The sequence below is a fragment of the Peromyscus eremicus genome, chromosome 8b (genome assembly GCF_949786415.1).
Source record: "Peromyscus eremicus chromosome 8b, PerEre_H2_v1, whole genome shotgun sequence".
Classification (NCBI taxonomy): Eukaryota; Metazoa; Chordata; class Mammalia; order Rodentia; family Cricetidae; genus Peromyscus; species Peromyscus eremicus.
Window position 1 is genome coordinate 55252219 of NC_081424.1, and position 54763 is coordinate 55306981.

The window sequence follows — 54763 nt, forward strand, 5'->3', positions numbered from 1 at the left end:
CGTTGTTTATTATGCCAGTTGTGTTCTGTCATATCCTTTAAGTTATAGCAGGAAATGTCTGGTGTGCAGCTCCTAATTGTCTGGGTCTAGGGGCAGTACGTCTTCTGATGAGTTTCCCAGGGCCTAAGGGCAGAGGGGCAGCACATCCTCTGGTGAGTTTCCCAGGGCTTAAGGTGGAGGGCAGCACATCCTTTAGTGGGTTTCCCAGGGGTTAGGGTGGAGGGCAGCACATCCTCTGGTGGGTTTCCCAGGGGTTAGGGTGGAGGGCAGCACATCCTCTGGTGGGTTTCCCAGGGCCTGCTGTCCCCAGTCTGACCCTTCTCTAAGATGGCTGCAACTCCGTCATCCTTTCAGAAATGGGTTTGTATAATGGGTGAGTTGGGTGGTCAGTGCCCCCAAATGACAGAACTGTTGAAACCTGAACCCCGATAGCCACAGGCCCTCCACCTCCTTTCCCACAGTTCAGAGAGCATCACTTCAGGTGACAATGCTGAGGTGAGCCAGCCTTGGCTCTGACATACCAGGGGAGCCTGCTCAGCAGGCCCTGACAGCGTGTTACCGTGGACATAAAAACCATGACCTTAACTATCAAATTGGGAAACGATAGTCAGACCTGCACACTTAGGACATCTCCCCCGCCCCTGTGTGTGTAGGTCGGTGTGCAAGTACATAAGTGTGCACATGTGTCTAAGCGTTGTTCTTCAGGGGTTGTCTATCTTTGTCTCCATGTTTCTTCTTCTCATGTATATGTGTGTGTGATGGTGGCGGTTGTACGTCTGCATGTGTGTGTGTGTTCAGATGTGAATGGGTGCATGTGTATGTGAGAGTGCACATGCACGTGAATGGGTGCATGATCCTGTGTGTGCACGTGGAGGCCAGAGGCTGATGATGTCTGGAATCTTCCATGATAGCTGTCCCACCTCATTCTTTGAGGTAGGGTCTGTCAGTCAAACTCATCAGCCAGCTTACTAGACACCATGCCTGGGTCTCTCACACAAATGAATGATGGAGTCTTTTCTTGGGGGACTGAAGGGGATGGTAGGAAAATACCTCAGGAGATACGGTCTGGTGGAACCACATGGCGCAGCAAATACCTTCCATTCTGCTGGAAGTTCACTCTACAGCCAGACTGGCCCCCAGCACAATAAACAATGAAAGCAAACACATCTTACTGCAGCTGCCATCCCAGAACCAGCTGTTAGAGGGCTTCATCGTTTCTGTACTCCATGGTGGCCACGTAAATACTGCTAGTAAATGCTGGCTTTTAAAAAATAGTCATTTCGGGGCTAGCGGAATCCTCCTGCCATCCTGGTCAGCCCCACTGCTATGGTTAGGTTGCAGCACGTGCAGGTCATGACCTTTCTTTTCTAAAGGGAGTCTCTGTTTTTCCCAAGGCAGCTGGGGAAGGGGCATGCCACTCACAGTCACATCTGAGCCATTGTCTTCATGGGGTTTGAATGGGTGTGTTGTACCCAGAGTCCCCCAAAGACCACCAAGAGACTGAATCCGATGCAAAAGCACAGAGTTTTTGTACTATTAGTGTTAACTCCATCTGTCTGATGCAGCAGCAGAGCAGGAAAGACCCTGAGTAGCAATGGGGCAGGGTTTTTAAAGCAGGGGTGGTGGTGCTGGGCAGTGGTGGCACACACCTTTAATCCCAACACTTGGGAGGCAGAGGCAGGTGTATTTCTGTGAGTTCAAGGCCAGCCTGGTCTACAGAGTGAGATCCAGGACAGGTTCCAAAACTACACAGAGAAACCCTGTCGCACCCCCCCCCCCCCAAAAAAAAAGGAAAAAAAAGAAAGAGGGGTCTGCAGACTACATAGGAACAGACTCAGGATTGGTTCATGCGAGTGGCAATCATGTTAGTAACTTTTAATTGGCTAGGGTTAGTTGGGGGTTACAGTTGTCCAGTTTTGGGCAGGCCTGGACAAGTCCCTGACTTTGTCCTTGAGCTGCCATGGAGGCTGGCTGGCCTAGCAATACTGACTGTGGGGTCTGCTCATTGGCCCAGGCTCTGTCCATGAGCTGCCGCGGGGGCTGGCTGGCCTGGCACGTTCACATTGACTCATGCACATAGCTCTAAGTTGATGAGGGGCCCCAGACAGTAAACATCTGGCTGAACCTTGAGCAGTCAAAGTATGTGCAGAAAGGGAGCTATTGCAAGGTCTTTTGTTCACGGCCCTCCCAGAAAACAGCTTGCTCAAGTCTCAAGAAACTGAAATTGAGGCCTGATCCCTGAGAGAAGACTGACAGCCTGTTAAGGTGTCTGCTTGGTCCTTTCAGATGAAAAGATGTGGTCCATGTAATTGACTTGTTTTCCAGCTCTTGGTGATTATTGGGTTATTGGGTCAACTGAATAAGCAGTGTTTCCTAATGCTGCTAGACAATCTTGAGTTCCTGACAACCAAAGAGCCCTTGAGCAAACACTCCTGCCTTCATTTTTCCAGACCAACAGTTAAGTTGGAACCGATGGTTCCTTTGCTTTCATCCGATAAGAACTTGGAAGATCTTTCCTCGGTTACTGGACCAGTTGTTCTCTGTGAAGGAAAAGTACTTTTTCCTTCAACAAAATGCGATGGGTTTCCTTCTCCTCAGAATCCTACCTCCAATTATATCACCAGTGGGCACCCCAACCCCTAACAAACAGTTTTTAAAAATATGTGCATTACAGAAAATTGAGAAAACACCAAAGTTACAAAGTGAACATTTAAAACGATCCCTTTCTTCAATTTTAATTAGTTACTTGCTGCAGTTACTGGGTCAAATATGGGGGCTAGGAGGGGGGGAGAATTGCATATAAACACAACGACACGAAAGCTATAAAGCGCATCTCTCAAAATAGTGCTTCAGAGGTCTAAAAACCCAGGTCAGTTGTAATGGAAGGGCACTTTGTAAGTGGCAGAGACTTTGAGCCAAAGACCCAATCTTTTCCTTTCCTTTTAAGTGTGTCATATTTTTTCTGGGTGTGAATTAATGAAACAGGAGGAACTAACTCCATGTTCAGCAGCATGGGATAGACATGGGAATGAACTACAGAAGAAAAATGGAGATGAAGCACAGAAAAGAATAAAGGGCAAAGGAAAGGCAAAAGTTGAATCCTGAAATACAGAAAATTGAGAAAACACCAAAGTTACAGAAGTGAAAGTTAGAAACGACCCCTCTCTTCAATGTTAAGCCCATTTCTTCTTAACCATTGGGGTGAAATTGCTTCCCAAATGTCTTCTGTTTTTCTTGCTCTCCAAGAGTTCTTTCAGTGCGCTCAGACCCGCTGGCATGCTCTCTGCTACCTCGTGGGCAGCTGTTACTATCTTGTGCTTTGAGACAGGAGGGCTGGTGAAGACAGAGCAGATAGAGAGGGCGTGGGATCCTCGCCTCTTACCGTGTGTTTCTGGGCTGCAAATGCTTGGGTTCAGTTCTGTTTGTCTCCTGGCAGACGCTTATGAAATCATTCTCACTAGAGATGCTTGCCTTGGCGTCCACTTTGGCCTCTTCCCTTCATCTAACCAGCCATTATTCTTCCTCAAATCTCTTTCCTATCTATCCAGTCCTCTCCACCCACCCACTCTGGCCAGGGTCCAAGTGGCAATTCTTGAGAATTTTAGCATCTTAGTTAAGTGTCTGCTCCCCCGGGGAGCCTTGTCCCAGCTCTGCATGACTTTGTGAACCCTGGGCCCTTTCTTCCTCTACCCAGGGAGCTTTGATCACTCTGTGTTATCATTGCTTGCTCATTTATTTTCTGTCTCTGTCTCCAGTGGAGACAAAACCCATACATAAGTTGTCCATCTTGTCTCAGTGTTCAGCGTCATGCAGGATTATTATTTAATAGCAAGGATTACCCTATAGGAAAGGTCAACCAAACCCACCCCCTGGGCTGCGGTTAAGGCTTAATGTTACAACAGCATTGCACAGACAGCATAGTTTTGGTTCAGCATCATGCTGTGCTGGGGTGGCACTGTCCCCTGTGATTGTGAGACCTGGGAGCTGGGGACTCTGCTCCACTCCTCTTAGTGTCCTCGAAGCTGACATATAGTCATTGCATATCTAGTTTTGGGTGCTTGCAACCTCTCTGAGGATGGGAGAGAACTTAGAAAACAGACAAGCAAAATACGATTGCAGGTTTTCTCAGCATCTTCTTATGAATATACACAGGCAAGGAAACATTGTCCTCAGCGGCAGTAAAGTTCTAAAGGGGGAATGGCCTGAGTAGGAAACCTTTAGGAAGGGCTGGGCTCTGACTCAGTTGGTAGGTTGCTTGCCTATCATGTACTATGCCTTGGGGTTCATAAACCAAGTGTAGAGGCATATGTTTGTAATCCTGGCTCTAGAAAGGTAGAGGCAGGAGGATCAGGGGTTTGTAGCCATCCTCAGCTACATAGTCAATTCAGGGCCAGCCTGGGCTTCAAAAGCAAAACAGAGTAAATTAAATCCCCAGGATACCTGGTGAAGTTGGATCCTGGGAGGAGAGTTCTGAGTGCCGGGCATCTACAGCAGGTACCTGGTATTGAATGCCCATTGCTTTTTAGGAGTCTCTGGATACAGGAGCCTGAGATAACTCAAGGCTCTTGAACTCTTGATCGTGACAACCCGTTTCCATGGCACAGCTGTGTTGGTTTAGAAGGTCAGTGACCTCATCCCGTGTGTCACTCACAGCAGAATCCTCCAGGCCCACACGTCACTCACAGCAGTCCTCCAGGTCCATATGTCACTCACAGCAAAGTCCTCCAGGCCCATATATCACCCACAGCAAAGTCCTCCAGGCCCATATGTCACCCACAGCAAAGTCCTCCAGGCCCACATGTCACTCACAGCAGAATCCTCCAGGCCCACACGTCACTCACAGCAGAGTCCTCAGATTCTGGGTCATAGGTTATGAATTTCTTGATGAGGGGCCAGAGGGAGCTTGGTTGGTGTCCCAGAGAAAAGCCATGGATTACCAGAGGCAGGTGGGAACGGGGCAAGAAGAGAGGTGGCCAGGACAGGGCAGCTGCGGCCAGGGGCAGACATGTCAGTCTTTTGAGGCCTGGTACTTGAAGAAGGGTGTGCCCAAGGGAAAGCCCTGTGGTGCACGATTTGTCATGTCCCAGAGAAGTCAGGAAAGGGATAAAATGAAGGGCTATGGCTACCACTCAGGGCTAAAGGATGCCCAGCTGGAGCAACAGTGTCATGGGCATGATCTTACTGTCCCATCTTCCTGCCTCGAGGGAACATGGAAGAAACATTTGACGGTTGAGGTGAGCACAAGACCCCTTAGGGTACTGACCTCAGTGGAGAGAAGCTGTCAGAAGTCAGTGGAGGTCCCTCAGACTGACCCGAGTTGTTTCGGAGTCCCTGGGGAATGGGGGTCTTTGCTCAGACCTACCTGTTGTGTAAAGGTAACAGGTTTGGATACATTAGCCTCACCATCAAGGCTTGTGGCAGGTCAATTGTGTTTTGCTTAGAATATTGGCATTGGGTTTTAGAGAAGCCCTCACCACCGAGCTTCATTGCTCCTGGGATAATTGTTCTGTAAAATCAGTGGGTGAGGCGGCACCTCCCAGTCAGGCAGCCATGTGAGAGTTCTCTTTCCACCCCCAGGCTGCCCTGGAGAGACGTCTGGATTCACTTTCTCTCCTTGTGTTTGGTAATGTGAACCCGGTGTGTTCTGTAAGTGGATCCAGTATTTGTGTAAAAAATGAGTTCCACTTCTGTGACCATTTAAATGATGTAAATGTGTTTTTAAACACTCAATAGACAGAAATCAATAGAAATGTGTAGTTAAATGAGGACCCATAAAACCCCAGCGTCGTCCAGGGTCTTTCTGTCACGGTGGACAGGACTGGCTGTTATGTTGGCTCCACTTTGACGTCCATCCAAAGATGGACTGGGACCTGGAACCCTGAACTCAAGGAAAGCCTTTCTTGTTGCTTTTTGTCAGGGAGTTTTGTCACAGCAGTAGAAACGAAACCAGGGCACACATGAACACACGCGATGCAGTTATTACAAAACTATATAGAATCTTGCCTTGTCTTCTCCATGAGCCGCCATGGGTAGGCAAACATTCTTAATTCCCACGTTACTTGTCCAATACCTGTCCTTCATGCTGGAACTTTCTCAACAGAAAGATCTTTATTGGTCTTTCTCCTGCCCTGTTTAACTGATGAATGGTGATGCCATGGCTTCTGTAAGCATCCTTCATATTTATAAACTTGAATTATTTCTTTTTTTTGTCATCACCCACAAGCAATGCAACAAATACTTCTGAAATGCCTCTCCATGCAGTTTCACTTATCAGATAGTAACAGAGGTGAGACTATGAGACCAGACACACACATTTGTGATACTGATGGACATGGCCAAGCTGTGTACCTAAAAGAATGTACTATTGGCTACTTTTGCAAGAAATGTATGAAGTAAATTGTCTGTACTCAGGATTAATAACTTTATTTTACTAATTTGATGTCAAAATGTCATTTCAGTTTTAATTTGCATTTCTGTCGTTAACATTGAAGATGCACATTTTTGTAACTGCCCTGGAACTCACTGTGTAGACCAGACTGGCCTCGAACTCACAGATATCTACCTGTCTCAGCTTCCCGAGTGCTGGGAGTACAGGCCTGCGCCACCGCCGCCTGGCGTAACTGGCCATTTCTATGTTATCATTTTTGTAATTAAATGTTTTAAAAATGACTTTATGTGCATGGGTATTGGCTTTCATGTGTGTCTATGCACCGTGTGCATGCCTGGTGCCTGTGGCTACTAGAAGAGGGCGGTGGATCTCCAGGGACTGGCTACAGATGCCTGTGAGTTGCCGTGGCATGTACGTGGGGACGGTGGTGGTCAAACTGGGGTCCTTTGCAAGATCAGCGCGTGCTTTCAACCTCTGGGCCGTCTCTCCAGCCTCCTTGTTTCTTTGTTTTGTTTTGTTTTTGACTATATCTCTTACTGACTTGAAATGTATCAAGTGAGCTGGGCTGCTTGGCTAGTGAGCCCCAAGGACCTGCCTGTCTCCACCTCCCCAGCACCGAGGTGTCAAGAGCTCAGCCCTCCCCACTTCCCTAGCCTGGGGATTGAACCCAGGTCTCCAGACTTGCAAGCCAGGCATCTTTACTGACTGAGCCGTCTCCCCAGGCCTGGTATTTGTCTTTAAAAAATGTATTTACTACATGACTTTTGTAAGATACTAATGCTGGGTTTTTGTTTATTTTTACTTTTGTTTTTGGTTTCTCTATGTAGTCCTGGCTGTCCTGGAAATTGCTCTGTAAACCAGGCTGGCCTAGAACTCACAGAGATCCTCCTGCCTCTGCCTCCCAAGTGTTAGGGTTAAAGGTGTGCGTCACCACGCCCAGCTCTACTAATGCCATTTTTAAAGCCCATTAATCTTGAGGAAAGTTTTACCAAACTGAAAAATATTGTCACAGCTGATTCAGTAATGCCAGGAATGCTCCTTACTGCATTCTCTATCAGCTCTTTTACAGAGAGAATGTATCTGTGGTCATCTACTGTAAACATGGGCAGGCTCGGTGATTGCTCAACTTACAGTCTCATTCTTTAGTTTGGGAGTTTTTTCAAGTGTGATCTGCGTAGTAAACAACATATTTTGAAATTTCATCACATTTATGATCCTGACAGACCCTATTCCAAGTTCCTGATGTACATTCTGTGGTATTGCCTTGAGTTTTTTATTTTTAAAAAAATAAAATTTCTTCTCTCATGTTTATTGTTTTTCAGATCTTTTTTTTTAATATTTGCTTGTCCTGACCCACAGCTCCCTTGGGTATGTTGGTTTGATGTCATAGTGGAGAAAGAAACCAAATAAAGAAATGTAAAGGTGAAAAAACAAATCCAGTAAAGCAATGGCCATTTTCCTGGGGCTGCTGAGAGCAGGGTGAGGTGGAAGACCCTGGCTGGTAGGAGAGTCTGACACGTGAGTTCAGTGAACTGTGAGGGCCGCAGCTTCCTGCTGACAAAGTCCAAGGGTAAGTGTGGTTGGGTGGTGTGGGTTTGTGGTGTGGGGAGAGCTCTGCCTCCGGTCCAGCCCTGACCACACTCTTTCTCTTTAGCTTAGCTGAAGACCTGCTTTCTTGCCTTGGAGGTAAATTCTCTTCTCTTTCTTTTTTCTTGGCCTGCAATAGGAAATCGAATTAGACCAGTGGGAAAGAAGTTATGAGGAGCTGAACAGAAGCATCAAGTGGGCAATAAATAAACGAAACAAGAGTCAAGTGTCGGATTTGTCCAAGAGCACACTTGTGATGTCTTCTGAGTAACGGTTTTCATGAAGAGAACGGGAAAATAACTCGAGGGAGAGGGTGTTCCTCCACCCCCTCCTGGTGTTTCACTTTCCTCCCTAACAGAGAATCTAGTTGAAGGCTAAATATAACTCTACACCGGCTAAAAATAATGATTGCAAAAATCCAGAGACTTTGATCGGTTCTCACACGGAATTTAAGAAATTATTTTCCCCAAGTTTGTTTGTATTTTTTGATGAGCAAAGGCCGTGACTAGAGCATTGCTCAGTTGCTGAGTTTTCTTACTGTCTTCTCTATGAGTCTGTGGATGCTGCTGATAGTCCTGGGAGCAGGGCTGCTCTCCTTCCTCTGCTGCTCCCAGCCCTGCCCTTTGCACATGGTCCTGTTTGTACTGAATCCGGTGTGGGCTGCCCCAGTCCCCCAACTTCTCCCACTGTTGCCCCACATGGTCTCAGTTTCTAGACCAGTCCCATCTGAGATGTGGACAACAGAATCTCATCAAATCACCCAGCAGCGCCACAGGCCTCCCAGGCTCCAGGTGGGGGGACAAGCAAATATACCAAGTTCCCAGAGTCTCCAGGCCCAACCACAGAGCATCAGGGACAGCAGTAGCAATGGTGGTGGGAGCATGAACAGCAGCAGCAGCAGCGGCGGCAGCAGCAGCAGCGGCAGCATCATCATCAACATCAGCAACAGTGTCAACAGCAGTACCCGCATTGACAGTAGTAATGACAACAACATTAAGAGCAGTACCAATGTCAACAGTGGCATTAATAACAGCACTGAGGGCAGCAGTGTCAGCCCCAGCGTAGACAACAACAGCAGCAACAATAACAACTGCACCGAGAGCAGTGCCACCACCGAGAGCAGTGCCACCACCGAGAGCAGTGCCACCACCGAGAGCAGTGCCACCACCGATGGTGACAGCAGCGACAATAGTAAAAACAACAGCAGGAGGAACTGCAAAAATAACAGAAGCGACAGCTGTAGCGTCATCAACAGCAGCAGCGGTAAGAGCAACGATAACAACCGTGACAACACCAGCACCGTCAATAGTAACACCAGTGGCAGCTCCAACAGCCGAAGCAATGGCAGCAATCCCAGCCCTGACAACGGTAGCAGCAGTAGCAAGAACAGCAACAGAATGAACGGTAGCGCAAACAGTACCAGGAGCAGCATTGACAGCAACGGTAGTAACAGTGACAGCAGGAATGACCACAGCAAAGGCAGGGATGGCAATAGCAGTACTGCTAAAGACGCCAGGCCCAGCAGCAATAACAGCGGGGACAGCGAGAACAACCTTATAGACAATAGCCACTGCACAACGTGTCACAGCAGCTTCAACAACAGTACAAGCAGCATCCACATGAGTGACAGCAGCAGCAGCAGCAACAACAACAATAGCAGCAGCATGGAGAGCAGCCGTAACAACAAAGGGGAAAATAATAGCAGCAAACATATTAATGTCAACAGAAACTGCAACAGGAACAGCAGCAATAATCACAACAGTAACTGCAACAACAATAGTAATAGCAGCAACAACAATAGAAACAGCAGCATCAATAACAGTAACAGCAGCAGCAACAGTAACAGTAACAGCAGCAACAACAATAGAAACAGCAGCATCAATAACAGTAACAGCAGCAGCAACAGTAACAGTAACAGCAGCAGCAAGAAGAGTAACAGCAGCAACAGTGACTGTAGCAGCAAGAACAGTGACAGCAGCAGCAACAGTGACAGCAGCAGCAACAGTGACAGCAGCAGCAAGAACAGTAACAGCAGCAACAGTGACAGCAGCAAGAAGAGTAACAGCAGCAACAGTGACTGTAGCAGCAAGAACAGTGACAGCAGCAGCAACAGTGACAGCAGCAACAGTAACAGCAGTAAGAACAGTGACAGCAGCCACAGTGACAGCAGCCACAGTGACAGCAGCAAGAACAGTAACAGCAGCAACAGTGACTGCAGCAGCAAGAACAGTAACAGCATCAACAGTGACTGCAGCAGCAAGAACAGTAACAACAGCAACAGTGACAGCAGCAGCAAGAACAGTGACAGCAGCAATAGTGACTGCAGCAGCAAGAACAGTAACAGCAGCAGCAACAGTGACAGCAGCAGCAAGAACAGTAACAGCAGCAACAGTGACAACAGCAAGAACAGTGACAGCAGCAACAAGAACAGTAACAGCAGCAAGAACAGTAACAGCAGCAAGAACAGTAACAGCAGCAAGAACAGTAACAGCAGCAACAGTGACAGCAGCAAGAACAGTAACAGCAGCAACACTGACAACAGCAAGAATAGTAACAGCAAAAACAGTGACAGCAGCAGCAAGAACAGTGACAGCAGCAGCAAGAACAGTAACAGCAGCAACAGTGACAACAGCAAGAACAGTAACAACAGCAACAAGAACAGTAACAACAGCAACAGTGACAGCAGCAGCAAGAACAGTAACAGCATCGACAGTGACAGCAGCAGCAAGAAAGGTAACAGAAGGAACAGTGACAACAGCAAGAACAGTAACAACAGCAACAGTGACAGCAGCAGCAAGAACAGTAACAGCATCAACAGTGACTGCAGCAGTAAGAACAGTAAGAACAGCAACAGTGACAGCAGCAGCAAGAACAGTAACAGCATCAACAGTGACTGCAGCAGTAAGAACAGTAAGAACAGCAACCGTGACAGCAGCAACAGTGACAGTAGCAAGAACAGTAACAGGAGCAACAGTAACAACAGCAAGAACAGTAACAGCAGCATCAAGAACACTAAGAGAAGTAACAAAAACTGTAACAGCAGCAACAATGACAGCAGCAGCAAAAACAGTAACAGCAGCAACAGTGATTACAGCAGCAAGATCAGTAACAGCAGCAGCAACAGTGACAGCAGCAAGAACAATAACAGCAGCAACAGTGACTGCAGCAACAATAGTAACAACAACAAGAACAGTAACAGCAGCAACAAAAACTGTAAAAGCAGCAACAGTAACAACAGCAACAATGAGGGCAGCAAGAACAGTAACAGCAGCAAGAACAGTAACAGCAGTCACAGTGACAGCAGCAGCAAGAACAGTAATAGCAGCAAGAACAGTAACAACAGCAACAGTGACAACAACAGCAAGAATAGTAACAACAGCAACAGTGACAACAACAGCAAGAATATTAACAACAGCAACAGTGAAAGCAGCAAGAACAGTAACAGCAGCAAGAACAGTAACAGCAGCAACAGTGACAGCAGCAAGAACAGTAACAGCATCAACAGTGACAGCAGCAAGAACACTAACAGCAGCAACAGTGACTGCAGCAGCAGGAACCATAACAGCAGCAAAAACAGTAACAACAGCAACAGTGACACCAGCAACAACAGTAACAACAGCAACAATGACAACAGCAGCAAGAACAGTAACAGCAGCACGAACAGTAACAGCAGCAACAGTGACAGCAGCAGCAAGAACAGTAAGAGCAGCAGCAACAGTGACAGCAGCAGCAAGAACAGTAACAGCATCAACAGTGACTGCAGCAGCAAGAACAGTAACAGCAGCAACAGTGACAGCAGCAGCAAGAACAGTAACAGCATCAACAGTGACTGCAGCAGCAACAGTGACAGCAGCAGCAAGAACAGTAACAGCAGCAACAGTGACAGCAGCAGCAAGAACAGTAACAGCATCAACAGTGACTGCAGCAGCAAGAACAGTAACAGCAGCAACAGTGACAGCAGCAGCAAGAACAGTAACAGCATCAACAGTGACTGCAGCAGCAAGAACAGTAACAGCAGCAACAGTGACTGCAGCAGCAAGAACAGTAACAGCATCAACAGTGACTGCAGCAGCAAGAACAGTAACAGCATTAACAGTGACAGCAGCAGCAAGAACAGTAACAGCATCAACAGTGACTGCAGCAGCAAGAACAGTAACAGCATCAACAGTGACAGCAGCAGCAAGAACAGTAACAGCAGCAAGAACAGTAACAGCCGCAAGAACTGTAACAGCATCAACAGTGACTGCAGCAGCAAGAACAGTAACAGCAGCAACAGTGACAGCAGCAGCAAGAACAGTAACAGCAGCAACAGCGACAGCAGCAGCAACAGTGACAGCAGCAGCAAGAACAGTAACAGCAGCAACAGTGACTGCAGCAGCAGGAACCATAACAGCAGCAAAAACAGTAACAACAGCAATAGTGACAGCAGCAACAACAGTAACAACAGCAACAATGACAACAGCAGCAAGAACAGTAACAGCAGCAAGAACAGTAACAGCATCAACAGTGACTGCAGCAGCAAGAACAGTAACAGCAGCAACAGTGACAGCAGCAGCAAGAACAGTAACAGCAGCAACAGTGACTGCAGCAGCAAGAACAGTAACAGCATCAACAGTGACTGCAGCAGCAAGAACAGTAACAGCAGCAACAGTGACAAGAACAGCCAGAACAGTAACAGCAGCAAAAACAGTAACAACAGCAACAGTTACAGCAGCAATAGTGACAGCAGCAAGAACAGTAACAGGAGCAACAGTAACAACAGCAACAAGAACAGTAACAGCAGTAACAGTGACAGCAGCAAGAACTGTAACAGCAGCAACAGTGACAGTAGTAACAACAGTAACAGCATCAACAGTGACAGCAGCAGCAAGAACAGTAACAGCAGCAACAGTGACTGCAGCAACAACAGTAACAACAGCAACAGTGACAACAGCCTCAAGAACAGTAACAGCAGCAAGAACAGTAACAGCCGCAAGAACTGTAACAGCATCAACAGTGACAGCAGCAGCAAGGACAGTAACAGCAGCAGCAACAGTGACAGCAGCAACAACAGTAACAACAGCAACAGTGACAGCAGCAACAACACTAACAGCAGCAACAGTGACAGCAGCAAGAACAGTAACAGCAGCAACAGTGACAGCAGCAGCAAGGACAGTAACAGCAGCAGCAACAGTGACAGCAGCAAGAACAGTAACAGCAGCGATAGTGACTGCAGCAGCAAGAACAGTAACAGCAGCTGCAACAGTGACAACAGCAAGAACAGTAACAGCAGCAGCAAGAACAGTAACAGCAGCAATAGTGACTGCAGCAGCAAGAACAGTAACAGCAGCAACAGTGACAACAGCAAGAACAGTAACAGCAGCAACAGTGACTGCAGCAGCAAGAACAGTAACAGCAGCAACAGTGACAACAGCAAGAACAGTAACAGCAGCAACAGTGACTGCAGTAGTAACAGTAACAGCAGCAACAGTGACTGCAGCAACAACAGTAACAACAGCAACAGTGACAACAGCCTCAAGAACAGTAACAGCAGCAAGAACAGTAACAGCAGCAAGAACTGTAACAGCATCAACAGTGACAGCAGCAGCATGAACAGTAACAGCATCTGCAACAGTGACAGCAGCAAGAACAGTAACAGCAGCAATAGTGACTGCAGCAGCAACAACAGTAACAGCAGCAACAGTGACAGCAGCAACAACACTAACAGCAGCAACAGTGACAGCAGCAACAAGACTAACAGCAGCAACAGTGACAGCAGCAAGAACAGTAACAGCAGCAACAAGAACAGTAACAGCAGCAACAGTGACTGCAGCAACAACAGTAACAACAGCAACAGTGACAACAGCCTCAAGAACAGTAACAGCAGCAAGAACAGTAACAGCAGCAAGAACTGTAACAGCATCAACAGTGACAGCAGCAGCATGAACAGTAACAGCAGCTGCAACAGTGACAGCAGCAAGAACAGTAACAGCAGCAATAGTGACTGCAGCAGCAACAACAGTAACAACAGCAACAGTGACAGCAGCAACAACACTAACAGCAGCAACAGTCACAGCAGCAAGAACAGTAACAGCAGCAACAGTGACAACAGCAAGAACAGTAACAGCAGCAACAGTGACTGCAGCAGCAAGAACAGTAACAGCAGCAACAGTGACAACAGCAAGAACAGTAACAGCAGCAACACTGACTGCAGTAGTAACAGTAACAGCAGCAACAGTGACTGCAGCAACAACAGTAACAACAGCAACAGTGACAACAGCCTCAAGAACAGTAACAGCAGCAAGAACAGTAACAGCAGCAAGAACTGTAACAGCATCAACAGTGACAGCAGCAGCATGAACAGTAACAGCAGCTGCAACAGTGACAGCAGCAAGAACAGTAACAGCAGCAATAGTGACTGCAGCAGCAACAACAGTAACAGCAGCAACAGTGACAGCAGCAACAACACTAACAGCAGCAACAGTGACAGCAGCAAGAACAGTAACAGCAGCAACAAGAACAGTAACAGCAGCAACAGTGACTGCAGCAACAACAGTAACAACAGCAACAGTGACAACAGCCTCAAGAACAGTAACAGCAGCAAGAACAGTAACAGCAGCAAGAACTGTAATAGCATCAACAGTGACAGCAGCAGCATGAACAGTGACAGCAGCAAGAACAGTAACAGCAGCAATAGTGACTGCAACAGCAACAACAGTAACAGCAGCAACAGTGACAGCAGCAACAACACTAACAGCAGCAACAGTGACAGCAGCAAGAACAGTAACAGCAGCAACAGTGACTGCAGCAGCAAGAACAGTAACAGCAGCAACAAGAACAGTAACAGCAGCAACAAGAACAGTAACAGCAGGAACAAAAACTGTAACAGCAGCAACAGTAACAACAGCACCAATGACAGCAGAAGGAAGAACAGTAACAGCAGCAACAGTGACTGCAGCAGCAAGAACAGTAACAGCATCAAGAACAGTAACAGCAGCAACAGTGACAACAGCAGCAAGAACAGTAACAGCAGCAGCAACAGTGACAACAGCAAGAACAGCGACAGCAGCAGCAAGAACAGTAACAGCATCAACAGTGACTGCAGCAGCAAGAACAGTAACAGCAGCAACAGTGACAGCAGCAGCAAGAACAGTAACAGCAGCAACAGTGACAGCAGCAGCAACAGTGACAGCAGCAGCAAGAACAGTAACAGCAGCAACAGTGACTGCAGCAGCAGGAACCATAACAGCAGCAAAAACAGTAACAACAGCAACAGTGACAGCAGCAACAACAGTAACAACAGCAACAATGACAACAGCAGCACGAACAGTAACAGCAGCACGAACAGTAACAGCAGCAACAGTGACAGCAGCAGCAAGAACAGTAAGAGCAGCAGCAACAGTGACAGCAGCAGCAAGAACAGTAACAGCATCAACAGTGACTGCAGCAGCAAGAACAGTAACAGCAGCAACAGTGACAGCAGCAGCAAGAACAGTAACAGCAGCAACAGTGACTGCAGCAGCAAGAACAGTAACAGCATCAACAGTGACTGCAGCAGCAAGAACAGTAACAGCAGCAACAGTGACAAGAACAGCCAGAACAGTAACAGCAGCAAAAACAGTAACAACAGCAACAGTTACAGCAGCAATAGTGACAGCAGCAAGAACAGTAACAGCATCAACAGTGACAGCAGCAGCAAGAACAGTAACAGCAGCAAGAACAGTAACAGCCGCAAGAACTGTAACAGCAGCAACAGTGACAGTAGTAACAACAGTAACAGCATCAACAGTGACAGCAGCAGCAAGAACAGTAACAGCAGCAACAGTGACTGCAGCAACAACAGTAACAACAGCAACAGTGACAACAGCCTCAAGAACAGTAACAGCAGCAAGAACAGTAACAGCCGCAAGAACTGTAACAGCATCAACAGTGACAGCAGCAGCAAGGACAGTAACAGCAGCAGCAACAGTGACAGCAGCAACAACAGTAACAACAGCAACAGTGACAGCAGCAACAACACTAACAGCAGCAACAGTGACAGCAGCAAGAACACTAACAGCAGCAACAGTGACAGCAGCAGCAAGGACAGTAACAGCAGCAGCAACAGTGACAACAGCAAGAACAGTAACAGCAGCAGCAAGAACAGTAACAGCAGCAATAGTGACTGCAGCAGCAAGAACAGTAACAGCAGCAACAGTGACAACAGCAAGAACAGTAACAGCAGCAACAGTGACTGCAGCAGCAAGAACAGTAACAGCAGCAACAGGGACAACAACAAGAACAGTAACAGCAGCAACAGTGACTGCAGTAGTAACAGTAACAGCAGCAACAGTGACTGCAGCAACAACAGTAACAACAGCAACAGTGACAACAGCCTCAAGAACAGTAACAGCAGCAAGAACAGTAACAGCAGCAAGAACTGTAACAGCATCAACAGTGACAGCAGCAGCATGAACAGTAACAGCAGCTGCAACAGTGACAGCAGCAAGAACAGTAACAGCAGCAATAGTGACTGCAGCAGCAACAACAGTAACAGCAGCAACAGTGACTGCAGCAACAACACTAACAGCAGCAACAGTGACAGCAGCAACAAGACTAACAGCAGCAACAGTGACAGCAGCAAGAACAGTAACAGCAGCAACAAGAACAGTAACAGCAGCAACAGTGACTGCAGCAACAACAGTAACAACAGCAACAGTGACAACAGCCTCAAGAACAGTAACAGCAGCAAGAACAGTAACAGCAGCAAGAACTGTAACAGCATCAACAGTGACAGCAGCAGCATGAACAGTAACAGCAGCTGCAACAGTGACAGCAGCCAGAACAGTAACAGCAGCAATAGTGACTGCAGCAGCAACAACAGTAACAGCAGCAACAGTGACAGCAGCAACAACACTAACAGCAGCAACAGTGACAGCAGCAACAAGACTAACAGCAGCAACAGTGACAGCAGCAAGAACAGTAACAGCAGCAACAAGAACAGTAACAGCAGCAACAGTGACTGCAGCAACAACAGTAACAACAGCAACAGTGACAACAGCCTCAAGAACAGTAACAGCAGCAAGAACAGTAACAGCAGCAAGAACTGTAACAGCATCAACAGTGACAGCAGCAGCATGAACAGTAACAGCAGCTGCAACAGTGACAGCAGCAAGAACAGTAACAGCAGCAATAGTGACTGCAGCAGCAACAACAGTAACAGCAGCAACAGTGACAGCAGCAACAACACTAACAGCAGCATCAGTGACAGCAGCAACAAGACTAACAGCAGCAACAGTGACAGCAGCAAGAACAGTAACAGCAGCAACAAGAACAGTAACAGCAGCAACAGTGACTGCAGCAACAACAGTAACAACAGCAACAGTGACAACAGCCTCAAGAACAGTAACAGCAGCAAGAACAGTAACAGCAGCAAGAACTGTAACAGCATCAACAGTGACAGTAGCAGCATGAACAGTAACAGCAGCTGCAACAGTGACAGCAGCAAGAACAGTAACAGCAGCAATAGTGACTGCAGCAGCAACAACAGTAACAGCAGCAACAGTGACAGCAGCAAGAACAGTTATAGCAGCAACAGTGACAACAGCAAGAACAGTAACAGCAGCAACAGTGACTGCAGCAGCAAGAACAGTAACAGCAGCAACAGTGACAACAGCAAGAACAGTAACAGCAGCAATAGTGACTGCAGCAGCAACAACAGTAACAACAGCAACAGTGACAGCAGCAACAACACTAACAGCAGCAACAGTCACAGCAGCAAGAACAGTAACAGCAGCAACAGTGACAACAGCAAGAACAGTAACAGCAGCAACAGTGACTGCAGCAGCAAGAACTGTAACAGCAGCAACAGTGACAGCAGCAAGAACAGTAACAGCAGCAACAGTGACTGCAGTAGTAACAGTAACAGCAGCAACAGTGACTGCAGCAACAACAGTAACAACAGCAACAGTGACAACAGCCTCAAGAACAGTAACAGCAGCAAGAACAGTAACAGCAGCAAGAACTGTAACAGCATCAACAGTGACAGCAGCAGCATGAACAGTAACAGCAGCTGCAACAGTGACAGCAGCAAGAACAGTAACAGCAGCAATAGTGACTGCAGCAGCAACAACAGTAACAGCAGCAACAGTGACAGCAGCAACAACACTAACAGCAGCAACAGTGACAGCAGCAAGAACAGTAACAGCAGCAACAAGAACAGTAACAGCAGCAACAGTGACTGCAGCAACAACAGTAACAACAGCAACAGTGACAACAGCCTCAAGAACAGTAACAGCAGCAAGAACAGTAACAGCAGCAAGAACTGTAATAGCATCAACAGTGACAGCAGCAGCATGAACAGTGACAGCAGCAAGAACAGTAACAGCAGCAATAGTGACTGCAACAGCAACAACAGTAACAGCAGCAACAGTGACAGCAGCAACAACACTAACAGCAGCAACAGTGACAGCAGCAAGAACAGTAACAGCAGCAACAGTGACTGCAGCAGCAAGAACAGTAACAGCAGCAACAAGAACAGTAACAGCAGCAACAAGAACAGTAACAGCAGGAACAAAAACTGTAACAGCAGCAACAGTAACAACAGCACCAATGACAGCAGAAGGAAGAACAGTAACAGCAGCAACAGTGACTGCAGCAGCAAGAACAGTAACAGCATCAAGAACAGTAACAGCAGCAACAGTGACAACAGCAGCAAGAACAGTAACAGCAGCAGCAACAGTGACAACAGCAAGAACAGCGACAGCAGCAGCAAGAACAGTAACAGCATCAACAGTGACTGCAGCAGCAAGAACAGTAACAGCAGCAACAGTGACAGCAGCAGCAAGAACAGTAACAGCAGCAACAGGGACAGCAGCAGCAACAGTGACAGCAGCAGCAAGAACAGTAACAGCAGCAACAGTGACTGCAGCAGCAGGAACCATAACAGCAGCAAAAACAGTAACAACAGCAACAGTGACAGCAGCAACAACAGTAACAACAGCAACAATGACAACAGCAGCACGAACAGTAACAGCAGCACGAACAGTAACAGCAGCAACAGTGACAGCAGCAGCAAGAACAGTAAGAGCAGCAGCAACAGTGACAGCAGCAGCAAGAACAGTAACAGCATCAACAGTGACTGCAGCAGCAAGAACAGTAACAGCAGCAACAGTGACAGCAGCAGCAAGAACAGTAACAGCAGCAACAGTGACTGCAGCAGCAAGAACAGTAACAGCATCAACAGTGACTGCAGCAGCAAGAACAGTAACAGCAGCAACAGTGACAAGAACAGCCAGAACAGTAACAGCAGCAAAAACAGTAACAACAGCAACAGTTACAGCAGCAATAGTGACAGCAGCAAGAACAGTAACAGCATCAACAGTGACAGCAGCAGCAAGAACAGTAACAGCAGCAAGAACAGTAACAGCCGCAAGAACTGTAACAGCAGCAACAGTGACAGTAGTAACAACAGTAACAGCATCAACAGTGACAGCAGCAGCAAGAACAGTAACAGCAGCAACAGTGACTGCAGCAACAACAGTAACAACAGCAACAGTGACAACAGCCTCAAGAACAGTAACAGCAGCAAGAACAGTAACAGCCGCAAGAACTGTAACAGCATCAACAGTGACAGCAGCAGCAAGGACAGTAACAGCAGCAGCAACAGTGACAGCAGCAACAACAGTAACAACAGCAACAGTGACAGCAGCAACAACACTAACAGCAGCAACAGTGACAGCAGCAAGAACAGTAACAGCAGCAACAGTGACAGCAGCAGCAAGGACAGTAACAGCAGCAGCAACAGTGACAGCAGCAAGAACAGTAACAGCAGCAGCAAGAACAGTAACAGCAGCAATAGTGACTGCAGCAGCAAGAACAGTAACAGCAGCAACAGTGACAACAGCAAGAACAGTAACAGCAGCAACAGTGACTGCAGCAGCAAGAACAGTAACAGCAGCAACAGTGACAACAGCAAGAACAGTAACAGCAGCAACAGTGACTGCAGTAGTAACAGTAACAGCAGCAACAGTGACTGCAGCAACAACAGTAACAACAGCAACAGTGACAACAGCCTCAAGAACAGTAACAGCAGCAAGAACAGTAACAGCAGCAAGAACTGTAACAGCATCAACAGTGACAGCAGCAGCATGAACAGTAACAGCAGCTGCAACAGTGACAGCAGCCAGAACAGTAACAGCAGCAATAGTGACTGCAGCAGCAACAACAGTAACAGCAGCAACAGTGACAGCAGCAACAACACTAACAGCAGCAACAGTGACAGCAGCAACAAGACTAACAGCAGCAACAGTGACAGCAGCAAGAACAGTAACAGCAGCAACAAGAACAGTAACAGCAGCAACAGTGACTGCAGCAACAACAGTAACAACAGCAACAGTGACAACAGCCTCAAGAACAGTAACAGCAGCAAGAACAGTAACAGCAGCAAGAACTGTAACAGCATCAACAGTGACAGCAGCAGCATGAACAGTAACAGCAGCTGCAACAGTGACAGCAGCAAGAACAGTAACAGCAGCAATAGTGACTGCAGCAGCAACAACAGTAACAGCAGCAACAGTGACAGCAGCAACAACACTAACAGCAGCAACAGTGACAGCAGCAAGAACAGTAACAGCAGCAACAAGAACAGTAACAGCAGCAACAGTGACTGCAGCAACAACAGTAACAACAGCAACAGTGACAACAGCCTCAAGAACAGTAACAGCAGCAAGAACAGTAACAGCAGCAAGAACTGTAATAGCATCAACAGTGACAGCAGCAGCATGAACAGTGACAGCAGCAAGAACAGTAACAGCAGCAATAGTGACTGCAACAGCAACAACAGTAACAGCAGCAACAGTGACAGCAGCAACAACACTAACAGCAGCAACAGTGACAGCAGCAAGAACAGTAACAGCAGCAACAGTGACTGCAGCAGCAAGAACAGTAACAGCAGCAACAAGAACAGTAACAGCAGGAACAAAAACTGTAACAGCAGCAACAGTAACAACAGCACCAATGACAGCAGAAGGAAGAACAGTAACAGCAGCAACAGTGACAGCAACAGCAAGAACAGTAACAGCATCAAGAACAGTAACAGCAGCAACAGTGACAACAGCAGCAAGAACAGTAACAGCAGCAGCAACAGTGACAACAGCAAGAACAGCGACAGCAACAGCAAGAACAGTAACAACAGCAACAGTGACAGCAGCAGCAAGAACAGTAACAACAGCAACAGTGACAGCAGCAGCAAGAACAGTAACAACAGCATCAGTGATAACAACATCAATATCAATAATGACAGTAGTAGCAACTACAGTTACTGTGACAGAACAATAACAGCAGCAACAGTTATTGCAGTAACAGGAACAGTAACTGTGACATCAGCAGCAGCAACAACAACAGTGACAGCAGAAACAGCAACAGTGAGAGTGACAGTTGCAAAAATGACAGCAGCAGCAAGAACAGTAACTGCGACAGTAGTAAAAATAACAGTGACAGCAGCAACAGCAACACTGACAGTGACAGTAACAACAGCAACAGTGACAGTGACAGTGACAGCAGCAACAGTGACAGCAGCAGAGCCAAAGAGCAGGCCACCATTCAGCTCCACAAAATGCCAACAAGATGAAACACCTGTTCTGAGTTCCCACATCTTTTTTTTTTTTTTTTTTTTTTTTTTTTTTTTTTTTACATATCATGGGAGTTTGGCTTATGTGTCCTTGTCACTTTAGAAAAGATAGTGCTCAATCATACCCCAAAGATACATGCTCAACTATGTTCATAGCAGCACTCTTCGTCATAGCCAGAACCTGGAAATAACCTAGATGCCTGTCAACCGAAGAATGGATTAAGAAAATGTGGTACATATACACAATGGAGTACTACTCAGCAGAGAAAAACAATGACACATGAAATTTGCAGGCAAATGGATGGAACTAGAAAAAATCATCCTGAGTGAGGTAACCCAGACTCAGAAGGACAAACATGGTATGTACTCACTCATAAGTGGATTCTAGATATAAAGCAAAGAACAATCAGACTGCAACCCACAGAACCAGGGAGGCTATATAGCAGGGGGAACCTAGGATGACTATGGCTTAGAATAAGTTTTGGTTTTACTCAATTACTGGGCAAGATTCAGTGAAACATTTCACTATTAGGATAAGAATTTATACTGTATCAAGCTGATAATAGAAAAATAAATAAATAAATAAATAAATAAATAAATAAATAAATAAATAAATAATAAAGAAAGAAAGAAAAAGGAAGGAAGGAAGGAAGGAAGGAAGGAAGGAAGGAAGGAAAAAAGGAAGAAAAAAGAAAGAAAAGATTGTGTGACCAGAAGAACTCGGTGTCCCATGGCTGCCGGCATGTGGTGTTCTCAACAGCAGTTCCAGGAAAAGCCTCAGTCCCCTGGGCTTCAGCCGCATGTTGCCTTAGTAGCAGGTGTGTTACACATGGAACAGATAGAGTTTTCTCTATCTTTATCAAGTTGACAACTTTTGCCTTTCTGTCCAAAGAAAGCCCTTTGCATAGTTTCTCTTCAGCGTGTCTGAGCTGTCAGTTATCACTGCTCTTGTAGTCTGGGTCACGATCAAGTGAGAAAAGGATGTGTGAACACAAGTACAGTGATGCCTTGGCAGTCCAGCAGGCAACTGAGATGTCTGCTCTTGGCCTCATGGGTGGGTAGCATATACAGTGTGGATACACCAGGCAAAGGGAAGATTCTTGTCATGAGTATGATAGGGACACACATGCAAGATTTTATCATGTCACTCAGAGAAGCGTGCAACATAAAACTTACATTTATAGATAAGAATTTCTTCTTTCTGGAATTTTCTATTTAATATTTCCAAACTCTAATGGAAGCTGAGGAACCATGTGTTATTGAAAGGATGGAAATGAAAACTGCAGAAAAGGGAGACTCCTTGAATATTTCTATAATCTTGTCATTTTATTTTTACTACTGTTTTATATTTGTATGTCTATGTATTTATGTTGTGTTTACCAAAATGATAGAATGAATACTTTTCCGTGTTTTGTTTTTTTCCCCCAAGAACAATGTATTTTTTTGAGAACTTTTCTTATCAGTAGATATAAAGCTGTTTCATTTTTTTAAAAAGTGGCTATCTAGCGCTTCTTTATTGTATGGCATGTAATAATTTATTCAACTGGATTCCCAACTGAAGGGCATTTAGGATGCTTCTAATCCTTTGTTGCATTAAAAGATGCTTTAACAATTAGTCCTAGCCACACATTTCACACGTAAATTTCAAGAGGTGGTGACTGGGTAAAGGACAGACAGGCATCACCCTGTTTCTATGGCTGGGCTGTCATGGAGGTTTCAGTGCATGGCTCGTAGTCACGTGGGCGCTGCCGGGCCCTGCATATTCTTCCCTAGTAGGGTGTGTTCCAGGCAGTTTGATCTGTGATGACCCAGAGGAGCACCTGTGCTGTGTAGTTCACATTGTTCTGGTTGTAAAGGAGGTGGTGGGACTTACCTTCCTGCTGAGTCAGCTGCCCCAGCCCCTTCCTGTCTCCTGCTTTGGGGCAGCTGTTCTTGCAGCATTGTTAGAGCTCTCAATGTATGTTCAGAAAGCCAGCCCTTTGTATAGGACTGAACACTTGGTTCAAGTCTACCAGTGATGACAGTGTTTCATTTCAACTATGAAGGTTTGTAAATGCAGACAGACTAATCTTTCTCCTATAGGCCCTAGACTTTTCTTTTCTTTCTCCTTCCTTCCCTCCCTCCTCTCTCTCTCTCTCTCTCTCTCTCTCTCTCTCTCTCTCTCTCTCTCTCTCTCTCTCTTCCCTTTCTTTCATCACATTAAGACAGACCTTACCTATTATGAAGGTGTGAACTATAACCAATCTTCCTATGGTGTTTTCACTAATTCTTGTCTCTTTTTGACTTTTAATGCTTTGATGTAGCTTGCCTTGATCACATGATATGAGATCTGGGTTCAACCTAATCTTTCTCCCCAGTTGAATATAGAATTGTCTAACCGTCTATGGAGGAGTTCATTCAGGAAGCCCAAATACCTACCTCTGCATGTTCTCGGCGTCCTCAATGGTCTCAGGCAGAGCCTTCCCTTTGGTCTCAGGTAGCAACAGCACAAGTCCCCCAGCAACAAGGCCAACTACAGCTGGGACATAGACGTGAATTGCATCAAGAACCAGAAAGGTAGTCTCTATAATTAGGGTTTCTCTTGTTTCCCTCTCTCTTTTGGGGGCTGGGGGTATGTTTTCCCATTCTTATTTATAGACTCCTTTGCCAACTTTCAACACCCTGTTTTCCATCATAAGTAATGTATCTAATGCCAAACGCCATTGGGTTACAATTCCTTTTAGGGAAATGAAATACTTAACATTTTGAGTCAAGGTTATTCCAGGCCACAGGACATCGCTGCAGTGTTGAGAAAATTCAGAGTTAGAAAATAACTCTGAAGAAACTTAACCATATGAAGAAGAACACAACTCTGCCAATAGAAAGCATTCAGCGTTGGGAACAGGTCAGAAACTTGGACCATTGCTAGCTAACTGCATCAAGGCTGGCAAGATGGCCCAGTGGGTTAAGGTGCCTTCTGCTAAGCTTGATGCTATGAGTTCAAGTTTAGTTCAAGTTCAGATGTTTAGAACCGAGAATAGAGTGGTACTCACCGGTAATTGTAGCATCTGGGAGACTAAGGTGGAAAGATTGTGAATTCAAGGGCAGTATGACCTACATAATGAGGCTGTCTCTGTGCTAATTAAAAAATTAACATTTTTATTTTATGCGTATGGGTATTTTGCCTGCATATATGTCTGTGTACCACATGGTACAGTGCTGCTGAGCCCAGAAGAGAGCATTGGATTCTCTGGCAGATGTTAGCAGCTATCTGGCTGCTGGGAACCAAATCTAGGTCCTCTGCAAGAGCAGCCAGTACCCCTAACCACTGAACACGCATTGAGTCCCTTGGTTAGAAGATGGGACCTCTGGGGTTGGGGAGTTAGCTCAGTGGTAGAGTGCTTGCCTAGCAAGCGCAAGGCCCTGGGTTCGGTCCTCAGCTCCAGAAAAAAAAAAAAAAAAGAAGACAGGACCTCATTTAAGTTTTGCCCACATCAGATTGGCCTGTGGCTACATCTGTGAGAGATTTTCTTGATTGATAATTGATGGAGGAGGGCCCAGTCTGCTGTGGACGGTACCATTCCTAAGCAGGTGAGTCTGGGCTAAGGTATCAAGGAAGCCAGAGAATGAGCCCCAAAGCAGAGTTCCTGCCCTGAATTCCCTCAGTGGTGGACTGTGGTGGACTGTGACCTAGAAGTGTAAGCCCTTTCCTCCCTACATTGCTTTTGGTAAGAGAGTTTTTATCACAGCAACATAAAGGAATCTAGAACAGTCTCAACCCCTCTGGGTGTAGCTAAGTGGTAGAGGGCTTGCTTAGCATGTACAAGGCCTCAGGTTCAATCCCCAGCACAGAAAATAATGTGGGCCCAATTCAGGGGTAGCATGTTTGGCTGCATATGGCCACTCGCCTGTTTTTGTTCTTTTGTTTCAGTCTCTAGCTATAATTTTTAAGGACAGCCATATTAATATTTTTGTCTTCTTTAAATTCATATCGGAGGTATATAACTTTAAGGGGTGTGTTTTGATTTTTTTTCTGTAACAGAGTATAGGAAATGGGGCGCTAGCTCTTCACTAGTTTTGGGTTTCAAAGAAGTGCATGCTGGATGCTAATTCTCTTTAGATACAGCAGAAATGGGACCATGGGTGTTGAGCTCAAGCAAAAGCCCAGTGCTGGGCGTCTGGGTCCAGCTCTGACTCCTGGCTGGGCAAGCCCTGAGAGTGCTCTGACCTTCTGTCCTTTGCCAAGTGACACCATCTACCTCACATAACCATAGTATGAACTGTCGACGTGACTGAGAATAATTAACTTCTCTGAATCTCTCAGATCTCTCAGCGTGATCCATGCTATAATGAGTAACAAATGCCATCCAGACTTAGCTACTTCAGCTGAAGGTGAGTCCCCTCCCTTTATGGGTGTTTCTCTACCTAGATGTGACAGGTAGCTTTAACTGTCATCCTGACATAACCTAGAATCAGGGAAGAGATGCTCAGTGAGGGTTTGTCTACACTGGGTTGGCCTCTGGGCGTGTCTGTGGGGGATTGTCTTAATTGATGTGGGAAGACCAGCCCGCTGTTGGCGGTACCATTCCCTAAGCAGGGGGTTCTCAGTTGTATAAGAGTTGGAAAACTCATGTGAGCGTAAGCAAGCATTCCTTTGTCTCTGTTCCTGACTGTGGATGTGTGACAAGATGCTCGGAGTTACTACCTTGACTCCCCTGCACTGTGGATGGTGACCTAGAGTTGTAAGCTAGGATCAGCCCCTTTCTTCCCAATGCTACTTTTTTCAGTATATTTTGTCCCGGCAACAGAAATGATACTAGACCAGTGGCCCAGACCCTTCTGCACCTGCTTCCCCAAGTGCTAGGGTCACAGGAGTACCCCACACACCACTCTAGCTCCAAGTCTCCAAAGAGGGTGTAGTCTAGTGAATAGCAGATCACAGATTATCATTTTATCCATGCAAGAATCAGCCTTGCTAACCAGGATGGCATTACCCGCTTTCCCTTTGATCTTTATCTGTTTTGTCCTGATGCTGTGGACGGAACCAGGGCTTTGCCCATGCCAAGCAAATGCTGTGCCACTGAGCCCTCCAGTGAGCTCTTCGCCAGTATTTTTAGGCTTTTTAGATGAAGAAGAAAAAGGAGAGAAAGAGAGAGAGAGTGAGCAAGAAAGAGAGAGGGAGAGGGTGAGAAAGGAAAGGTGTTAGAATCTTACAGATGGGCAAAAGATGATAAAACCCTTGCAGAGGTAAATGTGGGACTGTCTTTAGGTTTATTATGATCTTTGAAATATAGCTCTGTCCTCTGCGTCCTCCAGGGGAGGGACAAGGGACAAGGGACTGCACTACTTCATATGGGCCTAGACTTTTCTTAGACATGCTAAGTAGTGGTTGCAGAAATGTGGAGCCCCTATTGACTGTCCAGAAATGTCCTGCTGACCCCTCAGCCACCACCTACCAAGGATCAGGCATCTCTCACTCCTACCTGGAGAGGAGTGGTGCACTTTCTGAGGAGAAAGGAGGCTCTGGGACAGGATCCCTCAGCCAGTGCTTGGGAGTCAGAGATTTGGGGCACGTGCCTCCTGTCAGTGGGCCTGGTAGCTCTGGTTATCTCAGGGTAAAAAAGCCCGTGTGCTATCAGTGTTGGCCATCTTGATACTATGATGGGATGTGGAGGAATTCGCTGGGTCTGTTTTGATGGGAAGTTACAGCAACAGCTTGAAACTTTCATTGGCAGGTCTTCCGGCATGGAAAACTCTCCCTCACAAATCCCTTGAGCACAAGGCAAGGGAAGGAACAACCCGGGGTAAGTAGAGGGGGTGAGATGCGGCTCTGAGAAAGCAGTATTGGCCACGGAGTCCAGGGGAAAAGTCAGGGTGCTGTGCCCTGGGAAAAGGGCGGTTTTAGTTAAGTCTAAAATCGCCTCAGTGGATCTGAAAGAAGACCGAGATGGTACCCTGAGGCACTTCAGGTACCCCGAGCAGGGGAATGTAAGCCTGGGTCTGAATCCACAGTTATCCCTGCAGACACACACAGGCAAGCAGCTGCCACACAGTCTGCAGCTGGGCAAAGGGCAGCACACAGTGACTGGATGGGGGTGCCCAGGGTCCCTCGGACCCTTTCAGATTTTGTGATCAGCAGTTGGTAGAGGCTGGCATACTCTACCCACTAGCAAGGGCAGGTGGGGGGGGAGGCTAGGATGCAACTGGGTAATTAATTGCTATTAGTTCCTAGCTCCCCTGGCAGTAGCAGAGGGGGCCATGCCTCATCCTGAACTCTGCTGGGGGAAATTAGGGGCGGGGTGAGAATCAACATATGGGCTCCATCCTGCTGACACATTTTATTAGCTGTGACTCCTGTATTATCTGGGCTTTGAAATTTTACAGACTGTCTTTGAAGCAGTGAAGTAAAAGTGCCTTGGGAATGGAGACAGCAAGGGCTCATTCTTTCACAGACCTGAGAGGGATGGATATCACTGGAGAGGGAGTTGGGGTGCTTCCGGGAAATGTTTTTCCACTTCATCTTGCCTTCAATTCATGCTCCTCAGGTATCAGTCCCCTAGCTCAGTGCTAGGACCGACATGGAAGCATTAAAATAATACTAGTCATATTGCCGATCACTAGTAATTAAACCTACGGAGATTTCTCACCGAACACTACCAGTGGGAACTCCAGCCAGATGTCGGTGAGCCGGTAGACCAGGAAAGGTGTGATGATGCCACCGATGTCACACATGGAGGAGCAGACAAGGACGCCGAGATTCCTAAATCACAGAAAGCTGATTTAGTTCTTTAACTTCTTATGGGGCAGTAGTTACCTCTCACCGTACTCCCAGATAATTGCTTTCCCCAAACCCTTAACTGTCTGAGAACAGAAAAAACATTGATTCTGTGCATTTCAATGTGTAGAAATGACATGTGTGCATAATCTCACGCATGGTCTGTTGTTTTTGTTTGCTGTAAGCCTTCAGACTGGAGAGAGAGTGGCGTTCACATTTCCCTCCATCATGGGACTACCCATGGCATGTCTATGCTTTCCACAGATCAACTCATCTGCTCTGGTCACTCTCTACGTGGTGGTTTTGCTCCTGTGTCCCGTGGCTTCTGAGACACCGAGTATGATCTGCTGGCTGCTGCCTTTGAACACCCATCTGTCCCCCCAGTGCTTTGGGAAGCAAGGCTGTCCAGCTCTAAACCCAAGTATCCCCACTCACCTGATGTATGTGGGGTACAGCTCAGCGTTGACCAGGCAGACCATTTCGTAGGCCATGGTGATGCCCATTCTACCCATGCACGCAATAGTGATTTTCAGCCACTGTAGATCTGAGGGGGGAAAACTCAGCAGTCATCCACTCTGCATATGGTCGCTTGTCCTCAAACACTGTCCCAGAGAGGGTTTGTGAGGACAAACTCCACATTGCAGAATGAGGTAGGGAAGCAAGAATCGCTCTCTACAGATGTGAGATAAATGTAGCAACCTCTGCCGATCTGGATGCGCTAACCATAGAAGCAGCACTAACATCGTGTGTGTGCACGTGCATGCATGTGCATGGGCATCAGACGTTTAGGTCATGTGTCTTCCTATGCCTCACATAATAAGGCAGAATTGTTCCCTCGAACCCAGAGGTGACCCATTCAGATAGTCTAGCTAGCCAGCTTACTCTAGGCATCCTACGTCTTTGCCTCCTAAGTGCTGAGATGACACCAAGCCCCGCTGACATGTATTTGGGTTCAGAGGATCTGAATTCTGGTCGCCATCTAGCCAGCACAGATAGTGTCTCTCTCTCTCTCTCTCTCTCTCTCTCTCTCTCTCTCTCTCTCTCTCTCTCTCTCTAAATGTGGTACTAGAGAGATGGCTCGCTGGCTAAGAACACCTGCTGCTCTTACAAAGGACCCAGGTTTGGTTCCCTGCACCCACATCAGGCCTCTCACAACGGCCTGCAGCTCCAGCTCCAGGGGACCAGTCACCCTCTTCTGCATCTGTGTGCATACAGACACACATAAAATATACATACACATAAAAATCTTAACGTAAACTTAAGAAGCGTAGCATAGGTGCATAGCAAAATAGACAAAGTACAGATTTCCCACAGTTCCCCTGCCCACATACATTCAGCCTCCTCCATCCTCAATATTCCTCTCAAGGTAGACGACATCTATGACGGCTGATGAGTCTGCACTGATAAATCATGGTCACCCAGAATCCATCGCTGACCCAAGGAGCTACTCTAAGTAGGTCTGGACATAGGCATAATGCATGTATCTGCCATTATGTCACACAGAGTGTTACCGGCCCTGAAAGTCCTCTGCCCCTTACCTTTCCCCCTCCATTCCTGTACAGTCCTGATCTTTCTATTGTCTCCACAGTTCTGCCTCTAAGAGTTTTGTATCTTTATACCTCAGCTCTTAATGATAGTACTAGGATGCTGGATACTGTCAGAGAGGTTGCCCCAGCTAACCAGTAAAGTGAAGCGTGGGCACGTTGTAAATCATTGCTAGTCTATAACAGCTTCAAATGAAGTTCCGGGTGGCTAAAAACATTGTTTCACAGGCTTTTGCCCCTTTTCCTAAAGAAATATTTTGTGAGGAAAGACATAATGTAATTACTGATGGCATGGGAACTTTCTCATTTACAGTGCAGGATTAGACAGAGGTCAAGCGAGTTGCAAGAATGTTCTAGAGCAAAGCTTTGGTGCTAGCCCCAAGTTCTTCAAACCCCTCTGCTCTCTGAACTTACCATCAGGGATAAAAACCGAAGCCAGACAGGCCACTCCTGCCACCATATTTGACGCAGCCCAGGGATAGCGACGACCAACCCTGTCTATGGTAAGAATGATGAGGAAGGCGGCTGGGAATTCCACCAGGGCAGAGTAGAAGAAATCCAGGTAGATGTTGTCCCCAGCGAGGCCCATGTGCATGATGAGGCCCTGGTAGAGAACAGAGCTTGTGAACCTGAGCAAAGAGGAGAGCCATGGTCAGGCTGAGCGCCGGGCTCACACTGCTGCAGGGAGAGGCTTAGGGGAAGGTGAAGAGCTGGTGGTGGGGGACCTTTGCCTGTGATGTTTTCTCGGCCATCCCATCTGTGTGCCATTGTCTTTATACCCACTGCTTTACTGTGGCTGGTGGGACCTGAGACGAAGAAACCTGGAAACAGTTGGGGGAGCATCCCATTCACTGGTCCAATGAGAAGCTGAGAAGTCTTGATGATGGAGTGATTTAGTGGAATAATAGCCAGTGGTTCATGGCCTGTGTGTGTGAAGGTAAATGTGTAGGCCAGAAATTGATACATTTCTCTCTACTTCATATTTTGAGATAGACTCTCTCTCACTGAATCTGGAGACCCTGGTTTTCTAGGCTGTCTGTCCATCCAGCCCCAGAGATCCTTCTGTCTTCACCTTCCCAGCACTAGGATTACAGGCTCACGCCTTCAGATGCGGCTTTTTATGTGGCGCTGGGGATCCGAACTCAGGCCCTCCCGCTTAAATGGCGGCTTACCCTCTGAGCCTCCTCCCAGCCTCTTTGTGGTCTTTTAAAGCATTTTGGATGTGAAGACCTGACTACTTAATTCAAACTTCATGAACCCAAAGACCCAATGTATGTAGCCTCCCTTCTCAATAGCTTCTCCCCTGGCCTGATGTAACTAGCCTTCTGAGAGTGTTTCTAATTTTGTTAACTTAAAATAATGGAAAATCTGAGGCTGACGGGCAAGGTTAAGTATTCAGAGGGAAAGGAGAGTGTGGCCAAAGGTCAAACTGCCCGTGCCATGCAGTCCTGTGACGAATGTGGCTTCTGCTAGTGAGGGCAGGACTTTCTGCAGCCAGTGTGAGGGCAGCGCTCACTGTGGGGGACTAGCTTCCTCAGCATGGAGGCCCCCACACAGACACGCACGGCTCTAAGTGTGTCTGTGCACAGCCAGCCCCGAGAAGCCCCGGTCCCTGCCTTGTGGAGTCAGTGCTGATTTCTTCATACAGCCACGGGGGCGGGGGGGGGGGGGTTCTGTTTGTTTATTTTCCCCTCCAGGGACAAAGAGGGAGGAAAAAGGCTTTCTTCCTCACTGGCTCTGTACATCTGTGGAGATCTGCACTCAGGGTCTAATAATCTATACTAATACTTCTCATTTTGGATTATATATTAGAATCACTTGAAGAGTTCAAACAAACAAACAAACACACTGGTTGCTGGGCCACAGCCACAGCTCCTGAAATATTTTTACACCCCCCACTGCTTTTCACCCAAGAAATATTTATGACACCCTGGGTATATAGGAATATAAAATAGGCATACAAAGCCACGATTTACTGATATTCATAAAAATGTATTTTAAAATAATTCTTTGGTCTCTATATAATATTACCATTTTATGACACCCTGGGTATATGGGAATATAAAATAGGCATACAAAGCCACGATTTACTGATAATCATAAAAATGTATTTTAAAATAATTCTTTGGTCTCTATATAATATTACCATTTATTAAGATGAAAGCAAATTTGTATATTAATGATGTGGATATACATGCTTATTTTTAAAAACATTTATTTCCAGTTTGTGTGTATGAGTGTTTGGCATGCATGCAAATGCCCTCACTATGTGCATGCCTGGTGCCCATGGAGGCCAGAAGGTGATGACCAAACTTTTGGAGCTGGAGTTATAGGTAGTGTGAACCACAGTGTGGTGCTGGGAACTGAACCCGGGTCCTCTGTAAGAGCCACAAGTGCTTTTTAACCATTGAGCCATCTCTCCAGCCCCATGTTTATTTTTATGTAAATAATTAAATATTGAGTGTTTGATGCTACAGAACAAAGGGCATCTTCAATATTTTCCAGAACTGACAAATACTTCTATAGTCGTCAGTCCAAAGAATGCCACTTCGCATAAATCCATACCACAAAACAACAGAAGCGTGTCGAGGACCACTTTGTAAGTGGTTGGAAATTCTGTCCGATTCCAAGCCAAGATTCACATGTGTCTGAAGAAAATGTTATCAGGCAAACCTGCTCTCCGTGAGCTGCACATCGACATCCGCTGTTGATGCTAATCTGGGGGGAGGTGATAACTTGAGGTGTGTTTCTTCCTCTCTTTAACGTGGGTGACTGTGGTCGCAGGGATGTAGAGGAACTTTAAGTCAAAGCAAAGAAATGTCTTACCAGTTGTACATCAAGATCAAAGTATGCTTCCTTATCTGAGGGGTTCTGACCAAGTCCAGGAATGAAGGGTTCAGCTTCTCGCCAGCATCCTCATCTGCTCTCAGGCTCTAAGAGCGAGAAGGGTGTTTTCTGTTAGAAGGGGTCTCTGGGTCCTAAAGAGAGCAGCAGCCGTATTTAATACTGAGCATCCATCATGGACTCAGTTCTATGTTGGCCATAGAGCACACTGTCTTATTTAATCTTTACCCTAGAAGTAGGGTCTATTTTTCACTCTATTGCACTCTGGGACATAGAGCAGTTAGGTTGCTCACAGCATGTGATTTGTAAGGTACGCTGGGGTACCACAGAGACCCAGCTCTGTGGTCCTGAGTGGGCCCTCTGGACCAATAGGAAGGAAGCTCAGGTCTGAGCCCTTGACACTGAGACCAGCACCAACATCACTTGGAGCTCAGTAGGAATAAAGTACCGGGAGGCCGAAGAGACGGCACGGCAGCTAAAGTACTTATTGTAGAAGCATGAGGACTGGGTTCAGATCCCCAGAACCCATCTAAATGCTGGGTGGGTGTGGCCGCTGGCTTGTGATTCCCAGAGCAAGTTGGCTAACAAGACTAGCCTTATCAGTGAGCTCTAGGTTTGATTGAGTGACCTTGCCTCATTGAGTAAGGTGGAGAGTGACCAAAGATGATTACTGACATTAAATGACATTAGACCTCCGGTCTAACCGCCCCTCCCCACAACATACACAATCTCTAAGCCTCTCCAATCCAAAGTCATGTAAATGTCAAAATCTTACAGTTAACCTATGCCACATTCTCATTCAGAATTTTTTTTTACTCTTATCTTGACATAATTTTCATTTATTTTCTTTTGAAACAGAGTCTCTGCGTAGGCTAGCCTTGAACTCACTACATAGCCAATGATGACCTCAACTGCTGAGTCTCCGGCCTCCACCACTTCCGAAGTGCTGGAGTTACAGGCACGCACCCGCAAAGCTTTCATGCAGCTCTGGGAATTGTACCCGGGGCTTCATGCATGCTAGGCAAGCGCTCTACCAGCTGAGCTACATCTCAACCCTTGACACACTTTTCTAACACAACCCATTTCTCCTTCCTAGCCCCATCAGATGAGAAGGGTTGAGTTCAGAGTGGTGAGACCTACTAAGGTCAATATCTGAAGCACACACCAAATGGCTGCATCCGCAATTCTTCCAATTCTAGGAAATGATTTGTGTTCGGAACTCTGCCTTGTGGACCTAGAATCTGACCTGGGAAGCTGGGCATGCAGGAGACAGCACATTTGCTGGTGGAGTGGCCAGCAAAACCTTAATAGAAACAGCTCCTCACTGACTTATTTAAAAAAATCTGCTTTTATTTTTGAGTCTGACGGTTGCTGTCTGTTTATTCTCCCAGGGAACACAAATCTTGTGTACAAAATATTCTATTGTATTGTCCTAAAGTGCAGCCAAAATGCAAAGGGGTGGGTCCTGTGCCTCTCCAGTGGGATGGCTAGCACACATGTCATGTTTTCCACACCCTCCCTTCTCACTATCCCCCAGTTGACACTCAAGGCCTCAACTCACCTGAAAAGACACTGGCATTGGTTTTCCGTTTTTCTTAGCAATGTGCTTAATTATCTTCATGGCCTTCGCGTTTTTGTTCTGGGAGATCAGCCATCTTGGAGATTCGGGTATGCACCTAGGGTATAAGGGGAGGGGAGGGGTACCTTGTTGCCTCCCCACTGCCCATACACACAGTCGAGTTTCTGGGTACATATTGCTCAGGGAGGTTCCGTTGGATCGACCTAGGATGCCAAGGCTGCTGTGCAGAGCACACGAGGCTCTGTCCTCCCTTAAGTGCTGATTTGCAGCCAGCCTGTGTCCAGGATGCCTTCAGGCCTCCTCAGAGACTCCTAACCTCAACAGCAGCAAGTGAGCTGCTAAGCAGGGTGCAGCTGAACATGTGGCTTGTGTCACCACGAGGAGGGGCGGGCCTCTGGGTGAGCCCCAGACCTTGTACAGGCCTGAGAACTACGGTCAAAGAATAGAGGTGGGAGCTGCAAATCATCATGGAAGGAAGCAAGGATATATATGGTATATACACACATATATATTAAATATTATGTGATATACAGTTGAAATATTATATAACTATATTATAGATAATATGATATAGTACATGTTGATTATATCATGTTGTATTTTTTTATATATTTAATGCTGAAAAAATGACGTAGGCTTCTGAGGTCAGGTAGTGGGCAGAATGCATAAACTGAATGGTTTGAACTTGACCTAGCAGGCTTAAGAACCCCCACAAGTCCTAGGGTGCCGCTCTAAGCAAGGGCCCTATGTCCTGACCTAGTAGGCTCAGGCAGCCCATCTAAGTCCCCAGGGGCCCGTGTCTTGAAGTGCTCAGAGCAGTGAAGATCAGGGTAATGGAGGTGGGGATGGAGGAGGATGGGCAGCTAGCCATGCTGGAAGCTAGAAGGGCTGGGTTAAAGGCTTAAGGGCTGGAAGCCTTGGTGGCTTACTGCTCTGGGAAAGGTAGGGGCTGGTGAGACCTGGGCTGGATCTTTCTATCAGAGGGCCATGTGGAGAGGGCCATAGCGACTCCTTGGTTAGAGGGGTCGAGACCCAGAGTGTGGTCTGCTCAGCAGCAGCCAACCACTGGGATGCTGTAGAACTATTTTTCTAGCTGCCCATGAAAAGTTCTAGTGGCTGCTATTGCCTGAGCTTGGGCAGGGGAGCAAAGAGGTGTGGACTTGGGAGAAGGTAGGAACCTGGACAGCTTGTAAGTGGGATATGTGGGTGGTCCAGGCTTTCCTGGGAACACCAGGGGAGGAAATACTGGCTCAACCCAAGCTGAGATGTGTGGGCTTTGGGCTCATTCTACAGCTTGCTGGAAGCACACATAAGGGTTATCTGTGTTCATGTGAAGTTTGGACAGTCACTGGGGCCTGACTGTGGGAATGCCTGGGACAGGAAGCTACCACAGAGCCTGGTGTTACCTGACCTACAGAGATGCAGCCACAGGTTTACTGATTTGGGTGGGTGGGTGGGCTCCAAGCCTGGGAAGTAACTGTTGGAGGTTTCATGGAGATGGAGATTGATCAGAACCTGCCTGTGGCCACCATCCCTGCATCTACACCCGAAGCCCCCTTCCTATACAGCTCACTCTTTTTGTTTCAGCTTCTCTGTTTGCTCCAAGACTGGTGATTTATTGCCTTCTTTCTTTTTGCACATGTGTAGATGTGAGTTTGCATGTGTGCGGGCACATGTATAGATGTGGGTGTGCATGTATGTGCGTGCATGTGTGGGCACGTGTGTGTGTGTGTTTGTGTGTGTGTGTGTGTGCGCACACATGTGTGGGCACGTGTGTGTGTGTGTGTGTGTGTGTGTGTGTGTGTGTGTGTGTGTACATGTGTGGGCACATGTACCTGTAGGTGGAAGTCTGAGGTTGGCTCCCTCCATTGCTCTCCACCTTTCTCAATGAGGCAGAATGCCAGAACCCAGAACTTGACAAAACTTCTAGTTCATCTAGCCATTATGCTCCAGGGACCCCCAGCTCTACCTTCCAAGTTCTCAAACTACAGGTGTGCTGCTATACCTACCCAGCATTTACATGGGTGCTGGGGATCTGAACTCAGGTCTTTGCACTTGTGTGGAAAACACCCATCCCTCCAACACTGATATTCCTTGAGTTCTGGTTCTCTCATCTCCCGACTCTTTTCACTTGCTCTTACCAATCCTCTTTGTTCCCTATGCATGCGATTTATTTGAATCCTGGATTCTTAAATTTTTCTGGACCTGGATGTCTGTTCATGGTCCCCTTTTGGCATCTCAAATTTGAATATGTCCAAAGCTCAACTCATAACTTAGAGAGAGCCCTTCTAAATTCCTCATTCTTAGGAATGACTCCTTACCAACATGCTAGTCTATATGTGTTTCCCTTGGGTAGGGATGATGAATATATCTTACTAGCCTGGGTAACTCTGATTTATCAGTATGGTCTATCTGGAGTGCCATGCTGGCCTTATTTGGGATCATTGCTGTTATGATTGATTGGAAATGTCTGCTTTGGTCACGCCTATGGGAAAGTAGTGATATAATCATTTGCCCTCTGCCTGTCCATCTTAGAGCTTTTGTAAGGGAGTAATAGGTTAACAAATGGCAATATTGTTGACTTCTTTAAAGGGTCTGCCATCCAAATTGGATCCTCGCTGCTGGGAGCAAAACATCAAATAAACAATATGAGATAAAAGAAATGGGTCACAAGATTCTTATACCCCAAGCTAAAGGACATTGGATTTCCAGTGAGGGACTTTGTAGGTTTTATTTTAGCAACATGGAATTAGCTTCCTGTGACACAGGCCTGGAGAGTGACAGAAGCCTTGTCATTTACAAGCAGGGCATTCATGGTGAAGGAAGACTTGTACAAAATAGATGATTTATGTGCATCTTCTCTTTGTTCCCAACAGACTTACCAGAAATAGAGCAGGAAGCAGAAGTTGGGCAGAGTCACAGCAAACTGCAGCCACCTCCAGTGGGGAAGGGCATAGGCCACGCCCGCCAGTATCAGGAGCCCAACGGTAAAGGCCACTTGGTAACAAATCCCCACTGTTCTGCGATAGCCCAGGCCAACAAATTCTGTAACTACAGAAAAGAATCCGCATGGTCAGCAAGATGAGCTAAAGCTGCCTCCCAGCCTTAAGGCAACCACAAATGCCCAGCTCAAAAATACAGGCTTAATTTAGGATTTTCTACACAGCTCTCTGAGCCACTTAAAATGTGTGTGTGTGTATGTGTGTGTGTGTGTGTGTGTGTGTGTGTGTGTGTAGTGGTGGTGGACATTTTGTTGCAGTTATTGTTATTGTATTAATTATAAACTTGCACTAACTGAACCATATTAGCAAAATGAGCAAAACTGTTTGACTTATAGAATAACATTAGCTATGAGGCTGGGCATGGTACCGTCTGCCTGTAATCCCAGTACTTGGGAGGCAGAGGCAGGAGGATTCCTTTAAGTTCAAGGCCGTTCTAGACTACATACATGTTTTTGTATCAAAAAAACAAAAACAAAAACAAAAAGAGCAACAAAAACAAAAAGAGAATTTCAGGGGCTGGAGAAATGATTCAGTGGTTGAAAGCACCTGCTGCTTTTGCAGAGGACCTGAGTTCAGGTCCCAGCACCCATGTTAGGTAACTCACAGCCACCTTAAACTCTAATTCCTGTTTCAGGGAGTCTGACACCCTCTTCTGGCCTCCACGGGTACTTGCTCATGTGCTGCATATACACATGCACACACATAAATGAAAATAAAATAAAATAAAAACACTTTTAAAATTTCAAGGATGAATGTAATCATAGTTCACACAAATGCAAGATTTTGTAATATATCAATCGGGCAGTGATAACTCAAGGCATGAACAAATAAATTAAAAATTGAATTCATGTCATAGATGCTTCATAAATAAATGAACATTTACACGCAAGTTGTTCTCTTACAGAGATAAATACTTTGCAATTCTGTTTATTTAAGGACTTAGAAACTCTGTGGTGGTCTGGGATCAGCTAGTACTAGCTTGTAAAACAATTCATTTAAGAACTTTGCAAATGAGTTGTTGAATACATATCTATTTTGAAACCTTCATGGTGGGTGTAGCTAAGGCTTAGAAAGTAGAAAACATACAAGGACTTGTTATATCCTTTGGGAAGCAAGTTCTCAGCCACCATTGTACATGGAGGAATGACATATGGGGTCTGCATGCAGGGAGATAGGAGTTGTTTTCATATGACAGACGTGCTAGAATTGGAATTTCACATGTCCCACAAGCCATAGTCTTTGCTTTAAATGTCTCACAGACCTATTAAGGATTTTAATTATTTCTAATCCGATGGACATACATGTTAAACCTGTTTCTATAAGTTACTGCAAACCATCTAAACATTTTTTAAATGGCTGATTTAATTAAATAAAATGGCACAGGTCTTCCATAAATGTAAATGTCTATCTTTCAAAGTGGCTGGGGTCCTCGATGGGGCTTGGGAGATGTGAGGGCGGGAATGGGGAGGAGCCACAGGTAGGCATCAAAGACTCTAGTACATTCATAGGGACTTTGAAAGAAATGAGTTGTAAGAGGTTGTGATTAATGACAAAATGCATCTGCATAATTGAATTCCACTCAATGTCTTCTAGAAACTAAATTATTGGTTGAATAGCTGCATGCATTAAGCCTTTCATCCACCAACCGCTTATTATTTGTCTTTTCTGGAGGGAATAATGTTCTCTCTCTGCCCTGAAGTTCCCCAGATTTGTATACTAGGTTAAAAAAAAACAACTATGTAAGCACATGTTCCATTTACCTCTTGTGCAATGAAAGCTTCAGTCTTATTCCCTTAATTCCAAAGTGCTCGGTTCCCAAATGTAGCCAAAAGGACATGATCGTGGAGCTCTCCAAGATTTAACTAGGTGATGATTTTTCACAACTGCTAGATAGACACTGTGCGATGGAATCCAAGCATGCTTTTGGGCCTGGTGCACTTTAATTGTAACTCTGGCTACTAGTGAGTAAATTATAGCCCTGACTTTATAGCACGTTTTCTACTTTTCTTTCAGTCCACGACCCCTGCTCATAGAATGGCACTGCCCACAGTGAGGGTGAGTCTTCCCGCCCGGGTTAGCCCAATCTAGATAATCTCTCACAGGCATGCCAAGCCCTTTCTCTTGGATGATTTCAGCTCTTGATGAATAACCAGAGTCCACCACCATGACTGTGTCATTCGCTAATCCTTGAGTCTAAGTCCAAGTGATTTACGAGAACAGATGAAGTACAGTAATAAATTCCCTTACATTCCAAACACATCTCTTATCTTGGAGTCTTTTTGCCTAAATAGGTTTGGTATAGGCTAGACTTTCTTTCCATACAACACCCCAGGGATCAGAAACCAAAATTTTCAAGAAAGCTAAATAGGACTCTGGGTGTTGTGGTGATTCAGCGTTCACTGCTTTCTGTTCATAGGAGGAACACAGAGTGAAGTGATTGGGTGTTTTAAAAAATTCTTTAGGTACAGAATAAAAATCAGCATTGTCTTTCCGCCCAGGCTCCACCAGACTAAAAGTCCCCATGTGCATCCCTCCAGCATCACCTCAAGCCCTACATCTTACTCAGGATGTAGCCGATTAACCAGCCCGCTTTGCTGACCAGTCCCTGGAGGAAGCGAAACACCAGCATCCAGACATAGCTGGGGGAAACTGCCATGAGAACCCCGGAGGTAGCGTTGATGAGGATGGTGACCAAGAGGCAGAACTTCCGGCCAAACCTATGCAGAAGAACCAAGAGAGGGCCTGGGGTTAGTTGGTCTATTAATTCCTTCTCCTAGCACTGTGACAAACACCTGGAGAGAGCAGCCTGTGGGTAGAAGAAAGGATTTATTTTAGCTCACCATTCTAGGGCACAGCACTGCATAGAGGGGCGGTTAGGGCAGCTTCAGGCAGCTGGCCATGTTGCATCTGTAATCAGGAAGCGGAGGGTGTGGAGGGCTGGTGCTTAGGCCACCTTCTCGGTTTTGTTAGTCCAGGAAACCCCCCCCCCCCCGGCTCCCAGAGTGGTGATGTCCACAGTCAAGGTGGGTCTCCCTACCTCAGTTAACCTAGTCTACATAAGCCCTCCCAGGCACACCCAGACTCCTGTCTTCTAGGTGATCCTAGATCCCAACCAGCTGACAATATGATCCATCACAGTTGGATTCATGGAAGTGGAGAAGATTCACAGACATTAGAAAGAGATGATCAAAATCTGAGGTCAGTTCACAGTTCTGGAGGTATGGATTGATACCCCCCAGTGCACACATAAGTTCTGTTCTGTTTAGTAAACTTTGGAAGGCTACATGGATAAAGTTAAAGCACATTGAGCCCCCCTCACCCAGGTACTATGGCTGCTCTTCTGGGAGAGGTTCGCTCCTTTGAGACCATCCAGGGCTGGTTGCCCTATAAGTCTAGTCAGGTCTTAATCTACAAACTAGGGGCTTGGTACTAAAGTCCCAGCCAACTGTCCATCTAAGAAAGTCTCTACTTTGGTTTCCCACAGTTATGATTCCCACAGCATCCCACATCTCGGTGGGATGACTTCCATATTTTTATTGGAAGAACTCAGGTTTCATCAGTCTGGGAACCAGGAGAGTTGTCCAAGAGGAAAGAGATGGTCACTGGAGTTTAACTCTGACCTCACCGCTTACTGTGACATTGGATAAGTTATTCAACATTAGTACATTTCTTCACATTGAGAAACAAACAGACAAACAACTGACTGTCTAGAGAGGGGAGTCCATGAGGTATTATATAGAGAGAGCTCAGGACCTTGTCCTCCTTGCTCACAAAGCTGATGCTATGGTTTGTCCCCTAAGGACTCATGTATCAAGATCTTGGTCCTCAGTGTGGCAATGTTGGAAACTAATGAATTCTGAAGAGGCGAAGCCTGATGGGAGGTGCTTAGGTCATTGGGGACACTGCCTTTGGAAGAGAACAAAGCAGTTCTCAGTTAGTTCTTTGTGTGTGTGTGTGTGTGTGTGTGTGTGTGTGTGTGTGTGTGTGTGTGTGTGTAAACCAGAGACCAACCTCAGGCATTATTTCTCAGATGCTATTCACCTTGCTTTTTGAGATAGGATCTTTCCCTAGCCTGGAGCTCACTAAGTAGGCTGGCTGGCTGGCTATTGAACCCCAGGGTTTCTGCCTCCTCAGTGTTGGAATTCAAGTATATACACCCATGCTCGGTTTAACATTTTTGACTTACTATTTTATTTTATGTATATGTGTGTTTTACCTGCCTGTATGTTTGTTTACCATATGCATGGCTGGATGCCCACAGAAGTCAAAAGAGGGCATCAGATCCCCTAGAACTGGAGTTATAGGTGATTGTAAGCCTCCATGTGGGTGCTGGGAATTGAACCTGGGTCCTCTGCAAGAGCAAAAAGTGCTCTTAATTGCTGATTCAACCCTCTCCCGTTCTCCCCACCACTGCTTTTTAAACATGTATTCTGGTGATAGAATTCAGACCCTCATGAAAGAGCAAGCAGACACCTTAACAGGATGCTCAGTCTTCTCTCAGAGATCAGGCCTCAATTTCAGTTTCCTGAGACCTGAGCAAGCTGTTTTCTGGGAGGGCCGTGAACAAAAGACATAGTCCTTGCAGTAGCTCCCTTTCTGCATGTACTCTGACTGCTCAAGGTTCAGCCAGTTGTTTACTGTCTGGGACCCCTCACTAACTTAGAACTATGTGCATGGGTCAATGTGAACGTGCAAAGTCAGCCAGCTTCCATGGCAGCTCAAGGACAGAGCCTGGGACTTGTCCAGGCCTGCCCAAAAATGATAACTGTAACCCCCAACCAGTAAATTCAAAGGTTACACACCCTCACCCAATCACATGACACAAAGTCTTCTACCACCCTGCTTGCAGTTTTTCCCTTTAAAAACACCTCACCCTGAGAGCTCAGGGCCGTCCTCCTCCATCTGCTGTGTCAAGTGTTGGACACGGACCAAGCCTGGGCTTACTTGTTATCAATAAACCCCTGTGTGTTTTGTATGGATATTGGCTCTGTGGTGGTCTTGTTGGGGTGGGGGGATCTTGTGACATGGGAACAACACTCATGCGTGCGGGCTTGACCTAAGCTATGTTACACAGAGGTGTGTCTCTAAGCTGCACACTATGCTGTGTGTTGGATATAGTTTTTGCTAGTTAAAAAAAAAAGAGGTTTCTGGGCTACATGCTGCTTTGATAGAACTGCTTCTGATAGTTGATGGTACACATAGCTCCAGACCCAGAGCTGGCGGTAAACTGTACCACTGCCATGTTGGGAAGCTGAGGTGGGCAGAGCCAGCAGCCACAGCACTGTTTCAGTCTTAGAATGATGCAGTTTAAAGCAATAGGTTCACAATAAGACAGATTCAGATAAAATAGTTTACAATGTGTGTAAAATATATGTAGGCTTGAAAGAGACAAAAAAGGAATATATACAGTTATATAAAGAAATAGATAGTTTTTAAAAATGAAGTCTTTAAAGAGAAAGTAAAAGTAATATAAAAAATAAGCCACATAAAGATGGATATCACACAGAGAATCTGGATTGTGTTGTCTTTGATATTCTTAACTGCAGAAAGACATTTGATTGTAAAAGCTGTTGAGTTAAGCCAATATGTATATTTTAAAGATAACTTGACTTCAAAATTTGGATCTAAGGATATGTTGCTTTGGAAAGGAGGCTCTGCTTTTGTTTCCACAGAAATCCAGAGGCTATGGATTTGTTCCAGACTAAGATACATCAGGTTTGACCAGCCAAGACCCCCTGAAAGGTCTTCGATGACACCATGGCCCAGATGATCCAACATCCAGAACAGTTTTAAGGCAACTGGCTCAGACAATACACCCTCACGGATTACTCCATAATCCTAAAATTTTCGTTGTGTCCCCATAAGATACAGTGCCCCCCTCCAGCAGGAAGTAGTAAGAGAAGCTATGCCCAAATTCCCAAATATACCAATCTGGCTTTGAAGATGGAATTGGCTCACTCCTTCTCTAAACCCAAGCATATTACTAAAAGTAAAGATTAAGAGATTCTTGTGTCCCATATCAGAAGAGCCCTCTGGTGTGGGACAGAAAAAAAACCAATATTTTTATTTACAACAGGTTAATTATAAATACAATCTCTTTCTAAAGAAGAAAGGGGGATAGTATGGATAATGATAGGATGAAAGAATAGATTAATGAACCTACTTTTAAAGAGTAATAACTTGTTTAGAAATGTTTTACATTGCTATAGATTTTAGTTTATTGATACAAATTTAGAGTTGATTTTGTTATACTGTATATATATATATATATATATATATATTTCTACTCTCGTTTGAGGTATTATGTTTATGTATCTTGTTTAGATTGTAATGGATAATTAAGAAACACAGATTAATAATTATTCTTCTATGGTAGTCAAACTTGTAACATGTTAGTTAAGTTTTCTAGGTATACATAGATATATTTCAGATAGATAGGTAATCTTCAAACACTTCAAAGACCTACAGAATATGGCATTTAAAATGTTTTTAAAAATTTAGACTTTCTGGACAGTGAGACATGTCTGTTCTTGGCAGCACTGATTTACTTCAGAGAGGAGGATGGGCATCGAAGACACTTCATATGGAGCTTATCTTCTTCTTGGAAAAAATAGCCATTTGGGCAAGAAACTGTTCTTGCCTGGACTGCTTGATCTACTGGACATGCAGGACCCATAGGAAGGTGACCACTAAACTTCACTTGGCGAAATGGTCCTTCAGGTTCCTGCTTCTCAGAGGAAACTGCCAGACATTCTACAGGACACAGAGAGAAGTGACTGAGAGACTCTAGACCTGTGGGCTGAAGACAGATGCTCCAACTTTACAAAAAAACTTTGGATGACTGGCCAGGCTGCCAGCTAATCTCTGTCTGCTCTTGAAATACTCTCTAAAGTTGCTTTCATCCTTTTCCCATTTCCCAGGCAATAGTATATCCTTCCGAGGTCTTTGATGTAGTTGAAGTCTAGACATAATTTCCTCAGTTATGATAAGAGATAAGTTAGATGTAAAACCCTAGACTCACAAATAGAGGATAGATAGGATATCTTCTTTAATATTGTAACTGTAATTCTCACTTGATAATTGTTTTGTTATCTGTAATTTTACTATGTGAAAGTTAAAACCTTCCTTTTGAAGAAAAGAAAAAAGGAACTGCTGTGGGATGTTCTATATGTTAAATGTGTTGCTCTGATTGGTTAATAAATAAAATATGGATTGGCCAGTAGCCAGGCAGGAAGTATAGGTGGGACAAGCAGAGAGGAGAATGCTGGGAAGTGGAAGTCTGAGGCAGAGAGATGCTGCGAGCCGCCACCATGACAAGCAAGATGTAAGCCACGAGCCACGTGGCAACTTATAGACTAATAGACATGGGTTAATTTAGGATATAAGAACTAGATAACAAGAAGCCTGCTGTGGCCATACAGTTTGTAAGCAATATAAGTCTCTGTGTTTACTTGGTCGGGTCTGAGCAGCTGTGGGACTGGCAGGTGAGAGAGATCTGTCCTGACCATGGGCCAGGCAGGACCAGAAAAACTCCTGCTACAAAATACTTATGTGGCAAGCTTTCTCATCGAGCTGTTGTAGAATATTAATTCAAGGCGTGTTACTTTTGTTTATGCTCTGGAACGTTAGTTTAATGATGCAAAGATGTGTTTAATTAAATAAAACTCACCTGTGGTCTGGAGGCTGAGTCAGCAACTAGCTGACAGGAAGTGGTAGGGAGGAGCCAGGTGAGAAAGGGTTTGTAAGGCGGGGGTGAGGAGGAGCATGGGGGGCTTTTTGGAGGACTCGCAAGGAGAGGAGGTGAGCTACTTGCTATTCAGCCTCTCCGAAGGGCAGAATTCCACTTAACCTTTGAATCTTGAGTTCTTTAGAGGGACAGAGGTTTAGTTAAGTTCCCTTCATAGCTTTTCAAGAGTTGGAGCCAGAGGGAATGGATTTCCCTCTGGCTATGGCCCTTGTGGCCCTAACCACTGCTGGTAGTGGTGGAGTGCAGTTGCCGATTCAGACAGCTGTGGCTTAAAAGGCAGCAACCATTTAAAAAAGGACAGCGCTGAGCCATCTCTCCAGACCCTGAAATAGATCTTAGAAGAGTGAGTTGTTATGAGTGAGCCCGACTCCCACATGGCTCTCCGAATCTATTTCATGGTGTAATCTCTTTCTCCCACACCGTCTCCTTCACCCTGCTGCTACCTGTCACAAGAGCTAAACCAGAGCTGAGCTGATACCAATGACATCCCCTGGAATGTCCAGAATTATGAGCTAACTGACACTGCTTTACAAAGTCCCTCATCCTCAAGGATTACAGCATAGTAATAGAAAATAGAAAATAGTCTCTCAGAGAGTGGATTTGGGGGCTCAGTTACTTCTAACCATGCCCTCCTTGTTGTTAGTGAATATTGTTTAGTAGTTCATAGAAGATGGTGCTGTATCTAATACACATAAAATGCTTGTTCAACTGAAGTCAGTCAACCAGGGTTGCACACTCTTGTGGCAGCTCAGTACCTGGTAGCTGCTTCTATTATTGGACAGCTGTGTTCTAGGGAGTACTTCAGACATTAACTAACCATTTGAAAATGATCCACAATATGATTAATAATTATTCTAGGGTGTTAATGTTTCCAGTCTGAAATGGGAAACTCTGGCTGTCTCCTTAGTCATTGGTGTAAATTACTAAACCGAAAATGGCTTCAACTTTGTCATTTCCAGGTTCTCCATCCGTGGCTCCCCACTGTAATATGTAATCCTGCAGCTCTGAGCGCCAAGCTTGCCAAAGGGACGCTCCACTCATTCTTCAGTGTTCCCTTCTGTTTTCACCAGTCAGGCTTCTTGACCTTCTGATACTGTGACATGACATTGTTATCTACAAAGTTTATGCTCAAGAACCAAACAATCAAGGTATTTAAAGAAGATCTCATTGTAGGGCTGAGGAGACGCTCAGTAGGTGAGGTTCTTGCTCTAAAGAATAAGCATTGAATTTGGATGTCCAACATCTACACAGAAAGCCGGGTGGCATTTGCTGGGGGTGGGGAGCAAAGGCAGGTGATCTCCAGGGCTGATTGGCCAACCAGTCTAGTTGAAACAGCAAGCTCTAGGTTCTGGGAGAGATTCCTGTCTCAAAAATAAGGCAGAGATCAATAAGGGAAGATGCCCTGTGTTGATCTCTGGCACACACACACACACACACACACACACACACACCTCTACCTCACACACAGTCACACACAGACACACAGACACATAGACACACACATATACACACAGACACACAGACACATAGACACACACATATACACACAGACACACACACATGTGGTGGTATTGTGTTCCCCAAAATATTGTGCACCCTAATAAACTTATTTGGGGTCAGAGAACAGAACAGCCACTAGATAGAGGCCAGAAAATGGTGGCACACATGCCTTTAATCCTAGCATTCCAGAGGCAGAGATCAGCCTGGATCTCTGTGAGTTCAAGGCCACACTGGAAACAGCCAGACGTGGTAACAAGAGCCTTTAATCCCAGGAAGTGAGCAGAAAGCAGAAAGGTATATAAGGCATGAGGACAAGGAACTAGGTTCAGGTTAAGCTTTTAGGCTTTGAGCAGCAGTTCAGCTGAGATTCATTTGGATGAGGACACAGAAGCTTCCAGTCTGAGGAAAGAGGATCAGCTGAGGAACTGGTGAGGTGAGGAAGCTGTGGCTTGTTCTGTCTCTCTGATCTTTCAGCATTCACCCCAATCCCTGGCTCCAGTTTTGTTTTTATTAATAAGAACTTTTAAAATTTGTGCTACACGCACACACACACATGAGATAGTATTATGTTCCCTGAAATATTATGCACCCTAGTAAACTTATCTGGGGTCAGAAACAGAACAGCCACAATATTAAACATAGAGGATAGGCAGTAGTAGCACATGTCTTAATCCTAGCATTCCAGAGGCAGAAATCCATCTGTTCAAGGATACAGCCAAGCATGGTGACTCACGCCTTTAATCTCAGAAAGCGAGCCTTTAATCCCAGGGAGTGGTGGCAGAAAGCAAAAAGGTATATAAGGCGTGAGGACCAGAAACTAGAAACATTTGGCTGGTTAAGCTTTCAGGCTTCTAGCAGCAGTTCAGCTGAGATTCATTCTGGATGAGGACTCAGAGGCCTCCAGTCTGAGGAAACAGGATCAGCTGAGGATCCGGTGAGGTGAGGTAGCTGTTGCTTGTTCTGTCTTTCTGATCTTCCAGCATTCACCCCAATACCTGACTACAGGTTTGATTTTATTAATAAGACTCTTTAAGATTCATGCTACACACACACCTCTATGTTTTAAGTAAATTTGTATTCTGTGCTGGATTGCCTCCACAGCTATCCTTGGCTACAAGTGGAATGTGGGACATGGACTAGACACACCTAAATTTCCTTGGAATTTATAGTCTGTAAGGATGTACTCACGTGGCAGTTCCTCAGTGCCTAGTGTATCTGGACTCATAGTAAAGCCACAATGATGATGTTGTCGAAGGACAAAACCCTTTGACTGGAAGGGGGAACTGCATTATTGAAGGTTCCAAGCAGGGAAACTAAGTCCCTGTTACAGAAAGACTGAAGTTGTCCCAGTAAAAGAGGCAGTGTCTTTTTTTTAAAAAGATGTTTTGGGAGTCTGAGTCAGTAGCTGGATACCCTTCTTCTATCGCCACAGACACCATAGCCACTTAAATTATTTGATGAAAACCAGACAGAACCAGAGTGGCTGGGCACCATTTTAGAGTGTCCTTTAGCTGTCTACTATCCAGTATAGAGACCAGGTCCACCTTCATCGGGGGAGGGGTGAACGGCATTATTTGGGAGCGTATAAAGATGCAGAGCCTCAGGCTCACCCAGATAGAGGGATCAGAGCTTGACTTATAACAAAATCTGGGTTGACTGATATGGTCATTAATACCTGGGAAGAAGTGCTTTGATTCTGTCCTGCCTCAGTTTCCTTCTGTGTAAAGGACAGGCAGTAAAATCCACTTTACAAAGCTGTCACGGTCCTAAGAGAGATCACGTGAGGGGGCCTAGTAAAACGCTTGGTCTGTAAGGGCACCGGAAAGTTTGTTTCTGATGATTCTAAACATTTGGTAACAGTTGAACGCAGCCCACCAGGGCTCTGCTTTGAGCTGCTTCCGTGGGGAGAGCAGGTGCTGACTCCCAAGAGGAAGAGGTGCCAATGAATTGTTAAACACAGCCACTATCAAAAGTCAAGTGACACACACTAACAATGTAAATGTTACATTAAAGCAAGGGTAAACAGGTACAAAACACGCTACTTTCTACTTATTACATCCCATCACCTGAGCCTCTGAGGTTATCCGCACTCATGCTTATGTGGAGGAAATGCTGTTTCTAGACACCTCTGTGTCCAGCGGCCTCGCTTTGGTGGATGTGTTCCCTCCAGAAAGTTTGCCTTTCAATGCCTGCAAGCGGCAGCTCAATGCAACACTCCTTAGTCCTTATTAGAGTACAATGTTTGGAACTGATGAAAGGTTGCTTTTCTGTGTGTCAGATGACAGTCAAAACCCTTCCTCAGCAAGTTGTGAGTGAAGAAATAAACTAGACACTTTAGGAAACAACCAATTTCAAAATCTATGTCACAAACTGACCCTAGAAAAACTGAATTCCTGCAAAACAATTTATCTCCTTTCCCCTCCCTCCCTCCCTCCCTCCTTTATTCCTTCTTTCTTTCTCTCTCTTCTCCCTTCCTGTCTTTTTCTTCCTTCCTCTTTTTCTATTTCCTTTCCTTTATTTATTTATTTTTTTGTTTCAGTGTTCTTACCTGGATAATTTCAAAATATCCTCCTGACTTTCTTCTAAACACCATGCCCAAATCAGCTGTTGGGGCATGTTTAAAATTTTGCTTGTGAAAAACAGTATTTTATTTTAATGTTGGTTACAATTTGTGGATGAAATGGGTTTTCATGACATTTCTAACTTATTGCGTGACATCCAAAGCTTGTAGTGGGCGTTAAGTATGCAGAAGAGAAATGGTATGTCTTCTGTCCCTAGTCCTGCTCTGCCCTCTTGCATGCATGTGGGACAGAAAAAGAGCAACAAAGCAAAGCTTCAAGTAGCTTTGGGAAAAGAACTAGAGACACATCGAAAGCCTTCAGGGGAGCAAAAGGGAGGAAGAGCTTTCTAGAGATTGCCTGCATAGGAACGGAAGGATGAGCTCACTTGAGGAGGAGGGGAGCTGGCGGGATTATTCTCCGGAATGTGCTGTGAGGAGGCATTGGACCTGGCCTACTTGAGTGGGATGAGAATAATTAACTGACTTCTGCAGCCTACTGAGTGAGGCTGTCACCTGTGCGCATGACACTTCTGGAGAGTTAGTGTTAATGTCCACTTTGGTGTGCCAGGGAGTGGATGAACCAGGAGCTGCCTAGCCAGTGGCCAGAGAGTGTGATCGGGACCCTGGACCTCCTCATTAATGTGTTTGTCTTGACTTCACAGGCAGCCTGCGAATAGCAACCCTCAGTTCTGTATAATCACAAGAAAAGCGAAATCACCTCCCCCTCCACCTCACAGCCTCCCACAGCCCGTCTCGGGGAGAGCCTAGCCAGGGAGGCTGAGCAGACAGTTACAAATGCATTGTGACTTTTGGCACAGCGCCTCCACCTCCATCCACCCTCCCTCCTGCTGCCAACAGGGCCTCAGGCTCTTGTAAAGTCAGTACATTCTTATGAACCTTTAATTCTTGTGCAATTTTGATGCCAGCTTGATGTATACTCAAAGAAAGCTGTCTTACATTTAGATTATATTCACAGTAGAGAGACGGCTGGGGAGGTCTGAAAGGGCAGTAAGTGAGCATGGGACTCAGTTGTCATATATTTCTGAGTCAAATATGTATTTTTGCAGGCTGATTGTTTACTATAGCCATTATTGAGAGTTATGCATGCTTACAATTAAATTTCATTAAAAACAAGTGCAATAAACATGTAAAGCCTACCATTTTTTACTTGTGTTATTACATCTGATTATCTGGGGCTATTTGTACCCAGTGCATTTATGTGGCACAGAAATGCTATTTCTAGCCACGTCTCTTTGTACACACACACACACACACACACACACACACACACACACACACACAGACTATACAGATATATCATCATAATATATATTATGCACATAGACACACAGGCACATATCACTATGCTATTAGGTGACTGGCAGTTAGAGTGATACCATCCAGGTCACAGAGTTTCAGTGCCTGGCTTGTGGAAGGCACTCTGCACATGGAGGCATCATGAATATTGTATCACTGACTCTGATGGCCCCGGCACATGGGGGCATTATGAATGTTATATCATTGACTCCGATGACTCAGGTATCTACGGTACTCCTCGAGTCTCTACTCCTCTCTCTGTTGAGGACTCCTCTTACTAGCTAATGTCATCTACAGAGCAAAGATGCATGTTATAAAAAAACCTCCCTTAATCACACTCTAAGTCTTCTCCTTATACCCCACAGGGAAATGTAGCCATTACTCTCCATCAAAAAGGAAACTGCTCTCTATAGCAGACAGAGACCCTTACAGGAAACCACAACTGGACACAGTGCAAAAACCAATGGGTTTTGGGGCACGCAGCCCCAGTGAATATACCTGCAGAGTTTACTCAGCTCTGTGACTGGGGAACATCATGGAAGAGGCCTGCAAAGGACCAGGAGGTCTAAAGTCTGCTGTGGGCCTGCCTCTTTTAGAAATGGCTGTGTAAACAAGACACGGACACTGACAATATCAATAAACACGCTAACTCGGAAAGGGGAAGCTCTTCCAGGGCCCACCCCTAGACCAAGAACTACAGGCAGCTAATGACTGCTAAGAGGGTGAGAATTAGCCTTTCCCAGGGATGAACTCCTTGACTGGTTATGCTGATCAGCCCTGAAACCAAATACACACAACGGAAAAAAGATTCAGCAGGTTGTATTTATGTATTTGTTCATACGTATGTTTCTTTGATAATAAGCAAAGAAAAAGAGGCTATCAGTTTGAGAGTTGGAGGACACTGGAGGGATTGGAGGGAGGAAAGGTAAGGGGGTGGTGAAATAGTATTTTAATTAAAAAGGTAAAAATAAATGAATAAATAAAATGCAAAAAATATGAAAATTTAAAAAAACTTTTGTACAGTGAGCAGGAGCCTACAGTGGTGGGCAACCAGAGCCAGAGCACAGCTTGGCCACTATGGACAACTGCATATGGACAGACAGATAGGCATAGAGCCTAGGGATGGGGCTTCTGATATATGAGCATTAGCTGGCCTGATGGATGGAGCCCACAGCTCCTGGAGGCTCATGACCATGTGGGAGACAGGCCAGAGTGAAGAGAATCACAGGAGGGATGAAATCATTTGTTGCCTCTTCCAGCCCTGAACTGGTAGATAGCCCATAAGGAAAGAGTCCTGCCTGGTGGCTGACACCTCCTTCTCTGACCTCCAGAGGGTCTGAGAGTAAAGCATGAGTCATTATTATCAAAGCAGCTGAAAAAAAAATCCAAGGTTATAAAAGCAACCACCACTAAGGCGGGTGGGAGTGAGTGGTCTGTCTGTGTGTTTGGGGCAAAGAAGGATTCCTGCAGGGCGGGTGAGCCCAAGCGCTGTCTGAACCTGTAGGTTATTTATTTAAAAAGGCCCGTAGGTGTTTCACCTACCTGTCTGCTAGGTAGCCAATCCCTACAGCACCGATGAAGAACCCCACGTTCACTACCGACTGAAACAGGTCCAGCATCCAGGAGTGAGCACACACCAGGTTAAACTGTCCAGATGTGAGGTGTGGTCCAAGCCGGGGGAGGAGCAGGAGGGAGAGAGGGAGAAAGAAAATGCTGTTAGAATCTTGTTAGGACACAGTTCAGCTCAGAGCGTTCTTTGAATATTCCGAACTGGGAGTTCCTTGGGAGCTCCAGGGGTTCAGCTAATTAGTGCGCGGTGCTTAGTGCCAATAACCCAGCTGTTTCCTAACCCATGATAATTTCCTATACACCAGCAAAAGATTTTCCCTGGAATCCATTTAGCATTCCTCCTGACTGTGAGTCGGGCATCGGCTAAAGCGTTGGTTCTATCAACTGAAAGCAGGTAGTGACTTGACTTTAGACAAGTCCATCTTCTCCCTTCTAGTCGTAAGACACAGATGTGAGGGGAAGTAGACACGTGACATACCTGTACAGCTAGGAAGAGGGAGGTCTAAGCATCTCTAAGCTAATCTTTTTTTTTTTTTTAAACAATAGGGGGATTCAAAGTATCCTGCCAACGATCGATACCCTTGGTCTGATTTGCCCGGAAGGCAGGTGGAGGGTGGGCAGTGCTGGCCGGGCAGACAAGGGATGGTCTTGTAACTCACTCTGCCATCTCTCATTCTGCAGCCTGGTGCACAACCGAGTTCTCCTGCTCTGGCCTCAGTTTCCTGACCTCTGTACAAAGCGATGAGGTGAGTCACTCAGCGAAGCTATTTTAGAGTGATACGGTCTCCATCCTGGGAGCCTTGATGTGGCGTAAAGCCCATTTTAGATCCCCCAGACGTGGTTCCTCCACGAAAGGCCAGGAGACCCTCGTAGGACCCAGTCAGTCCTTTCCAACTAGCTGCTTAACCACTTCCTCTGTGTTTGTAGGGCAATTCCACAGGAAGTTTCCGTGCTTGCTTTTCTCTCCAGGGAATGAGGCTGGAGAGAAATGAGATCATATATATATGTGTGTGTATGCATGCATGTGAGTGCCCATGTTTTATGCACGCATGCATTATGGGGCCAGAGAACAACCCCAGCTGCTATTTCTCAGGAGCCATCCTTCTTACTTTTTTATTGGGATAGGGTCTCTCGTTGGCCTGAATCTGGCCGACTCTGTTCAGCTGGCTGGTTAGCAAGGCTCAGGAAGCCCTACTCATCTTTGCCCCCCTAATGCTGGGACTATGTTCATGTGCCCACCCCTGGCTTTTTTTCTGTGGGTTCTGGACGTTAAACTCAGGCACTCAAGTTTACAAGGCAAGCGTTTTGCCTACTGAACCAGACATACCCTCAGCCATGACTGTATCTTTTAAACCACGCATATCATCATTTTGCGTGTGTGTGTGTGCATGATGCATGTGAGTAGGTATGCACATGTCACTTTTACAGGGGTTTGGGATTGACCTTGAGTTGTCAGGCTTGCGTGGCAAGTGCATTGACCCCATAAGCCACCTTGCCTGCCCCTGTGACTATACTTCTTAATAAACATAGTTGTCTAACCTCCAGCCCTCAAATTTCCCGTGGGCATTTGGGTCACACTAAAGAGGAACACATATCTCGGGAGAGAAAAGCACATCTTATAACATCTTATAATACCGGTTAGCGGATCACAGATCAGGGGAAGGCCATGCTCTTTTTGGTGGCGTTTGTGTGGTGGAACAGAAGGCTCCTGGCAAATGTGAACGGTACAAGCATGCCCACATCTGGCATCATTTTCAGGCATTCCGATGTGTGTTTGCTTGTTGCTGGCTGCTGAGACCTGCATATACCAGAATCATGCCTGTCAGCATTGAAGGAGTTCTCACTAACTACCTCAGACGAGGGAGAGGCTGCATGTTTTTACCAGGAAACTAGGATTTTATAAGGCATAGGAGTCCAAAAAGCATGCCTGGGCAAGTAAAAGAACCATGTGCTTCCTAGTTCTCCCTTAAGACAAGGTCAATTATTTGATTTTTTTTTGCATCCTGATTCCTGAGCTCACTTACCTCAGTGACGATGGAGGAGCCGGGAGTGTCGTACACCCAGCCGTGCTGGCAGGGGCTCAGTGGCAAGTGGCTCCTGTTGGCAGCCAGGCTGGACAGTGGGTCCGCACAGTCAAGGGTGCTCTGGTTCCAGTCCACCTCATACTGCATGCACTGGCTGAGGAAGGAGGCCTCGTCCGCAGACCCCAGGCCCGGCACGGTGTAGTTCATCTCCTCTGCTAGGCTCCAGCCACATCGCTGGCTCAGCTCGGCCACCCCAGGACTCCAGCAGCGGTGGTTAGGGGTGAAGCCCAGGAAGACGATGCCCACGTAGATGGGAGTGAAGGCACCTGAGAGCAGAGCTAAGAGGAAAAATGTCTGTTTCTGGAAAAGGTGGAATTCCCCTATATGTTCTAGAATATCATCCACCGTCGGCATGGTTCCAAGAGTCAGCTGGTCCTGAGGTTTCCTCTGCAGGACTCCAAATGCTGCTGAAGGCAGCCACGGTCAGCTCAGGGCGACTCTTGACCAAGAGTCGAAGGGTGAGCGTTAGTTTACTTTAAAGAGGGACCAGCCTTCGGGTCAGACTTTCCTTGGGCAGGCCAACTTCCAACCGCACCTCTCCAATGGGGGAAGATCTTGCTGCCCGGAAATGCCCAGAGCAGGCCCTGGAGTGTGATGTGTTTACCGTAACCTCATTCTCTGTGAGTTTGTCCCTGCCTCACACCAGCACTACAAACAATTCCTTCTCTGTATCCCACGGGGAGAAATCTGAGTCCCTTTG

At 46.0% G+C, this 54763-nt stretch overlaps 1 protein-coding gene across 1 annotated transcript; it reads right to left on the minus strand.

Annotated features, from left to right (window-relative positions):
* Positions 1-7772: 7772 nt before the first annotated feature.
* Positions 7773-54417, minus strand: LOC131918388 (solute carrier family 22 member 2). Its single transcript, XM_059272477.1, has 12 exons — positions 54004-54417; positions 51953-52056; positions 39849-40003; positions 37167-37335; positions 34267-34381; positions 32688-32794; positions 30276-30490; positions 28753-28861; positions 28190-28302; positions 23982-24081; positions 22604-22610; positions 7773-8099 (listed from the first exon to the last, which is right to left on the minus strand). The coding sequence occupies exons 1-12, from the start codon at positions 54415-54417 to the stop codon at positions 7773-7775; spliced, it is 1935 nt and encodes a 644-aa protein (XP_059128460.1).
* Between the last annotated feature and the right edge of the window lie 346 nt (positions 54418-54763).

Excerpts from the sequence above, each read along its gene's own strand:
- LOC131918388 (XM_059272477.1), bottom strand. The coding sequence starts at position 54,417 with ATGCCGACGGTGGATGATATTCTAGAACATATAGGGGAATTCCACCTT. Across the intron at positions 37,336-39,848 it reads GTTAATCGGCTACATCCTGA|TTACAGAATTTGTTGGCCTG; the intron begins GTAAGATGTAGG and ends TCTTTTCTGTAG. Across the intron at positions 34,382-37,166 it reads TGCTTCCTGCTCTATTTCTG|GTGCATACCCGAATCTCCAA; the intron begins GTAAGTCTGTTG and ends CTTATACCCTAG.